The sequence below is a fragment of the Rutidosis leptorrhynchoides genome, chromosome 9, assembly GCF_046630445.1.
Source record: "Rutidosis leptorrhynchoides isolate AG116_Rl617_1_P2 chromosome 9, CSIRO_AGI_Rlap_v1, whole genome shotgun sequence".
NCBI classification, from domain to species: domain Eukaryota; kingdom Viridiplantae; phylum Streptophyta; class Magnoliopsida; order Asterales; family Asteraceae; genus Rutidosis; species Rutidosis leptorrhynchoides.
In genome coordinates this window covers 214,762,716-214,834,804 of record NC_092341.1, presented here as the reverse complement: position 1 = coordinate 214,834,804, position 72,089 = coordinate 214,762,716, and positions in this window count along the sequence as shown.

The following is a 72,089-nucleotide window of genomic DNA, read 5'->3' as shown; positions in this document are numbered from 1 at the left end:
AATTAACTTGTCAAACATTTGAAAGACTTTCTAGAAATGCCTTAGTTTATAAAAGGCTTTCCTTTGATAGGTGGGGTATATCACATTGGGGAGACTTTAAGTTACGCCGTGTTTTCTTTAAAGCGTTAAATGCGGGGAACCCAAATGCAATTTTACGCTACGGGTTAAGAACCTATTTTGACTCAACATATCCCAACATAGGATTTCATGAATTAGAAAGAGCTTCTAACATGCAACATAAAGAAGCATGTTATGCTTACGGGTTAGTGATGTTTGCTTCTTACCAAAGTGAGAAAAAGAACATCAGATTGTAGCTTTTAAATAAAACTTTCCCACAAGTAACGGATTCAGTAGTTGGGGTGAGAAACAAGGTTTTTAGATTATTACGGGGCTGTTGGACATTACGAAACCCTCGTCCTTTTGACAACATTACAACATGCTGCCTAGCCAATGGTCATAACGGTTATTTTCCACAAGACCAAGGATGGGAAGTCGTCTTAGTAAAACCAGAATGCATAACTTGTTTCTGGACTTATGAATTACGTGTCTTTATTTCCTTTGCTGAACAACTTGCGTATTAACTAGATTTATCTTCAAAATTGTCTTGTATCATAGTGTACTATATTTCATGTTAAATGTAATATAGCGAAGTTGTAAGTTTGAAGAATATTTGTATGTGATATATTATTATAATCAGTTTTTCATATGAAATTGTAGTAGTTGAATTGTATATTAGCTACTAAGTATGAACTTAAAGGGTATGTAGTACCCAAATTTAAACTTATAAAATGCTAATATGAAGAAAAAGCTTTTATAAATGAGTTCATATTATGCTACGAGATACTATTGACTACTCTTAATATTCTGTATGATTAACTTGTTTCATTTGACTATTTTGAAGGAAATGACACCGACTACTCGACACACCTTGAATATGAGCGAAGAGGAATTTCGTGCATTTCTTGCTTCAAATATAGCCGCAGTACAGGCCGTGCTACATACCAACTATAACTCTGAATCTAGCAATACAGCTAATGGCGCAAGAAATCGTGTAGGATGCTCCTACAAGGAATACACTGCCTGCAAACCTTCCGAATTTGATGGGACCGAAGGACCAATCGAATTGATATGGTGGACTGAGAAAGTTGAATCGGTGTTTGCCATAAGTAAGTGTGCTGAAGGAGGCAAAGTGAAGTACGCTACGCATACCTTCACAGGTATTGCGTTAACATGATGGAATACCTATCTAGAGCAAGTGGGATAAGATGCTGCTTACGTGCTACCGTGGTCAGCATTCAAGCACTTGATGAACGAGAGGTACCGTCCCAGAACCGAGGTCAATAAGGTCAAATCAGAACTTAGAGGGTTACGAACACAGGGATTCGATATTACTTCGTACAAAAGACGATTTACAGAATTGTGCCTATTGTGTCCGAGAGCGTTCTAAGATGAGGAAGAGAAGATCGACGCGTTTACCGGAGAGAATCCAAGAATATATAAGTTCACACGAGCCTGCCTCCATACAAAAGGCATGTAGAATGGCCCAAAAACTAGTGAACCCGATTGAGTTAAGAATTAAAGAACAGGCGGCCGAAGAGGCCAACGTGAAGCTAGTCAAAAGAAAGTGGGAGGAAAACGGTGATAAGAGTCACCAAAACAACAACAACTATCCCAAAAATCGCAACATCAATCGCAACTACAACAAATGGCACAACAACAACAACAATAACAACAACAACTACAACAATCATCCCAACAACAATAACAACCGCAACAACAACAACAATCAGAAGCAGCTATGCCAAAGGTGTGAAAAGTATCACTTGGGGTTCTGCACCAAATTTTGCAACAAGTGTAAAAGAAATGGTCATAGTTCGATGAAGTGTGAGGTCTACGGACCAGGGGTTAACAGAACGAAAGGAACAAATGGTGTCGAAACGAGTAATGGTGGAGCAAGTAGTGTCGGAGCAAGTTAAACCAATGTAGTTTGTTATAAATGTGAAAAACCGGGCCACATTATTAGAAATAGCCCGAACCAGGAGAACACGAATGGACAAGGCCGCGGAAGAGTTTTCAATATTAATGCGGCAGAGGCACAGGAAGACCCTGAGCTTGTTACGGGTACGTTTCTTATTGACAATAAATCTGTAGTGACCCGAACTTTTCCATGTTTATATATATTAATTGAGATTGATATTTACATGATTAAATGTTTCCAACATGTTAAGCAATCAAACTTGTTAAGACTTGATTAATTGAAATATGTTTCATATAGACAATTGACCACCCAAGTTGACCGGCGATTCACGAACGTTAAAACTTGTAAAAACGACATGACGATATATATATGGATATACATATGGTTAACATGAGATTATGATAAGTAAGTATCTCCATAAGTATATTAACAATGAGTTATATACATATAAACAAGACTACTAACTTAAGGATTTCGAAACGAGACATATATGTAACGATTATCGTTGTAACGACATTTAAATGTATATATATCATATTAAGATATATTAATATATCATAATATCATGATAATATAATAATTTAACATCTCATTAGATATAATAAACAATGGGTTAACAACATTAATTGAGATCGTTAACTTAAAGGTTTCAAAACAACACTTACATGTAACGACTAACGATGACTTAACGACTCAGTTAAAATGTATATACATGTAGTGTATTTAGATGTATTAAAATACTTTTGGAAGACTTCAAGACGTATATCAAAACTCTCATACTTAACGAAAATGGTTACAGTTACTTTCCCATTCTTTTCTTTCATCAAGAATTCTAGTCGTATTCTTACCCGTATTATACACAGCTTCAAAACGTACTTACTATGGGTATATACCAATAGGAACTAGCATGGGATTCCACTCTTGATTATGTCATGTATGACTAATCAATTTTAACTTCTACCATGAGCTAGTCAACTAACTAGAACTCCTTTTAACCCCACTCACCACTCACCAATTACCACTCATCATTCACTCCATTTCACTTCCAATTCTCTTTCTAATTCTCTCTCAACACACACACACACACACACACACACTATTATGAACGTATTTTTCCAGTAGTTAATCATCATCTTCATCAAAAATCACTTCAAGAATCAAGCTATAATCATCATAGGAAGAACACTTCAAGAACACTTCAAAAATCCCTTCAAGTTTACTAATTTACTTCCAAGCTTTCTAATCCATTCCAAGTAATCATCTAAGATCAAGAAACCTTTGTTATATATAGTAGGTTATCTTTCTTATTCAAGGTAATATTCATATTCAAACTTTGATTCAATTTCTATAACTATAAACTATCTTAATTCGAGTAAAAATCTTACTTGAACTTGTTTTTGTGTCATGATCCTACTTCAAGAACTTTCAAGACATCCAAGATCCTTTGAAGCTAGATTATTTCTTGTCACTTCCAGTAGGTTTACCTACTAAACTTGAGGTAGTAATAATGTTCATAACATCATTCAATTCATATATATAAAACTATCTTATTCGAAGGTTTAAACTCGTAATCACTAGAACATAGTTTAGTTAATTCAAATCTTGTTCGCAAACAAAAGTTAATCCTTCTAACTTGACTTTTAAAATTAACTAAACACATGTTCTATATCTATATGATATGCTAACTTAATGATTTAAAACCTGGAAACACGAAAAACACCGTAAAATTGGATTTACGCCGTCGTAGTAACACCGCGGGCTGTTTTGGGTTAGTTAATTAAAAACTATGATAAACTTTGATTTAAAAGTTGTTATTCTGAGAAAATGATTTTTATTATGAACATGAAACTATATCCAAAAATTATGGTTAAACTCAAAGTGGAAGTATGTTTTCTAAAATGGTCATCTAGACGTCGTTCTTTCGACTGAAATGACTACCTTTACAAAAACGACTTGTAACTTATTTTTCCGACTACAAACCTATACTTTTTCTGTTTAGATTAATAAAATAGAGTTCAATATGAAACCATAGCAATTTGATTCACTCAAAACGGATTTAAAATGAAGAAGTTATGGGTAAAACAAGATTGGATAATTTTTCTCATTTTAGCTACGTGAAAATTGGTAACAAATCTATTCCAACCATAACTTAATCAACTTGTATTGTATATTATGTAATCTTGAGATACCATAGACACGTATACAATGTTTCGACCTATCATGTCGACACATCTATATATATTTCGGAACAACCATAGACGCTCTATATGTGAATGTTGGAGTTAGCTATACAGGGTTGAGGTTGATTCCAAAATATATATAGTTTGAGTTGTGATCAATACTGAGATACGTATACACTGGGTCGTGGATTGATTCAAGATAATATTTATCGATTTATTTCTGTACATCTAACTGTGGACAACTAGTTGTAGGTTACTAACGAGGACAGCTGACTTAATAAACTTAAAACATCAAAATATATTAAAAGTATTGTAAATATAGTTTGAACATACTTTAATATATATGTATATATTGTTATAGGTTCGTGAATCAACAGTGGCCAAGTCTTACTTCTCGACGAAGTAAAAATCTGTGAAAGTGAGTTATAGTCCCACTTTTAAAATCTAATATTTTGGGATGAGAATACATGCAGGTTTTATAAATGATTTACAAAATAGACACAAGTACGTGAAACTACATTCTATGGTTGAATTATCGAAATCGAATATGCCCCTTTTTATTAAGTCTGGTAATCTAAGAATTAGGGAACAGACACCCTAATTGACGCGAATCCTAAAGATAGATCTATTGGGCCTAACAAACCCCATCCAAAGTACCGGATGCTTTAGTACTTCGAAATTTATATCATATCCGAAGGGTGTCTCGGAATGATGGGGATATTCTTATATATGCATCTTGTTAATGTCGGTTACCAGGTGTTCACCATATGAATGATTTTTATCTCTATGTATGGGATGTGTATTGAAATATGAAATCTTGTGGTCTATTGTTACGATTTGATATATATAGCTTAAACCTATAACTCACCAACATTTTTGTTGACGTTTAAAGCATGTTTATTCTCAGGTGAATATTAAGAGCTTCCGCTGTTGCATACTAAAATAAGGACAAGATTTGGAGTCCATGTTTGTATGATATTGTGTAAAAACTGCATTCAAGAAACTGATTTTGATGTAACATATTTGTATTGTAAACCATTATGTAATGGTCGTGTGTAAACAGGATATTTTAGATTATCATTATTTGATAATCTACGTAAAGCTTTTTAAACCTTTATTTATGAAATAAAGGTTATGGTTTGTTTTAAAAATGAATGCAGTCTTTGAAAAATGTCTCATATAGAGGTCAAAACCTCGCAACGAAATCAATTAATATGGAACGTTTTTAATCAATAAGAACGGGACATTTCAGTTGGTATCCGAGCGTTGGTCTTAGAGAACCAGAATTTTGCATTAGTGTGTCTTATCGAGTTTGTTAGGATGCATTAGTGAGTCTGGACTTCGACCGTGTTTACTTGAAAAATGATTGTTTAACCAATTTTGTTGGAAACTATATATTTTAACATGTGAATATTATGTGATATATTAATCTCTTAACGCGTTTGATATTATGTGATAGATGTCTACCTCTAGAACAAGTCCCATTGACTCACCTAAGAATAATGAAGAGTCAAATGTAAATTGGAATGATTCGTGGACTGATTCACAAGTTCCCGAAGAGGAACCGGAAGAAGAGTCGGAACCAGAAGAAGAATCGGAACCGGAAGAAGAATCGGAACCGGATGAAGAAAGAGAACCGGTGGGGGAAATAATAAAACGGTTAAGTAAAAGAAAATCCTCAACCAACCGACCAAGGTTAATTATGGTCAATGGTGTTTGAAATGTCCCGTTCTTATTGATTAAAAACGTTCCATATTAATTGATTTCGTTGCGAGGTTTTGACCTCTATATGAGACGTTTTTCAAAGACTGCATTCATTTTTAAAACAAACCATAACCTTTATTTCAACAATAAAGGTTTAAAAAGCTTTACGTAGATTATCTAAAATATCCTGTTTACACACGACCATTACATAATGGTTTATAATACATATATGTTACAAAAAAATAAGTTTCTTGAATGCAGTTTTTACACAATATCATACAAGCATGGACTCCAAATCTCGTCCTTATTTAAGTATGCGACAGCGGAAGTTCTTAATAATCACCTGAGAATAAACATGCTTAAAACGTCAACAAAAATGTTGGTGAGTTATAGGTTTAACCTATATATATCAAATCATAATAATAGACCACAAGATTTCATATTTCAATACACATCCCATACATAGAGATAAAAATCATTCATATGGTGAACACCTGGTAACCGACATTAACAAGATGCATATATAAGAATATCCCCATCATTCCGGGACACCCTTCGGATATGATATAAATTTCGAAGTACTAAAGCATCCGGTACTTTGGATGGGGTTTGTTAGGCCCAATAGATCTATCTTTAGGATTCGCGTCAATTAGGGTGTCTGTTCCCTAATTCTTAGATTACCAGACTTAATAAAAAGGGGCATATTCGATTTCGATAATTCAACCATAGAATGTAGTTTCACGTACTTGTGTCTATTTTGTAAATCATTTATAAAACCTGCATGTATTCTCATCCCAAAAATATTAGATTTTAAAAGTGGGACTATAACTCACTTTCACAGATTTTAACTTCGTCGGGAAGTAAGACTTGGCCACTGGTTGATTCACGAACCTATAACAATATATACATATATATCAAAGTATGTTCAAAATATATTTACAACACTTTTAATATATTTTGATGTTTTAAGTTTATTAAGTCAGCTGTCCTCGTTAGTAACCTACAACTAGTTGTCCACAGTTAGATGTACAGAAATAAATCGATAAATATTATCTTGAATCAATCCACGACCCAGTGTATACGTATCTCAGTATTGATCACAACTCAAACTATATATATTTTGGAATCAACCTCAACCCTGTATAGCTAACTCCAACATTCACATATAGAGTGTCTATGGTTGTTCCGAAATATATATAGATGTGTCGACATGATAGGTCGAAACATTGTATACGTGTCTATGGTATCTCAAGATTACATAATATACAATACAAGTTGATTAAGTTATGGTTGGAATAGATTTGTTACCAATTTTCACGTAGCTAAAATGAGAAAAATTATCCAATCTTGTTTTACCCATAACTTCTTCATTTTAAATCCATTTTGAGTGAATCAAATTGCTATGGTTTTATATTGAACTCTATTTTATGAATCTAAACAGAAAAAGTATAGGTTTATAGTCAGAAAATAAGTTACAAGTCATTTTTGTAAAGGTAGTCATTTCAGTCGAAAGAATGACGTCTAGATGACCATTTTAGAAAACATACTTCCACTTTGAGTTTAACCATAATTTTTGGATATAGTTTCATGTTCATAATAAAAATCATTTTCTCAGAATAACAACTTTTAAATCAAAGTTTATCATAGTTTTTAATTAACTAACCCAAAACAGCCCGCGGTGTTACTACGACGGCGTAAATCCGGTTTTACGGTGTTTTTCGTGTTTCCAGTTTTTAAATCATTAAGTTAGCATATCATATATATATATAGAACATGTGTTTAGTTGATTTTAAAAGTCAAGTTAGAAGGATTAACTTTTGTTTGCGAACAAGTTTAGAATTAACTAAACTATGTTCTAGTGATTACAAGTTTAAACCTTCGAATAAGATAGCTTTATATGTATGAATCGAATGATGTTATGAACATCATTACTACCTTAATTTCCTTGGATAAACTTACTGGAAAATAGAAAAATGGATCTAGCTTCAATGGATCCTTGGATGGCTCGAAGTTCTTGAAGCAGAATCATGACACGAAAACAAGTTCAAGTAAGATCATCACTTGAAATAAGATTGTTATAGTTATAGAAATTCAACCAAAGTTTGAATATGATTATTACCTTGTATTAGAATGATAACCTACTGTAAGAAACAAAGATTTCTTGAGGTTGGATGATCACCTTACAAGATTGGAAGTGAGCTAGCAAACTTGAAAGTATTCTTGATTTTATGTAACTAGAACTTGTAGAATTTATGAAGAACACTTAGAACTTGAAGATAGAACTTGAGAGAGATCAATTAGATGAAGAAAATTGAAGAATGAAAGTGTTTGTAGGTGTTTTTGGTCGTTGGTGTATGGATTAGATATAAAGGATATGTAATTTTGTTTTCATGTAAATAAGTCATGAATGATTACTCATATTTTTGTAATTTTATGAGATATTTCATGCTAGTTGCCAAATGATGGTTCCCACATGTGTTAGGTGACTCACATGGGCTGCTAAGAGCTGATCATTGGAGTGTATATACCAATAGTACATACATCTAAAAGCTGTGTATTGTACGAGTACGAATACGGGTGCATACGAGTAGAATTGTTGATGAAACTGAACGAGGATGTAATTGTAAGAATTTTTGTTAAGTAGAAGTATTTTGATAAGTGTATTGAAGTCTTTCAAAAGTGTATAAATACATATTAAAACACTACATGTATATACATTTTAACTGAGTCGTTAAGTCATCGTTAGTCGTTACATGTAAATGTTGTTTTGAAACCTTTAGGTTAACGATCTTGTTAAATGTTGTTAACCCAATGTTTATAATATCAAAAGAGATTTTAAATTATTATATTATCATGATATTATGATGTACGAATACCTCTTAATATGATATATATACATTAAATGTCGTTACAACGATAATCGTTACATATATGTCTCGTTTCAAAATCATTAAGTTAGTAGTCTTATTTTTACATATGTAGTTCATTGTTAATATACTTAATGATATGTTTAATTATCATAATATAATGTTAACTATATATATAACCATATATATGTCATCATATAGTTTTTACAAGTTTTAACGTTCGTGAATCACCGGTCAACTTGGGTGGTCAATTGTCTATATGAAACCTATTTCAATTAATCAAGTCTTAACAAGTTTGATTGCTTAACATGTTGGAAACATTTAATCATGTAAATATCACTCTCAATTAATATATATAAACATGGAAAAGTTCGGGTCACTACAGTACCTACCCGTTAAATAAATTTCGTCCCGAAATTTTAAGCTGTTGAAGGTGTTGACGAATCTTCTGGAAATAGATGCGGGTATTTCTTCTTCATCTGATCTTCACGCTCCCAGGTGAACTCGGGTCCTCTACGAGCATTCCATCGAACCTTAACAATTGGTATCTTGTTTTGCTTAAGTCTTTTAACCTCACGATCCATTATTTCGACGGGTTCTTCGATGAATTGAAGTTTTTCGTTGATTTGGATTTCATCTAACGGAATAGTGAGATCTTCTTTAGCAAAACATTTCTTCAAATTCGAGACGTGGAAAGTGTTATGTACAGCCGCGAGTTGTTGAGGTAACTCAAGTCGGTAAGCTACTGGTCCGACACGATCAATAATCTTGAATGGTCCAATATACCTTGGATTTAATTTCCCTCGTTTACCAAATCGAACAACGCCTTTCCAAGGTGCAACTTTAAGCATGACCATCTCTCCAATTTCAAATTCTATATCTTTTCTTTTAATGTCAGCGTAGCTCTTTTGTCGACTTTGGGCGGTTTTCAACCGTTGTTGAATTTGGATGATCTTCTCGGTAGTTTCTTGTATAATCTCCGGACCCGTAATCTGTCTATCCCCCACTTCACTCCAACAAATAGGAGACCTGCACTTTCTACCATAAAGTGCTTCAAACGGCGCCATCTCAATGCTTGAATGATAGCTGTTGTTGTAGGAAAATTCGGCTAACGGTAGATGTCGATCCCAACTGTTTCCGAAATCAATAACACATGCTCGTAGCATGTCTTCAAGCGTTTGTATCGTCCTTTCGCTCTGCCCATCAGTTTGTGGATGATAGGCAGTACTCATGTCTAGACGAGTTCCTAATGCTTGCTGTAATGTCTGCCAGAATCTTGAAATAAATCTGCCATCCCTATCAGAGATAATAGAGATTGGTATTCCATGTCTGGAGACGACTTCCTTCAAATACAGTCGTGCAAACTTCTCCATCTTGTCATCTTCTCTTATTGGCAGGAAGTGTGCTGATTTGGTGAGACGATCAACTATTACCCAAATAGTATCAAAACCACTTGCAGTCCTTGGCAATTTAGTGATGAAATCCATGGTAATGTTTTCCCATTTCCATTCCGGGATTTCGGGTTGTTGAAGTAGACCTGATGGTTTCTGATGCTCAGCTTTGACCTTAGAACACGTCAAACATTCTCCTACGTATTTAGCAATATCGGCTTTCATACCCGGCCACCAAAAATATTTCCTGAGATCCTTGTACATCTTCCCCGTTCCAGGATGTATTGAGTATCTGGTTTTATGAGCTTCTCTAAGTACCATTTCTCTCATATCTCCAAATTTTGGTACCCAAATCCTTTCAGCCCTATACCGGGTTCCGTCTTCCCGAATATTAAGATGCTTCTTCGATCCTTTGGGTATTTCATCCTTTAAATTTCCCTCTTTTAAAACTCCTTGTTGCGCCTCCTTTATTTGAGTAGTAAGGTTATTATGAATCATTATATTCATAGATTTTACTCGAATGGGTTCTCTGTCCTTCCTGCTCAAGGCATCGGCTACCACATTTGCCTTCCCCGGGTGGTAACGAATCTCAAAGTCGTAATCATTCAACAATTCAATCCACCTACGCTGCCTCATATTCAGTTGTTTCTGATTAAATATGTGTTGAAGACTTTTGTGGTCGGTATATATAATACTTTTGACCCCATATAAGTAGTGCCTCCAAGTCTTTAATGCAAACGCAACCGCGCCTAATTCCAAATCATGCGTCGTATAATTTTGTTCGTGAATCTTCAATTGTCTAGACGCATAAGCAATCACCTTCGTTCGTTGCATTAATACACAACCGAGACCTTGCTTTGATGCATCACAATAAATCACAAAATCATCATTCCCTTCAGGTAATGACAATATAGGTGCCGTAGTTAGCTTTTTCTTCAATAACTGAAACGCTTTCTCTTGTTCATTATTCCATTCAAATTTCTTCCCTTTATGCGTTAATGCAGTCAAGGGTTTTGCTATTCTGGAAAAGTCTTGGATGAACCTTCTGTAGTAACCAGCTAGTCCTAAAAACTGGCGTATGTGTTTCGGAGTTTTCGGGGTTTCCCACTTTTCAACAGTTTCTATCTTTGCCGGATCCACCTTAATACCTTCTTTGTTCACTATGTGACCGAGGAATTGAACTTCTTTTAACCAAAATGCACACTTTGAAAACTTAGCGTACAATTCTTCCTTCCTCAATACTTCTAACACCTTTCTCAAATGTTCACTGTGTTCTTGGTCATTCTTTGAGTAAATAAGTATGTCATCAATGAAAACAATGACAAACTTGTCAAGGTATGGTCCACACACTCGGTTCATAAGGTCCATGAACACAGCTGGTGCATTAGTTAAACCAAACGGCATGATCATAAACTCGTAATGACCGTAACGTGTTCTGAAAGCAGTCTTTGGAATATCATCTTCTTTCACCCGCATTTGATGATACCCGGAACGTAAGTCAATCTTTGAATAAATAGATGAGCCTTGTAGTTGATTAAATAAGTCGTCGATTCTTGGTAGTGGGTAGCGGTTCTTGATGGTAAGTTTGTTCAACTCTCGGTAGTCGATAAACAACCTGAATGTACCATCTTTCTTCTTGACAAACAAAACAGGAGCTCCCCACGGTGATGTGCTTGGTCGAATGAAACCACGCTCTAAAAGTTCTTGTAATTGGCTTTGCAGTTCTTTCATCTCGCTGGGTGCGAGTCTATAAGGAGCACGAGCTATTGGTGCAGCTCCTGGTACAAGATCTATTTGAAATTCAACGGATCGATGTGGGGGTAATCCCGGTAATTCTTTCGGAAATACATCGGGAAATTCTTTTGCAATGGGAACATCATTGATGCTCTTTTCTTCAGTTTGTACTTTCTCGACGTGTGCTAGAACAGCATAGCAACCTTTTATTATTAGTTTTTGTGCCTTCAAATTACTAATAAGATGTAGCTTCGTGTTGCCCTTTTCTCCGTACACCATTAAGGGTTTTCCTTTTTCTCGTATAATGCGAATTGCATTTTTGTAACAGACGATCTCTGCTTTCACTTCTTTCAACCAGTCCATACCGATTATCACATCAAAACTCCCTAACTCTACTGGTATCAAATCAATCTTAAATGTTTCGCTAACCAGTTTAATTTCTCGATTCCGACATATATTATCTACTGAAATTAATTTACCATTTGCTAATTCGAGTAAAAATTTACTATCCAAAGGCGTCAATGGACAACTTAATTTAGCACAAAAATCTCTACTCATATAGCTTCTATCCGCACCCGAATCAAATAAAACGTAAGCAGATTTATTGTCAATAAGAAACGTACCCGTAACAAGCTCCGGGTCTTCCTGTGCCTCTGCCGCATTAATATTGAAAACTCTTCCGCGGCCTTGTCCATTCGTGTTCTCCTGGTTCGGGCAATTTCTAATAATGTGGCCCGGTTTTCCACATTTATAACAAACTACATTGGCATAACTTGCTCCGACACTACTTGCTCCGCCATTACTCGTTCCGACACCATTTGTTCCTTTCGTTCTATTAACCCCTGGTCCGTAGACCTCACACTTCGCCGCGCTATGACCATTTCTTTTACACTTGTTGCAAAATTTGGTGCAGAATCCCGAGTGATACTTTTCACACCTTTGGCATAGCTGCTTCTGATTGTTGTTGTTGTTGCGGTTATTATTGTTGTTGGGATGATTGTTGTAGTTGCTGTTGCTGTTGTTGTTGTTGTTGTTGTTGGGCCGTTTGTTGTAGTTGCGATTGATGTTGCGATTGTTGGGATAATTGTTGCGATTATTGTTGTAATTGCTGTTGTTATATTGGTGATTCTTATCACCGTTTTCCTCCCACTTTCTTTTGACTTGCTTCACATTGGCCTCTTCAGCAGTCTATTCTTTAATTCTTTCTTCAATCTGGTTCACTAGTTTGTGAGCCATTCTACATGCCTGTTGTATAGAGGCGGGCTCGTGTGAACTTATATCTTCTTGGATTCTTTCCGGTAATCCTTTCACAAATGCGTCGATCTTCTCTTCATCATCTTCGAATGCTCCCGGACACAATAGGCACAATTCTGTGAATCGTCTTTCGTACGTGGTAATATCAAATCCTTGGGTTCGTAACCCTCTAAGTTCTGTCTTGAGCTTATTGACCTCGGTTCTGGGACGGTACTTCTCGTTCATCAAGTGCTTGAATGCTGACCACGATAGTGCGTACGCATCGTCTTGTCCCACTTGCTCTAGATAGGTATTCCACCATGTTAACGCAGAACCTGTGAAGGTATGCGTAGCGTACTTCACTTTGTCCTCTTCAGGACACTTACTTATGGCAAACACCGATTCGACCTTCTCGGTCCACCGTTTCAATCCGATCGGTCCTTCGGTTCCATCAAATTCCAAAGGTTTGCAGGCAGTGAATTCTTTGTAGGTGCATCCTACACGATTTCCTGTACTGCTAGATCCAAGGTTATTGTTGGTATGTAGCGCAGCCTGTACTGCGGCTATGTTTGAAGCTAGAAAAGTACGGAATTCCTCTTCATTCATATTCACGGTGTGTCGAGTAGTCGGTGCCATTTCCTTCAAAATAGTCAAATGGAACAAGTTAATCATACAGAATATTAAGAGTAGTTAATAGTATTTCGTAGCATAATATGAACTCATTTATAAAAGCTTTTTCTTCATATTAGCGTTTTATAAGTTTAAATTCGGGTAGTACCTACCCGTTAAGTTCATACTTAGTAGCTAATATACAATTCAACTACTACAATTCTATATGAAAAACTGATTATAATAATATTTCGCGTTCAAACTTTTATACAATATTTTACAAACTTACAATACCGCTTATTTTACATAAAGCATGAAATATAGCACAAAATAACTTTGATACAAGATAGTTGTGAAGATAATTCTAGCTAGTACACAAGTCGTTCAGCAAAGGCAATAAAGACACGTAATTCATACGTCCAGAAACAAGTCATGCATTCTGGTTTTACTAGGACTACTTCCCATCCTTGGTCTTGTGGAACATAACCGTTATGGCCGTTGATAAGACAGCGTGTTGTAACGTCGTCAAAGGGACGAGGGTTACGTAATGTCCAACAGTCCCGTAACAATCTAAAAACCTCATTTCTTACCCCAATTACCGACTCCGTCACTTGTGGAAACGTTTTGTTTAATAGTTGTAGCCCGATGTTCTTGTTCTCACTTTGGTGAGAAGCGAACATTACTAATCCGTAAGCATAACATGCTTCTTTATGTTGCATGTTAGCCGCTTTTTCTAAATCACGAAGTCCAATATTCAGATATATTGAGTCAAAATAATTTCTTAACCCGTTGCGTAAAATAGCATTTGGGTTCCCCGCAATATATGCGTCAAAGTAAACACATCGTAACTTATGGGTTTCCCAATGTGATATCCCCCATCTTTCAAACGAAAGTCTCTTATAAACCAAGACATTCTTGGAACGTTCTTCGAATGTCTTACAAACTGATCTCGCCTTAAATAGTTGTGCCGACGAATTCTGGCCGACTCTAGACAAGATTTCATCAATCATGTCTCCGGGTAGGTCTCTTAAAATATTGGGTTGTCTATCCATTTTGTGTTTTTAAACTGTAAAATAGACAAGAGTTAGATTCATAAAAAAATACTTATTAATACAAGCAATTTTTACATATATCATAAAGCATAAGAACACTATATTACATATATTACACCACACGAATACAACTATCTTATTTCGACTCGCTCGTTTCTTCTTCTTCGGTTTTGGTTCGTTTTGCCAAGTTTCTAGGGATATATGATGTTCCCCTAATACGAGCCGTCGTTGTCCACATTGGTTTAGAAAAACCTGGTGGTTTAGAGGTTCCCGGGTCATTGTTACAACTTAAGGACTTCGGGGGTTGACGATACATATAAAGTTCATCGGGGTTGGAATTAGATTTCTCTATTTTTATGCCCTTTCCCTTATTATTTTCTTTTGCCTTTTTAAATTCAGTTGGGGTAATTTCTATAACATCATTGGAATTCTCGTCGGAATCCGATTCATCGGAGAATTGGTAATCCACCCAATATTTTGCTTCCTTGGCGGAAACACCATTGACCATAATTAACCTTGGTCAGTTGGTTGAGGATTCTCTTCTACTTAACCGTTTTATTATTTCCCCCACCGGTTCTGATTCTTCTTCCGGTTCCGATTCTTCTTCCGGTTCTGACTCTTCTTCCGGTTCCTCTTCGGGAACTTGTGAATCAGTCCACGAATCATTCCAATTTACATTTGACTCTTCATTATTATTAGGTGAGTCAATGGGACTTGTTCTAGAGGTAGACATCTATCACATAATATCAAACACGTTAAGAGATTAATATATCACATAATATTCATACGTTAAAAATATATAGTTTCCAACAAAAATGTTAAGCAATCATTTTTAAAGAAAACACGGTCGAAGTCCAGACTCACTAATGCATCCTAACAAACTCGATAAGACACACTAATGCAAATTTTCTGGTTCTCTAAGACCAACGCTCGGATACCAACTGAAATGTCCCGTTCTTATTGATTAAAAACGTTCCATATTAATTGATTTCGTTGCGAGGTTTTGACCTCTATATGAGACGTTTTTCAAAGACTGCATTTATTTTTAAAACAAACCATAACCTTTATTTCAACAATAAAGGTTTAAAAAGCTTTACGTAGATTATCTAAAATATCCTGTTTACACACGACCATTACATAATGGTTTACAATACAAATATGTTACAACGAAAAAAGTTTCTTGAATGCAGTTTTTACACAATATCATATAAGCATGGACTCCAAATCTCGTCCTTATTTAAGTATGCGACAGCGGAAGTTCTTAATAATCACCTGAGAATAAACATGCTTAAAACGTCAACAAAAATGTTGGTGAGTTATAGGTTTAACCTATATATATATCAAATCATAATAATAGACCACAAGATTTCATATTTCAATACACATCCCATACATAGAGATAAAAATCATTCATATGGTGAACACCTGGTAACCGACATTAACAAGATGCATATATAAGAATATCCCCATCATTCCGGGACACCCTTCGGATATGATATAAATTTCGAAGTACTAAAGCATCCGGTACTTTGGATGGGGTTTGTTAGGCCCAATAGATCTATCTTTAGGATTCGCGTCAATTAGGGTGTCTGTTCCTTAATTCTTAGATTACCAGACTTAATAAAAAGGGGCATATTCGATTTCGATAATTCAACCATAGAATGTAGTTTCACGTACTTGTGTCTATTTTGTAAATCATTTATAAAACCTGCATGTATTCTCATCCCAAAAATATTAGATTTTAAAAGTGGGACTATAACTCACTTTCACAGAGTTTTACTTCGTCGGGAAGTAAGACTTGGCCACTGGTTGATTCACGAACCTATAACAATATATACATATATATCAAAGTATGTTCAAAATATATTTACAACACTTTTAATATGTTTTGATGTTTTAAGTTTATTAAGTCAGCTGTCCTCGTTAGTAACCTACAACTAGTTGTCCACAGTTAGATGTATAGAAATAAATCGATAAATATTATCTTGAATCAATCCACGACCCAGTGTATACGTATCTCAGTATTGATCACAACTCAAACTATATATATTTTGGAATCAACCTCAACCCTGTATAGCTAACTCCAACATTCACATATAGAGTGTCTATGGTTGTTCCGAAATATATATAGATGTGTCGACATGATAGGTCGAAACATTGTATACGTGTCTATGGTATCTCAAGATTACATAATATACAATACAAGTTGATTAAGTTATGGTTGGAATAGATTTGTTACCAATTTTCACGTAGCTAAAATGAGAAAAATTATCCAATCTTGTTTTACCCATAATTTTTGGATATAGTTTCATGTTCATAATAAAAATCATTTTCTCAGAATTTAAAAATAGAGAAATCTAATTCCAACCCCGATGAACTTTATATGTATCGTCAACCCCCGAAGTCCTTAAGTTGTAACAATGACCCAGGAACCTCTAAACCACCAGGTTTTTCTAAACCAATGTGGAAAACGACGGCTCGTATTAGGGGAACATCATATATCCCTAGAAACTTGGCAAAACGAACCAAAACTGAAGAAGAAGAAACAAGCAAGTCGGAATAAGATAGTTGTATTCATGTGGTGTAATATATGTAATATAGTGTGCTTATGCTTTATGATATATGTAAAAATTGCTTGTATTAATAAGTATTTTTTTTTATGAATCTAACTCTTGTCTATTTTACAGTATAAAAAACACAAAATGGATAGACAACCCAATATTTTAAGAGACCTACCCGGAGACATGTTTGATGAAATCTTGTCTAGAGTCGGTCAGAATTCTTCAGCATAACTATTTAAGGCGAGATCAGTTTGTAAGACATTCGAAGAACGTTCCAAGAATGCCTTGGTTTATAAAAGGCTTTCGTTCAAAAGATGGGGGATATCACATTGGGAAATCCATAAGTTACGATGTGTTTACTTTGACGCATATATTGCGGGGAACCCAAATGCTATTTTACGTAATGGGTTAAGAAATTATTTTGACTCAATATATCCGAATATTGGACTTCATGATTTAGAAAAGCGGCTAACATGCAACATAAAGAAGCATGTTATGCTTACGGATTAGTAATGTTCGCTTCTCACCAAAGTGAGAACAAGAACATCGGCCTACAACTATTAAACAAAACGTTCCCACAAGTGACGGAGTCGGTAATTGGGGTAAGAAATGAGGTTTTTAGATTGTTACGGGACTGTTGGACATTACGTAACCCTCGTCCCTTTTATGACGTTACAACACACTGTCTTATCAACGGCCATAATGGTTATGTTCCACAAGACCAAGGATGGGAAGTAGTCCTAGTAAAACCAGAATGCATGACTTGTTTCTGGACGTATGAATTACGTGTCTTTATTGCCTTTGCTGAACGACTTGTGTACTAGCTAGAATTATCTTCACAACTATCTTGTATCAAAGTTATTGTGTGCTATATTTCATGCTTTATGTAAAATAAGCAGTATTGTAAGTTTGTAAAATATTGTATAAAAGTTTGAACGCTAAATATTATTATAATCAGTTTTTCATATAGAATTGTAGTAGTTGAATTGTATATTAGCTACTAAGTATGAACTTAACGGGTAGGTACTACCCGAATTTAAACTTATAAAATGCTAATATGAAGAAAAAGCTTTTATAAATGAGTTCATATTATGCTACAAAATACTATTAACTACTCTTAATATTCTGTATGATTAACTTGTTCCATTTGACTATATTGAAGGAAATGGCACCGACTACTCGACACACCGTGAATATGAATGAAGAGGAATTCCGTACTTTTCTAGCTTCAAACATAGCCGCAGTACAGGCTGCGCTACATACCAACAATAATCTTGGATCTAGCAGTACAGGAAATCGTGTAGGATGCACCTACAAAGAATTCACTGCCTGCAAACCTTTGGAATTTGATGGAACCGAAGGACCGATCGGATTGAAACGGTGGACCGAGAAGGTCGAATCGGTGTTTGCCATAAGTAAGTGTACTGAAGAGGACAAAGTAAAGTACGCTATGCATACCTTCACAGGTTATGCGTTAACATGGTGGAATACCTATCTAGAGCAAGTGGGACAAGATGATGCGTACGCACTACCGTGGTCAGCATTCAAGCACTTGATGAACGAGAAGCACCATCCCAGAACCGAGGTCAATAAGCTCAAGACAGAACTTAGAGGGTTACGAACCCAAGGATTTGATATTACCACGTACGAAAGACGATTCACAGAATTGTGCCTATTGTGTCCAGGAGCATTCGAAGATGAGGAAGAGAAGATCGACGCGTTTGTGAAAGGATTACCGGAAAGAATCCAAGAAGATATAAGTTCACACGAGCCCGTCTCCATACAACAGGCATGTAGAATGGCTCACAAACTAGTGAACCAGATTGAAGAAAGAATTAAAGAACAGACTGATGAAGAGGCCAATATGAAGCAAGTCAAAAGAAAGTGGGAGGAAAACGGTGATAAGAATCACCAATACAACAACAACAGCAATTATAACAATAATCGCAACAATTATCCCAACAATCGCAACATCAATCGCAACTACAACAAACAGCCCAACAACAACAACAACAACAACAACAATAACAACAACAACAACTACAACAATCATCCCAATAACAATAATAACCGCAACAACAACAAAAATCAGAAGCAGCTATGCCAAAGGTGTGAAAAGTATCACTCGGGGTTCTGCACCAAATTTTGCAACAAGTGTAAAAGAAATGGTCATAGCGCGGCGAAGTGTGAGGTCTACGGACTAGGGGTTAATAGAATGAAAGGAACAAATGGTGTTGGAACGAGTAATGGCGGAGCAAGTAGTGTCGGAGCAAGTTATGCCAATGTAGTTTGTTATAAATGTGGAAAACCGGGCCACATTATTAGAAATTGCCCGAACCAGGAGAACACGAATGGACAAGGCCGCGGAAGAGTTTTCAATATTAATGCGGCAGAGGCACAGGAAGACCTGGAGCTTGTTACGGGTACGTTTCTTATTGACAATAAATCTGCTTACGTTTTATTTGATTCGGGTGCAGATAGAAGCTATATGAGTAGAGATTTTTGTGCTAAATTAAGTTGTCCATTGACGCCTTTGGATAGTAAATTTTTACTAGAATTAGCAAATGGTAAATTAATTTCAGCAGATAATATATGTCGGAATCGAGAAATTAAACTGGTTAGCGAAACATTTAAGATTGATTTGATACAAGTAGAGTTAGGGAGTTTTGATGTGATAATCGGTATGGACTGGTTGAAAGAAGTGAAAGCAGAGATCGTTTGTTACAAAAATGCAATTCGCATTATACGAGAAAAAGGAAAACCCTTAATGGTGTACGGAGAAAAGGGCAACACGAAGCTACATCTTATTAGTAATTTGAAGGCACAAAAACTAATAAGAAAAGGTTGCTATGCTGTTCTAGCACACGTCGAGAAAGTACAAACTGAAGAAAAGAGCATCAATGATGTTCCCGTCGCAAAAGAATTTCCCGATGTATTTTCGAAAGAATTACCGGGATTACCCCCACATCGATCCGTTGAATTTCAAATAGATCTTGTACCAGGAGCTGAACCAATAGCTCGTGCTCCTTACAGACTCGCACCCTGCGAGATGAAAGAACTGTAAAGCCAATTACAAGAACTTTTAGAGCATGGTTTCATTCGACCAAGCACATCACCGTGGGGAGCTCCTGTTTTGTTTGTCAAGAAAAAAGATGGTACATTCAGGTTGTGTATCGACTACCAAGAGTTGATCAAACTTACCATCAAGAACCGCTACCCACTACCGAGAATCGACGACTTATTTGATCAACTACAAGGCTCGTCTGTTTATTCAAAGATTGACTTACGTTCCGGGTATCATCAAATGCGGGTGAAAGAAGATGATATTCCAAAGACTGCTTTCAGAACACGTTACGGTCATTACGAGTTTATGGTCATGACATTTGGTTTAACTAATGCACTAGCTGTGTTCATGGACCTTATGAACTGAGTGTGTGGACCATACCTTGACAAGTTTGTCATTGTTTTCATTGATGACATACTTATTTACTCAAAGAATGACCAAGAACACGGTGAACATTTGAGAAAGGTGTTAGAAGTATTGAGGAAGGAAGAATTGTACGCTAAATTTTCAAAGTGTGCATTTTGGTTGGAAGAAGTTCAATTCCTCGGTCACATAGTGAACAAAAAAGGTATTAAGGTGGATCCGGCAAAGATAGAAACTGTTGAAAAGTGGGAAACCCCGAAAACTCCGAAACACATATGCCAGTTTTTAGGACTAGCTGGTTACTACAGAAGGTTCATCCAAGACTTTTCCAGAATAGCAAAACCCTTGATTGCATTAACGCATAAAGGGAAGAAATTTTAATGGAAGGATGAACAAGAGAAAGCGTTTCAGTTATTGAAGAAAAAGCTAACTACGGCACCTATATTGTCATTGCCTGAAGGGAATGATGATTTTGTGATTTATTGTGACGCATCAAGGCAAGGTCTCGGTTGTGTATTAATGCAACGAACGAAGGTGATTGCTTATGCGTCTAGATAATTGAAGATTCACGAGCAAAATTATACGACGCATGATTTGGAATTAGGCGCGGTTGTTTTTGCATTAAAGACTTGGAGGCACTACTTATATGGGGTCAAAAGTATTATATATACCGACCACAAAAGTCTTCAACACATATTTAATCATAAACAACTGAATATGAGGCAGCGTAGGTGGATTGAATTGTTGAATGATTACGACTTTGAGATTCGTTACCACCCGGGGAAGGCAAATGTGATAGCCGATGCCTTGAGCAGGAAGGACAGAGAACTCATTCGAGTAAAATCTATGAATATAATGATTCATAATAACCTTACTACTCAAATAAAGGAGGCGCAATAAGGAGTTTTAAAAAAAGGAAATTTAAAGGATGAAATACCCAAAGGATCAGAGCAGCATCTTAATATTCGGGAAGACGGAACCCGGTATAGGGCTGAAAGGATTTGGGTACCAAAATTTGGAGATATGAGAGAAATGGTACTTAGAGAAGCTCATAAAACCAGATACTCAATACATCCTGGAACGGGGAAGATGTACAAGGATCTCAAGAAACATTTTTGGTGGCCGGGTATGAAAGCCGATGTTGCTAAATACGTAGGAGAATGTTTGACGTGTTCTAAGGTCAAAGCTGAGCATCAGAAACCATCAGGTCTACTTCAACAACCTGAAATCCCAGAATGGAAATGGGAAAACATTACCATGGATTTCATCACTAAATTGCCAAGGACTGCAAGTGGTTTTGATACTATTTGGGTAATAGTTGATCGTCTCACCAAATCAGCACACTTCCTGCCAATAAGAGAAGATGACAAGATGGAGAAGTTAGCACGACTGTATTTGAAGGAAGTCGTCTTCAGACATGGAATACCAATCTCTATTATCTCTGATAGGGATGGCAGATTTATTTCAAGATTCTGGCAGACATTACAGCAAGCATTAGGAACTCGTCTAGACATGAGTACTGCCTATCATCCACAAACTGATGGGCAGAGTGAAAGGACAATACAAACGCTTGAAGACATGCTACGAGCATGTGTTATTGATTTCAGAAACAGTTGGGATCGACATCTACCGTTAGCAGAATTGTCCTACAACAACAGCTACCATTCAAGCATTGAGATGGCACCGTTTGAAGCACTTTATGGTAGAAAGTGCAGGTCTCCGATTTTTTGGAGTGAAGTGGGGGATAGACAGATTACGGGTCCGGAGATTATACAAGAAACTACCGAGAAGATCATCCAAATTCAACAACGGTTGAAAACCGCCCAAAGTCGACAAAAGAGCTACGCTGACATTAAAAGAAAAGATATAGAATTTGAAATTGGAGAGATGGTCATGCTTAAAGTTGCACCTTGGAAAGGCGTTGTTCGATTTGGTAAATGAGGGAAATTAAATCCAAGGTATATTGGACCATTCAAGATTATTGATCGTGTCGGACCAGTAGCTTACCGACTTGAGTTACCTAACAACTCGCGGCTGTACATAACACTTTCCATGTCTCGAATTTGAAGAAATGTTTTGCTAAAGAAGATCTCACTATTCCGTTAGATGAAATCCAAATCAACGAAAAACTCCAATTCATCGAAGAACCCGTCAAAATAATGGATCGTGAGGTTAAAAGACTTAAGCAAAACAAGATACCAATTGTTAAGGTTCGATGGAATGCTCGTAGAGGACCCGAGTTCACCTGGGAATGTGAAGATCAGATGAAGAAGAAATACCCGCATCTATTTCCAGAAGATTCGTCAACACCTTCAACAGCTTAAAATTTCGGGACGAAATTTATTTAACGGGTAGGTACTGTAGTGACCCGAACTTTTCCATGTTTATATATATTAATTGAAATTGATATTTACATGATTAAATGTTTCCAACATGTTAAGCAATCAAACTTGTTAAGACTTAATTAATTGAAATATGTTTCATATAGACAATTGACCACCCAAGTTGACCGGCGATTCACGAACGTTAAAACTTGTAAAAATGACATGACGATATATATATGGATATACATATGGTTAACATGAGATTATGATAAGTAAGTATCTCCATAAGTATATTAACAATGAGTTATATACATATAAACAAGACTACTAACTTAAGGATTTCGAAACGAGACATATATGTAACGATTATCGTTGTAACGACATTTAAATGTATATATATCATATTAAGATATATTAATATATCATAATATCATGATAATATAATAATTTAACATCTCATTAGATATAATAAACAATGGGTTAACAACATTAATTGAGATCGTTAACTTAAAGGTTTCAAAACAACACTTACATGTAACGACTAACGATGACTTAACGACTCAGTTAAAATGTATATACATGTAGTGTATTTAGATGTATTAAAATACTTTTGGAAGACTTCAAGACATATATCAAAACACTCATACTTAACGAAAATGGTTACAGTTACTTTCCCATTCTTTTCTTTCATCAAGAATTCTAGTCGTATTCTTACCCGTATTATACACAGCTTCAAAACGTACTTACTATGGGTATATACCAATAGGAACTAGCATGGGATTCCACTCTTGATTATGTCATGTATGACTAATCAATTTTAACTTCTACCATGAGCTAGTCAACTAACTAGAACTCCTTTTAACCCCACTCACCACTCACCAATTACCACTCATTATTCACTCCATTTCACTTCCAATTCTCTTTCTAATTCTCTCTCAACACACACACACACACTATTATGAACGTATTTTTCCAGTAGTTAATCATCATCTTCATCAAAAATCACTTCAAGAATCAAGCTATAATCATCATAGGAAGAACACTTCAAGAACACTTCAAAAATCCCTTCAAGTTTACTAATTTACTTCCAAGCTTTCTAATCCATTCCAAGTAATCATCTAAGATCAAGAAACCTTTGTTATATATAGTAGGTTATCTTTCTTATTCAAGGTAATATTCATATTCAAACTTTGATTCAATTTCTATAACTATAAACTATCTTAATTCGAGTAAAAATCTTACTTGAACTTGTTTTTGTGTCATGATCCTACTTCAAGAACTTTCAAGACATCCAAGATCCTTTGAAGCTAGATCATTTATTGTCACTTCCAGTAGGTTTACCTACTAAACTTGAGGTAGTAATGATGTTCATAACATCATTCGATTCATATATATAAAACTATCTTATTCGAAGGTTTAAACTCGTAATCACTAGAACATAGTTTAGTTAATTCTAAACTTGTTCGCAAACAAAAGTTAATCCTTCTAACTTGACTTTTAAAATTAACTAAACACATGTTCTATATCTATATGATATGCTAACTTAATGATTTAAAACCTGAAAACACGAAAAACACCGTAAAATCGGATTTACGCCGTCGTAGTAACACCGCGGGCTGTTTTGGGTTAGTTAATTAAAAACTATGATAAACTTTGATTTAAAAGTTGTTTTTCGGGAAAATGATTTTTATTATGAACATGAAACTATATCCAAAAATTATGGTTAAACTCAAAGTGGAAGTATGTTTTCTAAAATGGTCATCTAGACGTCGTTCTTTTGACTGAAATGACTACCTTTAAAAAACGACTTGTAACTTATTTTTCCGATAATAAACCTATACTTTTTCTGTTTAGATTCATAAAATAGAGTTCAATATGAAACCATAGCAATTTGATTCACTCAAAACGGATTTAAAATGAAGAAGTTATGGGTAAAACAAGATTGGATAATTTTTCTCATTTTAGCTACGTGAAAATTGGTAACAAATCTATTCCAACCATAACTTAATCAACTTGTATTGTATATTATGTAATCTTGAGATACCATAAACACGTATACAATGTTTCGACCTATCATGTTGATGTGCAGCGGGGTAGTATATAAAATAGCTTATATTTTACTAGGAAAAACTATTAAATACGATACAATTTTACACAAGATATTTATTTATTTATAGAATGGATATACTTAAACCTTGCTACAACACTTATAGGCAGTGTACCTAATCGTACAGTAGTGTAGTTTTTAGTAAGTCCGGTTCGTTCCACAGGGAAATCTTTAAACAAAGCTCAACGCTATATTAGTTTACTTTTATAAAAATACAAATATATATATAGGTAATATTATTATTATAAAGGGGGGGTTTTACCGTTTAATGACCGGTTTGTCGATTTTAAGATTTTAGTCGCAGTTAAAACCTAATGTAAAATATAAAATAAATACAAGACTTAAATTAAAGCGTAAAGTAAATAACGATAATGAAATTGCGAATAATAAAAATGCGATAAAATAAAATTGCGATAATTAAAAAGTACGATAATTAAAAGTGCGATTAAATAACAATAAATAAAAGTGCGATAATTAGAAGTGCAATTAAATATAAAATAAAGGAAATTAAATATGAAATAAAAGAATTATGCTTATTTAAACTTCCGTAATCATGATGTTTGACGTGTTGATTTTAGTTTTATGCCCATGGGTTAATTGTCCTTTGTCCTGGATTATTTAATATGTCCGTCTGGTTTTTGTCCATAACAGTCCATCAGTCATAAATATAAATTGCAAGTGTCCTTGTCAAATTATTATTATACCCGAAGTTAAATATTCCAACTAATTGGGGATTCGAATTGTAACAAGGTTTTAATACTTTGTTTAATGAATACACCAGGTTATCGACTGCGTGTAAACCAAGGTTTTACTACTTTGTTAACAATTACACCAATTACCCTTGAATGTAATTTCACCCCTGTTTTAATTATTCTAGTGGCTATTAATCCATTCCCGTGTCCGGTTAAATGAACGATTATTCGTACATATAAATACCCCGCCCATCGTGTCCGATCGAGTGTATATGGTAATTTATAGGGACGCCCAATTGTAAATCTTTATATTAACATTAACAAACTTTCATTTAGTTAAACAAATATAAAGCCCATTAATAGCCCATAGTCTAGTTTCCACAAGTGTCGTTCTTTTATCCAAACCCCAATTATGGTACAAAGCCCAATTACCCAATTTTAGTAATTAGCCCAACATCATGATTACTTCGTTTTAAATAAGCATAATAATAACTTAGCTACGAGACATTAATATAAAAAGGTTGAACATAACTTACAATGATTAAAAATAGCGTAGCGTTACACGGACAGAATTTCGACTTACACCCTTACAACATTCGCTAACATACCCTTATTATTAGGATTTAAAATTAAAATTAAAATATAAATTATAAATATAAATATATTTACGTATGAAGAGGAAGAGAAAAAAGATATGAAATTTGATCAGAATTCGGTTTGCTTTATAGCCAGACTTGATTTTTGGGGCTCCGCGACTCGCGGCAAAATGCCCTTCAAACTCCGCGAGTCGCGGAGATATATTTACAGCTCACACCCTTGGAGTTTCTTGCTGCCGACGGTTTTTAATATATATATATAATATATATATAATTAATATAATTAATTATATATTATATTATATTTATATACATAGTTAACTTGTAATTTTTAGTCCGTTGCGTCGAGCGTTAAGAGTCGACTCTAGTCCCGGTTCCGGATTTTCGAACGTCCTCGCGTACAATTTAATATCTTGTACTTTGCGTTTTGAATCTTGTACTTCTGTAATTTCGAGACGTTTCTTATCAATAATTGGAACCTTTTTGATTGTCTTTTGTTCTTTTGAGCTTTTTGGTCGTTTGCGTCTTCAATTCGTCGAATCTGTCTTTTGTCTTCACCTTTTATTATTTAAACGAATATCACTTGTAAATAGAACAATTGCAACTAAAAGCTTGTCTTTCTTGAGGAATAATGCTATGAAATATATGTTCGTTTTTAGCATTATCAAATATTCCCACACTTGAGCGTTGCTTGTCCTCAAGCAATATCGTCTTGAAATACTAGAATCACTTCTTTATTCTTCACACTTTGTACATCAGTGATTTCTATACGGCGGTATAAACAATGGTAGTAACGATATGGTTTACAGTCCCACATGACTATAAAAATTTAGATCCATTAAGGAAATTGGATCTTTATGAAAACATTTGATCTTTTGAAAATTAAATCTAGTTTTTACCCTAGATAAGTTTTCCGGAATAACCCTTTACCGGTGTTTGCAAAATATTTTTGTGGGTTTGGTGGGTTTCAGATTTGAAAATTTTAGCTCAAAACTTGCGGTTTTGTGTCACCCACTTGCTAACCTTGTATTTGGAAAGCAACACGTCCAGTTTACTTGTTCCGTATATTACCTTTCGGCAAACTACCGTCCGGTTGTAAAGGAAAGCGTTGAACAAGCAACTGTTTAAGGCAATGTCCCGTGACATGCTTTTGATTATGGTCTATAACGTGTCGGACGCAATTACTATCCTTGGTAGGAGCAATAGTAAAGCTCACCCTTATAATTTGTCGGTCTGGCACAAGGTCCTGTCTTTGACCATGCTATGCAACCACCGTTCTTACGGTTGACACCCGATTTGGTTCAGGTGACCTAATGAATTCCAGGTGAATTCCTAGGATTTTACGTTCAATGGTAATGAACGCATTGAAAATAGGGTTTTCAGAAAACAAATCGGTTTATAATTTTGATCAAAATATTTTCTCGTTTAAGCTCGAGTTTAGATATCATTGAATTCCATGAGTTTGAATTCTCAATCTTTAAGGTCAATCTCTAGGATTGAGTAATATCAGTCTTAAAAGCTGATTTTTAATCTTTAAGGAGATTATCCTTTCTGGGGATCTGATTTATTAGTCTTATCCAGCTAATTTGCACGGTGCCCCCCCATTGTATGAGATAAATCCTTCTCATGGTTAGGATAAATCTGACCACTTGGCGACCCTGTTTAATGCTGAGGTCCGTGGATTTCCTGCTGATTTTAGTGATGACTTTTCTAGATTTTTCGTCAACCTACAGCTGGTCTGGACGACAACTTCATGACCTAAATCAAGAAGCGCGTGTCTTTTTCGGAAGACTTTACTTCCTTTTAATGATGGAATTGATTCATCGTGTAGATCCATCTCTTCTTTTCTTTCATTGGGTAAAACAGTTTAGTTTAGTCCAAAGCAAAAGTATTTTCAGTTATTTGTTACAAATATATGTGACATATGTTTAAAATAACTTGGTAAATTTTCCCACACTTGGCTTTTTTTTTTTTTATCGTCCTCTATTCCATTTTAAATGAATTTTAACATTTTAGTTTGTTTCTCAATTTATGTCTTTTCCGAGGTAACAATAATTTCGGTGTTAAAACCTAGTTTTATCGTTCATAAATATGTATAAACATGATTTGAATTCATTTAATTGAAAATTTTTACTAGAATTGTGTAGTCAGTATATAAGACTAGGGCTGTTCTTTTTTATCAGAGAGCACTAGATTCTAATACAACTACTGCTTTACTAGTATTTTTAATGGTAACCAAGTGTATAAAGTAAAAAATTTTAAAATCCGAAAGAATTTAACCCCTTCCCACACTTAAGATCTTGCAATGCCCTCATTTGCAAGAAATCAGTAACAATTTAAATTATTGAGGGTGATTTGTGTGAAAATGATTAAATTTTTACCAAAGTTTCCAAATATATTGGCGTTTGTTTGCTGAATGATAAATGGTGCACATCATTTGTTCATTCCGTCTTGTTGTTATTTCACATATATTTTGCATCTTGTCGTCAAAATTAGTTGCTTTTGCTGAACTTAATGCCAGTCTTTGAAAATGCGTTGTTTTACCCTGTTGTGTACATAAGATAAACTGCAAACATATATACATATTTTTGAAGTTTGGTTTATTACCCCACATTCAAAAATTATTAAAATCTAAGAATAAAAGTTAGATAATTATAAAAATGATTACAATATTAACAAAAGTATTAAACATATCAATAATTACAAATTACAAAATAATAAAAAAATAAGTAAACTAAGGATGATATTGGTACCAATAGGGGTTCCACGCATAACCATAAGTGCTATAGAATGCTTCGGCAGGGTCATACGTAGGATATGGTGGCTGCATCTCTATCGACCAAGGAGGGAAGACGGGTTTCGGTGTAGGAATATAGTTTCTACCTATATGTTGGCAATGCGCTATGATCTGGTTCTGATGAACTTGCCAATCTTCAAATGCTCTCTGTCTAGCATTTTCGTATTCCTGAGAAGCTATAAACCTATGCATTTCTTGCATCTCATTCCCCCCTCCTACATTACCTTGTTCCTGGTTTCTCTCTACCTGTGGATGTCTACCATTGTATCGTACTGCGGCGTTATTTCGCCGCTTCAAAACTTTCGCACCATGGTATACATTTAAACCTATAGTGTCGCGGGGTTCCGGCTCTTCTACTAATAATCCCCCCCGACTTATATCCACACCGAGATATTCACCAATCAAAGTAATAAAAATACCACCTCCTATTATGCTATGTGGACGCATCCCCCGAACCATAGCTGATAAATAATAACCCACACAATATGGTATACTTACAGCGCTGTGTGGGTCTCGAATACACATATGGTAAAACAAATCTTGTTCATTTACCTTTTCTTTGTTTTTACCCCTTTGTGTAATCGAATTAGCTAAAAACCTATGTATTACTCTTAATTCGGCTCTATCTATATCCAAATAAGAGTAGTTTCCCCCTTTGAAACGGTGATGGCTTGTCATTTGACTCCACACACCGTGTGTATCAAAATTCTCATCTATCTTTCTACCGTTTAGTATCAATCCTCTACAATCGGCAGACGCTAACTCCTCAGGCGTATATATACGTAAAGCCTGAGCCATGTCTAGTAAAGACATGTGGCGCATCGAACCGCCTAACAAAAATCTAATAAAAGAACGATCGGTTAAACTAGCTACCCGATCATTCAACTCTATACTACATAACAGCTCTTCACACCATACTTTATATACAGGTCTGCGTATGGTGAATAAACATATCCAGTCATTAAAAGAAGAATTACCATACCTCTGTACCAGTAATTCCCTAATTGGCCCGGCCAATTCTACAGCTTCCAAGGGTCCCCATTCTATGACCCTCGGTACCTCAACAACCTTGGAATGAAGAGTATGCAAACCCCGTTGATATTTTGGATAATCTATCCAAAGTCTGTCAAATCGCAGGTTCGGGTGCAACTGTTCCAAGTGCATATCTGAAAAGGTCATGACTGGATGAGGTACATCCTGCTTGTAGTAGTTATCTACCTCCTGTTGTTCCAAGTTCTCAGCAGGAGCATGGCGGGCTTGGGATGAAGATTCGCCCCTTTCATTCTGCAAAACACATCAAACACAAATTTTGTGCATCCAAATATGCATTAGTGTCAGCAAAATCATCAATCAAAATAATTACAATGACATTATCAATTTATATCAAACTTAAGCTTATTTTCACATTTTTATCAAATCTACACTTTTTCAAATAAGCATATACGAAAATTTTCGCCAAGTTCATAAGCATTCAACTCAAATAACATGTCAAAATAATCATTACTAGCAAATAAACAAGTCTCAAATGGCATTATCTTTCAAAAATCAAGTTCATGAATTTTAGACTTGAAAAAGTCCACTTTAATTCTCAAAATCATGTTTAGGCTCAAAGTTTGGATCATTTAACTACCTAGACATGTTACACTACTCAATTTAGCAACAATTCATGACAAAAATCGGCCATAACCTGTTTATATCAAAAAGCCCCAAATTGCTCAAGAACACAAACCCTAGATTATTCAAAATTTGAAGTTTAAGGCTTCTAATCATGTTAAACAGCATCAATCTAGGTTATACAAGCATAATACATAAACAATTTAAGTCTAATTACACTAAAAAGCATCAAAATCAAATTGGGAAAAAAATAGCTCAAGAACACTAAAATTCGAATTAAATGGTGTTTAGGTGTAGAAATTTACCGTTTTTCTTGAGTAGTTCTTAGATATCATCCTTCTCAACATGATTTTAGCAAAAAATTTGGTGATTAACGGTTAAAAATTGAGATTTTTGGAGGTGATTTTCGGTGGTTTTCGGGTTCTTTTTTCGCAGTATTTGGGTGTTTATGTGTGTGGGAGAGTGAACTGATCGTTCAGCTCTTTTATTTTTTTTCTGATTTTTGGTCCCTCCGCGAGTCGCGGAGGTTTTGTACTTCAAACTCCGCGAGTCGCGGAGTTTACCCTTTTTTTTTTTTTTATAATCTTTAACTTATAAAACAATTAAGAAATTAATTTTAAAATTTTGTTTCCCTTGTTATTTAGGACGAGGTCGTTTCGGATCGATGTCCTAGTCCGTCCTTTGACAAAATTTTAAAATTTGTCTTTTTGTAGCGATTGTTTTAAAAGCTAAGATTTTTGGGTTTTTTAATGTTTTTGGCATACTTTAAATCAATAAGATTAAAAATAATGATAATAAAAGTTCTCGTCCCTCCCTCGGGTAAAGCAATTTCGGTTCAAAGACCTAGTCTTCAACTTACGACGAATTTTAAAAATCATATTCTTAACTTAATGAGATAAAGTAAATTTTTGTTTTTAAATTCACACAACTTAAATATAAAATTCAAAATTAAAAATTAAAAATTAAAAATTCACACCAAACTTAAAATTTGAAATGCATAAAATTTAAATTTCATATTTTAAAAATTAAAAATTCACACCAAACTTAATTTAAAAATTCATAAATTCATACCACACTTATATTAATTTATCAAATATTTACAATTTTAAATATATTGTTTTTACAAAGTTTACAATTTTAATTTAAGATTAATTTTAAAAACATGGTAAAAATAAAATTAAAAATCTTTTTGTCTTTTTATCCCACTTTAATCAATCAAATATTATCAAAAATATGCGCCCCTCTTTTCGGTAAAGTAATTTCGGTTCCAAGACCTAATTTAACTCATGACGAATTTTTGAAATATTTTGGGTTGATTGATTAAAGATATTTATACCTTAAGAATAAACGTTAAATTTCGCAGTGATGTAATAAATTTTTGAACGATATCAATAATTTCGGTCGCCAAACCTAATTTTATTCAATACCAATTTAATACTTTTTAGCGAACAAATTAGCGTTTATTATCAAAAGGTTAAAAATAAAAATAAAAATAAAAACTGTACAGACATACCTGTGAAATAGATTTCTTAGTTATATGATCTATTATATTCATAAGATAGTCGGTTTAATTGGTTTTCCATGGCTGCATAGGCGTAACCTCGAGCATTCATTGTCTTTTCTTCTAAACATATGAACGGTCCGTCTCTGCATAAAGTAACAAATTCGGTATTTGAATAGGTTTGATTATTTGAACATTTACCTCCATGTGACCATTTTCCGCATTTGTGACATCGTTCTAGGTGTCGTGCTCTTCTTTTCGCTGCGGATTTTGATTTTCCTTTACCAAATTGTAACTTATTATCTTCGCATCTGGATCCTTTTCTAACTCCGTCCATTCTTTCTCTGATTACTGATACTAATTCACTCGGTAGTATGTCATTATTACGTTTAGTGATCAAAGCGTGTAGCATTAGACCATGGTTTAGTTCACAGGCAGTCTTCATTTCGTAAAAACCTAAAAAAAATAAAAATTCAGAATGGGGGGAGAAGACTAGTTCTTTAGGGTCTGCTAGGGAAAGACCATACGTGTTCCATTTTCGAGAACTACACGAAAACAGACAATCTAACTCTAACAGAAATACATATTATCCTTTAAAGACTTGATTCTCCCCACACTTAGTTAGCTGTGGTGTCGAAATTGTGATTAACTTCGTTGTCGACTTCCATCGGACCATGTATGTAATGTTTAACTCTGTGACCATTAACTTTAAATTCAATCCCATTTGAATTTATCAATTCTATCGTTCCGTATGGGAAAACTCTTTTGACTATGAATGGTCCAGACCATCTTGATTTCAATTTTCCAGGAAATAGCTTGAATCGTGAATTGAAAAGAAGAACTCTGTCTCCTTCTTTGAATTCTTTTGAACTTCTGATTCTTTTATCATGCCATTTCTTCGTTCTTTCTTTATAGATTAACGAATTTTCGTATGCTTCATGTCTTAATTCTTCTAATTCGTTTAGTTGACTTAATCGTAGACGTCCAGCTTCATGTAAATCAAGATTACATGTCTTCAAAGCCCAAAATGCTTTGTGTTCAATTTCTACTGGAAGATGACATGCTTTTCCATAAACAAGTCTAAAAGGTGTGGTTCCAATTGGAGTTTTGTAGGCTGTTCTAAAAGCCCAGAGTGCATCCTCCAATTTAATGGACCATTCCTTCGGATTTGATCCTACGGTTTTTTCTAGAATACGTTTTAAAGCTCGGTTGGTATTTTCAACTTGTCCACTTGTTTGTGGATGATATGCGGTGGAGATTTTATGAGTTACTCCATATCTTTTAAGAACTTTCTCAAGTTGATTATTACAGAAATGAGTACCCCGATCACTTATTAAAGCTTTCGGTGTTCCAAACCTTGCAAAAAGACGTTTTAAAAAGTTGACTACAACTCGTGCATCGTTAGTTGGGAGAGCTTGTGCTTCCGCCCATTTAGATACATAATCAATGGCTACGAGTATATATAGATTATTATGAGATTTTGGAAATGGACCCATAAAGTCAATACCCCAAATGTCAAATACTTCACATACTTGGATGACATTTTGTGGCATTTCATCACGTTGACTTATTTTTCCGGCCCTTTGACATGCATCACAGGATTTGCAAAGAAGGTGTGCGTCTTTGTAAATTGTAGGCCAATAGAATCCAGCTTCATAAACTTTTCTTGCTGTTAGTTGAGGCCCATAATGCCCTCCTGTTGGTCCTGTGTGACAATGGTTTAAAATTTTACTAGCTTCATCTCCAAATACACATCGGCGTATTATTCCATCGGGACAACTTTTAAACAGATGTGGATCTTCCCAGAAATAGTGTTTTATATCACTGAAGAATTTCTTTCGTCTTTGGTACGATAATCCTTTTTCAAGGAATCCACAAACTAAGTAGTTTGCATAGTCTGCAAACCATGGGATTTCTTTATAATCTATCTTCAATAGATATTCATTAGGAAAGTTGTCTTGTATGGCCGATTCATTCAGAACTTCTAATTCGGGATTTTCAAGACGAGAAAGATGATCAGCGGCGAGATTTTCTGCTCCTCTTTTATCTCGGATTTCAATATCAAACTCTTGTAAGAGTAAAATCCAACAGATTAATCTTGGTTTAGCATCTTGTTTTGAAAATAGGTATCTAAGAGCAGAATGGTCGGTATAGACCACCGTTTTTGCTAGAACTAGATATGATCGAAATTTGTCAAAAGCAAAGACAATAGCAAGGAGTTCTTTTTCAGTAGTTGTATAGTTCGTTTGTGCTCCTTGTAATGTCTTACTAGCATAATATATAGGTTGAAATCGTTTTTCAATCCTTTGTCCTAAAACGGCTCCCATTGCAAAATCACTTGCATCGCACATTAGTTCAAATGGTAGATTCCAATTTGGTGTTATCATGATTGGTGCATTAGTGAGTTTTTCTTTAAGAATATTAAAAGATTTGATACACTCATCTGAAAAGATGAATGGTGTATCCTTTTCTAGGAGTTTATTCATAGGAGTGGCAATTTTAGAAAAATCTTTTATGAAACGTCGGTAAAAACCGGCATGCCCTAGAAAACTCCTAACTCCTCTAACATTTGTGGGATGTGGAAGTTTAGCAATTACATCTACTTTAGCTCTATCCACTTCAATTCCTTCTTTTGAAATTTTATGTCCAAGAACGATGCCTTCTTTAACCATGAAATGGCATTTCTCCCAATTAAGTACTAGATTTGATTTTTCGCGTCTAATTAGCATTCGTTCCAGATTAACTAGACATGATTTAAATGTATCACCGAAGACTGAAAATTCATCCATGAATACTTCCATGCATTCTTCTATCATGTCGTGAAAAATCGCCATCATACACCTTTGAAAGGTTGCAGGGGCGTTGCAAAGTCCAAATGGCATTCTTTTGTAAGCAAAAGTACCATAAGTGGTTTTGATTGTAAATCGGTCTTGGCGGTTGATAATTATTCTGATAATTATTTCCAGGCCTTTGGTTTATGTATGAAATATTCTCTCTTTGTTCCATTGTTAATTCAATACTGAGACAATCTTTTGTCAAATGTGGTCCTCCACACTGCTCACAACTAATTCGTATTGAGTGAATATCCTTAGTCATCTTTTCCATTCGTCTCTCGAAAGCATCTATCTTTGCGGAAATGGAATCTAAGTCATGGCTAGAATCGGCTCTAGCTGCTTTAGATGATCTAATGATATCTTTTTCTTGGTGCCACTCATGTGAGTGGGAAGCAGTATTATCAATAATTTTGTAAGCATCAGTTTCGGTTTTCTTCATAATAGAACCACCAGCTGCTATATCTATGTCTTTTCTTGTAGTGATGTCGCATCCTCGGTAGAATATTTGTACTATTTGACAGGTGTCTAAACCATGTTGCGGACATCCTCTTAATAACTTTCCATATCTTGTCCACGCCTCATATAGAGTTTCATTGGCTTCTGTGTGAACGTAACAATTTCTGCTTGAAGTCTTACGGCTTTAGATGCAGGAAAAAATTGTTTAAGAAATTTGTCAATTAAAACGTCCCATGTATCGATCGCCCCTTCAGGTAACGATTCCAACCAATCTTTGGCTTCTCCCTTTAAAGTCCAGGGAAATAACATGAGATATATCTGTTCATCCTCCACTTCTCGTATTTTAAATAGTGTGCAGATCCTATTAAAGGTACGTAGATGTTCATTTGGATCTTCTTTCGGCGCACCACTAAATTGGCATTGATTAGTCACCATGTGTAGAATTTGTCCTTTGATTTCATAATCTGGCGCATTAATGTCTGGATGAGTAATTGCGTGACCTTGGCCAGTGCGTTTAGCTCTCATTCGGTCTTCCATACTTAAAGGTTCCAGATTCTCCATAATTGAATTTGTTGAATCGGTATCACTAGATGATTCTGATTTAATAGTTCGTTCCTCAACAATCTCTGTTTGAATGATTGGTGGTTCCGGAGGAAAGTTTAATGGTTCAGGATCTACGAACCGTTCCTGAATATTCTCTGGATTCTCAATTGTGAGGTTGGGTTCAAAAAATGGATTATCGGAAATTTGAACTGAAGTACTTGGTCGACTGGATGACGATTCTAAAGAAAAATCAACGGCGGTTATATTTGTTAAACGATGTCTTGATCGAGTTACAGGTGGTGAACGTACAAAAGGTGATGAACGTCTTGCTCGGTGCATTCACAGAATATCCTATTAGTTTTTAAAAGGAAAGAAAAGTTATAATAAGTTATCCAATCAATAGACTTTTCTGATTTTGCCCACGTTTCGAATAGCCAAAAGATGCAGCAGAGGGGCAGGATTCGTTTGGTCTCAATATAATTGAGGACTGTTTGGCTCCAATAACCCGGTCCACGTACAAATCCAACTATTACTACGAACCAGAAAATTTTGATGTCTATTAATTTAACCACTTAAAATAAATTTTCGTAATTTTAAGAAATTTAGAGAAGAAGTAGAAAAAATTCTAAGTCCTAAAAACTAGAATGGCGAGAAATAAGAGAGAAAAAGAGTTCGTCGAAAAAGGTCGAAAAAGAAAAAATGATTGAAAAATAAAAGGTGACGGAAAAATAAAAGAAACTTATAAAAACTTAAAAATACTTAACTAACCTAACCTTATTACTACAACTAACTTAAAATTATAATCGCAAATTGAAATTACTAATTGTAATGATAATTGGTACATAGTAAAAGGTCTAAAAATATTAAAGCTTACAGGAAAAACTAAATCCCAAATGGAAATAACTTAAAAAGAAACTAAAACTTAAAAAGGCGTCGCAAAATTCTAAAGCACCTAAATCTTAGTCTAAAGAAAAAGCACTTAAGGAATTTTATGGCAAAGCCTAAAAATCTAGGAGTAAAAATAACTATAGCAAAAACTAAGTTTAAAATTAAATATGAGCTAAAAATACAAATATTACGCTACAACGATTAAAAAGGGACAAAATATAAAAATATACAAAAAGTTGTAAAAAGTACAATTTTTATAAAAATATTATTTTTATATTATTTATTTAATAAAACTATTAATTTTATAATTTTATAAAACTAATTTAACTAAAATATATATAAATAAAAAGTAAAAGTAAAATTAAAACTAATAATAATAATAATAATAATTAGGTTTTAATAATAATAATAATTAAAAATAACCCGTAATCAATGCTTGATTAGGGTTTTTGTCCGTGTGTCAGATGCCCTCCGCGAGTTGCGGCAAATAAAGAAGAAATCCCCGCGAGTCGCGGGGTTCCAGAATTCAGTTGACAGCTTTGTGTTTTTACGCGTTTTCTTTATTTTATTTTTTTTTTTATTTTATGTTTTCTGTTTTTTTTTTAAATAAAAGATATTAAAATAAAACTTATATTTTTTAAAAATAGAAATAAAGAAACTTATAAAACTTAAATATTTAACAAAATCCTAAAAATACTTATATTTTTGTTTTTTCTTTTTATATTTTCGAATATTTAAAACGTATTTTTACAAAAACGACTTTTAATAAAAGTAACTAAAAATCTTTTTTTTTTTTTTCTTTTTATATTAGCGTTGCGCTTCCGGCTTTTAAGAGTTTTTTTTTTTTTTTTTTTTTTTTTTCCCCGGCAGCGTCGCCAAAAATACTTGATGTGCAGCGGGGTAGTATATAAAATAGCTTATATTTTACTAGGAAAAACTATTAAATACGATACAATTTTACACAAGATATTTATTTATTTATAGAATGGATATACTTAAACCTTGCTACAACACTTATAGGCAGTGTACCTAATCGTACAGTAGTGTAGTTTTTAGTAAGTCCGGTTCGTTCCACAGGGAAATCTTTAAACAAAGCTCAACGCTATATTAGTTTACTTTTATAAAAATACAAATATATATATAGGTAATATTATTATTATAAAGGGGGGTTTTTACCGTTTAATGACCGGTTTGTCGATTTTAAGATTTTAGTCGCAGTTAAAACCTAATGTAAAATATAAAATAAATACAAGACTTAAATTAAAGCGTAAAGTAAATAACGATAATGAAATTGCGAATAATAAAAATGCGATAAAATAAAATTGCGATAATTAAAAAGTACGATAATTAAAAGTGCGATTAAATAACAATAAATAAAAGTGCGATAATTAGAAGTACAATTAAATATAAAATAAAGGAAATTAAATATGAAATAAAAGAATTATGCTTATTTAAACTTCCGTAATCATGATGTTTGACGTGTTGATTTTAGTTTTATGCCCATGGGTTAATTGTCCTTTGTCCTGGATTATTTAATATGTCCGTCTGGTTTTTGTCCATAACAGTCCATCAGTCATAAATATAAATTGCAAGTGTCCTTGTCAAATTATTATTATACCCGAAGTTAAATATTCCAACTAATTGGGGATTCGAATTGTAACAAGGTTTTAATACTTTGTTTAATGAATACACCAGGTTATCGACTGCGTGTAAACCAAGGTTTTACTACTTTGTTAACAATTACACCAATTACCCTTGAATGTAATTTCACCCCTGTTTTAATTATTCTAGTGGCTATTAATCCATTCCCGTGTCCGGTTAAATGAACGATTATTCGTACATATAAATACCCCGCCCATCGTGTCCGATCGAGTGTATATGGTAATTTATAGGGACGCCCAATTGTAAATCTTTATATTAACATTAACAAACTTTCATTTAGTTAAACAAATATAAAGCCCATTAATAGCCCATAGTCTAGTTTCCACAAGTGTCGTTCTTTTATCCAAACCCCAATTATGGTACAAAGCCCAATTACCCAATTTTAGTAATTAGCCCAACATCATGATTACTTCGTTTTAAATAAGCATAATAATAACTTAGCTACGAGACATTAATATAAAAAGGTTGAACATAACTTACAATGATTAAAAATAGCGTAGCGTTACACGGACAGAATTTCGACTTACACCCTTACAACATTCGCTAACATACCCTTATTATTAGGATTTAAAATTAAAATTAAAATATAAATTATAAATATAAATATATTTACGTATGAAGAGGAAGAGAAAAAAGATATGAAATTTGATCAGAATTCGGTTTGCTTTATAGCCAGACTTGATTTTTGGGGCTCCGCGACTCGCGGCAAAATGCCCTTCAAACTCCGCGAGTCGCGGAGATATATTTACAGCTCACACCCTTGGAGTTTCTTGCTGCCGACGGTTTTTAATATATATATATATAATATATATATAATTAATATAATTAATTATATATTATATTATATTTATATACATAGTTAACTTGTAATTTTTAGTCCGTTGCGTCGAGCGTTAAGAGTCGACTCTAGTCCCGGTTCCGGATTTTCGAACGTCCTCGCGTACAATTTAATATCTTGTACTTTGCGTTTTGAATCTTGTACTTCTGTAATTTCGAGACGTTTCTTATCAATAATTGGAACCTTTTTGATTGTCTTTTGTTCTTTTGAGCTTTTTGGTCGTTTGCGTCTTCAATTCGTCGAATCTGTCTTTTGTCTTCACCTTTTATTATTTAAACGAATATCACTTGTAAATAGAACAATTGCAACTAAAAGCTTGTCTTTCTTGAGGAATAATGCTATGAAATATATGTTCGTTTTTAGCATTATCACATGTCGACGCATCTATATATATTTCGGAACAACCATAGACGCTCTATATGTGAATGTTGGAGTTAGCTATACAGGGTTGAGGTTGATTCCAAAATATATATAGTTTGAGTTGTGATCAATACTGAGATACGTATACACTGGGTCGTGGATTGATTCAAGATAATATTTATCGATTTATTTCTGTACATCTAACTGTGGACAACTAGTTGTAGGTTACTAACGAGGACAGCTGACTTAATAAACTTAAAACATCAAAATATATTAAAAGTGTTGTAAATATGTATATATTGTTATAGGTTCGTGAATCAACAGTGGCCAAGTCTTACTTCTCGACGAAGTAAAAATCTGTGAAAGTGAGTTATAGTCCCACTTTTAAAATCTAATATTTTGGGATGAGAATACATGCAGGTTTTATAAATGATTTACAAAATAGACACAAGTACGTGAAACTACATTCTATGGTTGAATTATCGAAATCGAATATGCCCCTTTTTATTAAGTCTGGTAATCTAAGAATTAGGGAACATACACCCTAATTGACGCGAATCCTAAAGATAGATCTATTGGGCCTAACAAACCCCATCCAAAGTACCGGATGCTTTAGTACTTCGAAATTTATATCATATCCGAAGGGTGTCCCGGAATGATGGGGATATTCTTATATATGCATCTTGTTAATGTCGGTTACCAGGTGTTCACCATATGAATGATTTTTATCTCTATGTATGTGATGTGTATTGAAATATGAAATCTTGTGGTCTATTGTTACGATTTGATATATATAGCTTAAACCTATAACTCACCAACATTTTTGTTGACGTTTAAAGCATGTTTATTCTCAGGTGAATATTAAGAGCTTCCGCTGTTGCATACTAAAATAAGGACAAGATTTGGAGTCCATGTTTGTATGATATTGTGTAAAAACTGCATTCAAGAAACTGATTTCGATGTAACATATTTGTATTGTAAACCATTATGTAATGGTCGTGTGTAAACAGAATATTTTAGATTATCATTATTTGATAATCTACGTACAGCTTTTTAAACCTTTATTTATGAAATAAAGGTTATGGTTTGTTTTAAAAATGAATGCAGTCTTTGAAAAATGTCTCATATAGAGGTCAAAACCTCGCAACGAAATCAATTAATATGGAACGTTTTTAATCAATAAGAACGGGACATTTCAAAATCTGCTTACGTTTTATTTGATTCCACGCGGAAAGAAGCTATATGAGTAGAGATTTTTGTGTTAAATTAAGTTGTCCATTGACGTCGTTGGATAGTAAATTTTTACTCGAATTAGCAAACTGTAAATTAATTTTAGCAGATTATATATGCCGGAATCAAGAAATTAAACTGGTTAGCGAAATATTTAAGATTGATTTGATTCCAGTAAAGTTAGGGAGTTTTGATGTAATAGTTGGCATGGACTGGCTGAAGGAGATGAAAGCAGAGTTGGTATGTTACAAAAATGCAATTCGCATTGTACGAGAAGAAGGAGAACCCTTAATGGTGTACGGAGAAAAGGGCAACACGAAGCTACATCTTATTAGTAATTTGAAGGTACAAAAACTAATAAGAAAAGGTTGCTATGCTGTTCTAGCACACGTCGTGAAAGTACAAACTGAAGAAAAGAGCATCAATGATGTTCCCGTCGCAAAAGAATTTCCCGATGTATTTCTGAAAGAATTACCGGGACTACCTCCACATCGATCTGTTGAATTTCAAATAGATCTTGTACCTGGAGCTGCACCAATAGCTCGTGCTCCTTACAGACTTGCACCCAGCGAGATGAAAGAACTGCAAAGCCAACTGCAAGAACTATTAGAATGTAGTTTCATTCGACCAAGCACATCACCATGGGGAGCTCCTATTTTGTTTGTCAAGAAGAAGGATGGTACATTTAGGTTGTGTATTGACTACAGAGAGTTGAATAAACTTACCATCAAAAACCGTTATCCACTGCCGAGAATTGACGACTTATTTGATCAACTACAAGGCTCGTCGGTTTATTCGAAAATCTATTTACATTCTGGATATCATCAAATGCGAGTAAAGGAGGATGATATTCCAAAAACTGATTTTAGGACGCGTTATGGTCATTACGAGTTTATGGTTATGCCGTTTGGATTGACTAATGCACCAGCTGTGTTCATGGACCTTATGAACTGAGTGTGTGGGCCATATCTTGACATGTTTGTCATTGTTTTCATCGATGACATACTTATTTACTCAAAGAATGATCAAGAGCACGAAGAACATTTGAGAAAAGTTCTAGAAGTATTGAGGAAAGAAAAACTGTACGCTAAGTTTTCAAAGTGTGCATTTTGGTTGGAAGAAGTTCAATTCCTCGATCACATAGTGAACAAAGAAGGTATCCAGGTGGACCCGACAAAGATCGAAACCGTTGAAAAGTGGGAAACCCCAAAAACTCCGAAGCATATACATAAATTTCTAGGATTGGCTGGTTACCACAGAAGATTCATCCAAGATTTCTCCAAAATAGCAAAACCCTTGACTGCATTAACGCATAAAGGGAAGAAATTTGAATGGAAGGATGAACAAGAGAAGGCGTTTCAGTTATTGAAGAAAAAGCTAACTACAGCACCTATATTGTCATTGCCTGAAGGGAATGATGATTTTGTGATTTATTGTGATGCATCAAAGAAAGGTCTCAGTTGTGTATTAATGCAACGAACGAAAGTGATTGCTTATGCGTCTAGACAATTGAAGATTCACGAGCAAAATTATACAGCTCACAATTTGGAATTGGGTGCTGTTGTTTTTGCATTAAAGACTTGGAGGCATTATTTATATGGGGTCAAAAGTATTATATATACCGACCACAAAAGTCTCCAACATATATTTAATCAGAAGCAACTAAATATGAGACAGCGCAGGTAGATTGAACTGTTGAATGATTATGATTTTGAGATTCTATACCACCCAGGGAAGGCGAATGTGGTAGCCGACGCTTTGAGTAGAAAGGACAGAGAACCTATACGGGTAAAAGCTATGAATATAATTATTCGTACTAACCTTACTACTCAAATAAAGGAGGCGCAACAGGGGGTTGTAAAAGAAGGAAAGTTGAAGAATGAGATACCCAAAGGATTAGAGAAACATCTTAGCATTCGGGAAGACAGAACCCGATATAGGGCTGATAGAATTTGGGTACCAAGGTTTGGAGATGAGAGAGAAATGGTACTTAAAGAAGCACATAAAACCAGATATTCAATACATCCCGGAGCAGGGAAGATGTATAAAGATCTCAAGAAACACTTTTGGTGGCCGGTTATGAAAGCCAATATTGCTAAATATGTAGGAGAATGTTTGACATGTTCTAAGGTCAAAGCTGAACATCGAAAACCATCAGGTCTACTACAACAACCTGAAATCCCGGAATGGAAATGGGAAAACATTACCATGGATTTCATTACTAAATTGCCAAGGACTGCAAGTGGTTATGATACTATTTGGGTAATAGTTGATCGTCTCACCAAGTCAGCACACTTCCTGCCAATGAGAGAAGATGACAAAATGGAGAAGTTGGCGCGATTGTATTTGAAGGAGGTTGTCTCCAGATATGGAATACCCGTCTCTATTATCTCTGATAGGGATGGTAGATTTGTTTCAAAGTTCTGGCAGACGTTGCAACAAGCATTGGGAACTCGTCTAGACATGAGTACTGCCTATCATCAACAAACTAATGGGCAGAGCGAAAGGACGATACAAATGTTTGAAGACATGCTACGAGCATGTGTTATTGATTTTGAAAACAGTTGGGATCGACACCTACCGTTAGCAGAATTTTCCTACAACAACAGTTATCCTTCTAGTATTGAGATGGCACCGTTTGAGGCACTTTATGGTAGAAAGTGCAGGTCTCCGATTTGTTGGAATGAAATGCGGGATAGACAGATTATGGGTCCAGAGATAATACAAGAAACTACCAAGAAAATCATCCAAATTCAACAACGATTGAAAACCGCCCAGAGTCGACAAAAGAGCTACGCGGACAGTAAAAGAAAAGATATAGAGTTTGAAATTAGAGAAATGGTCATGCTTAAGGTTTCACCTTGGAAAGGCGTTGTTCGATTTGGTAAACGGGGAAACTAAATCCAAGGTACATTGGACCATTCAAGATTATAGATCGTGTCGGACCAGTAGCTTACCAACTGGAGCTACCTCAACAACTCGCGGCTGTACATAACACTTTCCACGTCTTGAATTTGAAGAAATGTTTTGCTAAAGAAGATCTCACTATTCTGTTGGACGAAATCCAAATCAATGAAAAACTTCAATTCATTGAAGAACCCGTCGAAATAATGGATCGTGAGGTTAAGAGACTTAAGCAAAACAAGATACCGATTATTAAGGTTCGATGGAATGCTTGTAGAGGACCTGAGTTCACCTAGGAGCGTGAAGGTTAGATGAAGAAGTAATACCCTCATCTATTTCCAGAAGATTCGTCAACACCTTCAACATCTTAAAATTTCGGGACGGAATTTATTTAACGGGTAGGTACTGTAGTGACCCGAACTTTTCCATGTTTATATATATTAATTGAGATTGATATTTACATGACTAAATGTTTCCAACGTGTTAAACAATCAAACTTGTTAAGACTTGATTAAATGAAATAAGTTTCATATAGACAATTGATCACCCAAGTTGACCGGCGATTCACGAACGTTACAAAATTGTGAAAAATACATGTTGTGGTATATATAGACATATATATATGGTTGACATAAGATTATGATGAGTAAGTATCTCACTAAGTATATTAACAATGTGTGATATACATAAGAATTAAGATTACTAAGTTAAGAAACACGAAATGATATATATAACGATTATCGTTATGATAACGTCTACTAAATACATATGTATCATATTAAGATATTGATACACTATATTTAACATGATAAAATGATATTTAAATATATCATTAAGTGTGTTAACAATGAACTACATATGTAAAAACAAGACTACTAACTCAAGAATTACGAAACGAGACTTATATGTAACGATTATCGTTGTAACGATATTTTAATGTATGTATCATATTAAGGGATATTCATACATAATAATATCATGGTAATATAATAATTTAACATCTCATTTGATATAATAAACATTGGGTTAACAATATTAATTGAGATCGTTAACTTAAAGGTTTCAAAACAACACGTACATGTAACGACTAACGAAGACTTAACGACTCCATTAGAATGTATATACATGTTGTATTTAGATATGTATTCTTAAACTTTTGAAAGACTTCAATACATATATCAAAGTACTTCTACTTAACAAAAATGCATACAATTACATCCTCGTTCAGTTTCATCAACAATTCTACTCGTATGCACCCGTATTCGTACTCGTACAATACACAGCTTTTAGATGTATGTACTATTGATATATACACTCTAATGATTAGCTCTTAGCAGCCTATGTGAGTCACCTAACACATGTGGGAACCATCATTTGGCAACTAGCATGAAATATCTCATAAAATTACAAAAATATTAGTAATCATTCATGACTTATTTACATGAAAACAAAATTACATATCCTTTATATCTAATTAATATACCAACGACCAAAAACACCTACAAACACTTTCATTCTTCAAATTTCTTCATCTAATTGATCTCCCTCAAGTTCCATCTTCAAGTTCTAAGTGTTCTTCATAAATTCCATAAGTATAGTTTCATAAAAATCAAGAATACTTCCAAGTTTGCAAGTCTACTTCCAAGCTTTCTACTCCATTCCAAGTAATCATCTAAGATCAAGGAACCTTTATTATTTACAGTAGGTTATCTTTCTAATTCAAGGTAATATTCATATTCAAACTTTGATTCAATTTCTACAACTATAACAATCTTATTTCGAGTGAAAATCTTACTTGAACTGTTTTCGTGTCATGATTCTGCTTCAAGAACTTTCAAGCCATCCAAGGATCCTTTGAAGCTAGATCCATTTTTCTCATTTCCAGTAGTTTTATCCAGAAAACTTAAGGTAGTAATAATGTTCATAACATCATTCGATTCATACATATAAAGCTATCTTATTCGAATGTTTAAACTTGTAATCACTAGAACATAGTTTAGTTAATTCTAAACTTGTTCGCAAACAAAAGTTAATCCTTCTAACTTGACTTTTAAAATCAAATAAACACATGTTATATATCTATATGATATGCTAACTTAATGATTTAAAACCTGGAAACACGATGAACACCATAAAATTGGATATACGCTGTCGTAGTGAAACCGGGGGCTGTTTTGGTTTGGATAATTAAAAACTATGATAAACTTTGATTTAAAAGTTGTTCTTCTGAGAAAATGATTTTTCATATGAACATGAAACTATATCCAAAAATCTTGGTTAAACTCAAAGTGAAAGTATGTTTTTCAAAATGGTCATCAAGATGTCGTTCTTTCGACGGAAATGACTACCTCTTTAGTAATTGGAATGTAACTTAAATTTTCTACAATAAACCTATACTTTTTCTTTTTATATTATTAAATTATAGTTCAATATGAACCCATAGCAATTTGATTCACTCAAAACGGATTTAAAATGAAGAAGTTATGGGTAAAACAAGATTGGATATTTTTGATCTTTTTAGCTACGGGAAATGTTTAACAAATCTATACAAATCATATCCTAGATAACTTATATTGTATTATACATGTATTCTAATATATTATGTAATCTTGGGATACCATATACAAGTATGCAAATGTTTTGACATATCATATCGACCCATGTATATATATTATTTGGAACAACCATAGACACTCTATATGCAGTAATGTTGGAGTTAGCTATACAGGATTGAGGTTGATTTCAAATATATATATACTTTGAGTTGTGATCTAGCCTGAGACGTGTATACACTGGGTCTTGAATTGATTCAAGATAATATATATCGATTTATTTCTGTACATCTAACTGTGGACGACTAGTTGTAGGTTACTAACGAGGACAGCTGACTTAATACACTCAAATCTTTAAAACATAATAAAAATGGTTGTAATTATATATTGATCATACTTGATATATATGTACATATTTGTATAGGTTCGTGAATTGATCCGTGGCCAAGTCTTATTTTCGAGGAAGGAAATATCTGTGAAAGTGAGTTATAGTCCCACTTTTAAAATCTAATATTTTTGGGATGAGAATACATGCAAGTTTTATAAATGATTTACAAAATAGACACAAGTACATGAAACTACATTTTATGGTTGAATTATCGAAATCGAATATGCCCCTTTTTATTAAGTCTGGTAATCTAAGAATTAGGGAACAGACACCTTAATTGACGCGAATCCTAAAGATAGATCAATTAGGCCTAACAAACCCCATCCAAAGTACCGGATGCTTTAGTACTTTGAAATTTATATCATATCCGAAGGGTGTCCCGGAATGATGGGGATATTCTTATATATGCATCTTGTTAATGTCGGTTACCAGGTGTACACCATATGAATGATTTTTATCTCTATGTATGGGATGTGTATTGAAATATGAAATCTTGTGGTCTATTGTTACGATTTGATATATATAGGTTAAACCTATAACTCACCAACATTTTTGTTGACGTTTAAAGCATGTTTATTCTCAGGTGAATACTAAGAGCTTCCACTTTTGTATACTAAAATAAGGACAAGATTTGGAGTCCATGTTTGTATGATATTGTGTAAAAACTACATTCAAGAATCATATGTCGATGTAATATATTTCTATTGTAAACCATTATGTAATGGTCGTGTGTAAACATTATATTTTAAATTATCATTATTTGATAATCTACGTAATGTTTTTAAAAACTTTATTGATAAAATAAAGGTTATGGTTGTTTTAAAAATGAATGCAGTCTTTGAAAAACGTCTCATATAGAGGTCAAAACCTAGCAACGAAATCAATTAATATGGAACGTTTATAATCAATATGAACGGGACATTTCATCGGCCATACAAAATAACTTTCCTGATGAATATCTTTTGAAGATCGATTATAATGAAATTCCATGGTTTGCAGACTATGCAAACTACTTAGTATGTGGATTCCCTGAAAAAGGGTTGTCGTACCAAAAATGAAAGAAATTCTTTAGTGATATAAAACACTATTTTTGGGAAGATCCACATTTGTTTAAAAGTTGTCCCGATGGAATAATACGCCGATGTGTATTCGGGGATGAAGCCAGTCAAATCTTAAACCATTGTCACACAGGACCAATAGGAGGACATTATAGGCCTCAACTCACAGCAAGAAAAGTCTATGACGCTGGATTCTATTAGCCTACAATTTTCAAAGATGCACACCTTCTTTGTAAATCCTTCGATGCTTGTCAAAGGGCCAAAAAAATAAGTCAACGTGATGAAATGCCACAAAATGTCATTCAAGTATGTGAAGTATTTGACATTTGGGGTATTGACTTTATGGGTCCATTTCCAAAATCTCATAATAATCTCTACATTCTCGTTGCCATTTATTTTGTATCTAAATGGGCGGAAGCACAAGCTCTCCCAACTAACGATGCACGAGTTGTAGTCAACTTCTTAAAACATCTTTTTGCTAGGTTCGAAACATCGAAAGCTTTAATAAGTGATCGGGGTACTCATTTTTGTAACAATCAACTTGAGAAAGTTCTCAAAAGATATGGAGTAACTCATAAAATCTCAACTGCTTATCATCCACAAACAAGTGGACAAGTTGAAAATACTAAATGAGCATTAAAACGTATTCTAGAGAAAACCGTAGGATAAAATCCGAAGGAATGGTCCATGAAATTGGAGGATGTACTCTGAGCTTTTAGAACAGCCTACAAAACTCCAATTGGTACCACACCTTTTAAACTCGTTTATGGAAAAGCATGTCATCTGAAAGGACCCGTTCATATACATTATAAACGATTCACAATAGTTGATTACATTGCGAGGTATTTGACCTATATATGATACATTTTACAAACATTGCATTCGTTTTTAAAAGAAAAACTTTCTTTACATCGAAAATTGACAAGCATGCATACCATTTCATAATATCCACTATCCAACTATAAATTGATTTAATAATAATCTTTGATGAACTCAATGACTCGAATGTAACGTTCTTCAAAATATGCTATGAAAGACTCCAAGTAATATCTTTAAAATGAGCAAATGCACAGCGGAAGATTTCTTTAACACCTGAGAATAAACATGCTTTAAAGTGTCAACCAAAAGGTTGGTGAGTTCATTAGTTTATCATAATCAATTATTTCCATCATTTTAATAGACCACAAGAATTTCATTTCCAGTTCTCATAAATATATGTCCCATGTATAGAGACAAAAATAATCATTCATATGGTGAACACCTGGTAACCGACATTAACTAGATACATATAAGAATATCCCCTATCATTCCGGGATCCTCCTTCGGACATGATATAAATTTCGAAGTACTAAAGCATCCGGTACTTTGGATGGGGTTTGTTAGGCCCAATAGATCTATCTTTAGGATTCGCGTCAATTAGGGTGTCTGTTCCCTAATTCTTAGATTACCAGACTTTAATAAAAAGGGGCATATTCGATTTCGATAATTCAACCATAGAATGTAGTTTCAATTACTTATGTCTATTTCGTCAAACATTTATAAAGCGCATGTATTCTTAGTCCCAAAAATATAAAGTGTAAAAAGGCAAATGAAACTCACCATACTGTATTTCGTAGTAAAAATACATATAACGTCATTGAACAAGTGCAATGTTGGCCTCGGATTCACGAACCTAAATTAATTCTATATATTTATGTGTTGGTCAATATTTGTCTAACAAATTAGGTCAAGTCATAGTGTACCACAATCCTAATGCTCGAGACTAATATGCAAAAATTAACAAAAGTAAATTTGACTCAAAATAATTTCCAAAAATCTATACATGATTAATATATAGTTTAAATATCGCCGTTTTATATTTTTAAATATTTTTAAAAGATTTATTAGAGTAAATAATATAATTTATTTATTAATAAATAAAATTTTATATTAAATTTATATAATAAAATATACTTTTATATATATTAAGTAATAAAATTTATAGGGTTCATTTAATATCATAAAGATAATATGATAGGTATTATTAAAGTAAGTTATTACACGTAGTAAAATATGTTTGTATCACATATTTATTTGATAAAATAATATCTATAATGATAGTAAGTAAAAGTTGTATTATTTTGTAATAATAATTATTATTATAAAAATATCAATATTTATAATTACTAAGATGACATTATGATAAAACGATAATTCTAATTATGATAACTTTAATATTTACGATAATTTTTAATATTATCTTTAAAATAATAATTCTATTTAAAATAATAATAATAATGATATTTTATAGTAACAATGACATTTCTATTAAAATAATAATTTTTGTTAAAATGATAGTTTTAATACTAACGATACTTTTAATAATAATAGTAATGATAAAAATAATAAGAACGATAATTTTATCTAAATCAATATCTTATAATATTTTAATTTCATCATGATACTCTTACTCATTATTTCCTAATCATTTCGTTTAATAGCTTTTAATCATCTTTTATATCGTGTTCATAATAATGATAATAATAGTAATCAAAATAATTAGGTGTTACAAATATTTGTTTTAATTACACTAATATTAATAATGATAGTTACTATAACATTATTAACGATAATACTAATAATTATCTTAATGATAATATAGTAATAATAATAATAACAATAACAATAACCATTTTTAAATAATGATATATATATTAATAATGATAATAATAATAATAATACTAACAATACTAATAATAATAATTGTGTTATAAGACATAAAAAAGTGGCCGACAAATTTGTACATAAAGTCAAAAAGCAAATCCTATTTGATATCTCATGAATGAATTGTACAGTGGAATTTGAGTAGTATAAATAAGGATTGATGAATGTAAATCAAATGTACCAAAAAATTATAATATACTCTCTCCCTCTCTTTTATCTTCTAATAATCAATAGCCTACAGTCAAGAACCAGACCACTAAAGGTAGTTATACTGCTTAATTATAACACGTTATCAGCACGATTATCTCAACATTTATACTAAATATGGTTGGCCCTGCCACCTAACTAATATATGGTCGGTTATACCACCTAAATGATATATGGTCGACACTGTCGCCTAATTTACATTAATGTTATCTAACATTTATTTATGTATACTAACATTTACATTTATGTTATCTAACATTTATTTATGTATACTAACATTTACAGTTATGTTCACTTAAATATACATTTATATTTATGTTATATATGGTCGGTTATACCGCCTAAATTATATTTCTGTAATCTAACTCTTATTAACTTCACTAACATTTATATTTATGTTATCTAACATTTATGATTACTTATGCAATTAATCATTATTTATTTCATGCATACTAATGTTTATTTTTATTTGAGCTTTCGGGGTCACACACATATACACCGAGACGTCAAATAATATATATATATATATATGATGTATATATATTACTCAAGTAACAAAATAGTAAATCGAAATTAATTCATTTACTATTCATATGAATAGTAAATGAAACGAAATTAATTAATTTACTATTCACATGAAAGTGACATGATAGAAATTATTAATTATAAGTTACATAACATACCCCTAAAGTATTTGAAAAATACGACTTTTTAAATACATAAGATTTTCAAAATCAACAAGTTGATAAATTGATCTCATATATATACTCCGTATCTTTTTGAAAGATTTTTCTTTTGTTTTTTTTTTCTTTACGTATGATATAAAAAAAAATCTTGTCCTTTATATTACTCATACGCGTTTTGATATAGTGACTTTATTCGTTAACGTCAACTAACAACGTTACAACGGTCATATATACATAACGATTGTTAACGTCAACTGACGACGTTACAACAACTATATTTTTCAAATATAAATTAAACATCCCCATTTTCACATTTTCACAAATCAATCTTCATTTTCTCAAATTACTACTCTCAAATTTTTTTTAAAAAAAGATAATTAACTCAAGGATGATTTTTCCTACTGTATTGGTCATAATAGCTATCATCCTTGTTGCTTGTACACCATTAGATGAACCTATATTTTATCCTTCCCTTATGATTTTATTATTTGTAATCATACCATTATTCCTTTGTTTGCTACTTATGAATCTAAACTAATTCTAATTTCATGTTGTTATTTGTCTATGAAAAAAATTGATTATGATTATGATTTATGTTGTTCATCTTTCTGAAAATAGAAAATGTCAAACTTATCAAAGCTTGAGTTTGATGCCTTAGACGTATCGGGAACAAACTACACATCATGGGTTATGGACGTAGAAATAAATCTTGGATCATTGGGTATTCTAGAAACTTTAAAAGAAAACAATACTTGTTCCGATCAAGATAAATTAAAATCAATTGCTTTTATTCGCAAACATATAGATACCACCTTAAAACATATGTTTCTCACTATCAAAGATCCACATGTTTTATAGGAAAGTATCAAGAGTAGATTCGATAATCAAAAGGAAATATTACTCCCAGCTGCGAGGGAAGAATGGAGAAATCTAAGGTTCCAAGATTTCAAAAGGGTAAGTGAATACAGCTCGGCCATGTTCAAGATCCGTTCAAAGCTTCAATTCTGTGGTCAAGAAATAAGTGATGCTGATATGATGGAGAAAACTTTCTCCACAATGCATTCTGCAAACATAACTGTGCAAGAAAATTTAAGATTGCAGAATTATAAAACTTTTTCCAAACTTCAAACTTATCTCTTAGTTGTAGAAGTGAATAAAGAATTACTGATGAAAAATCAAGAAATTACCATAACAATAATAAAAATCATAATTATGTTCGAAATTACCCTTATGGTAATGGTCGTGGTGGTGGTCGTGGTCGTGGTGGTCGTGGACAAAGAAATAATAATCCACAAAATTATAAAATCCAAACACCATACAATCCCACAAATCACAATGTTGAAGAAGGCTCTTCAAAGAATGTTGAAGATTCTTGTTACCAATGTGGTAAAATTGGCCACTGGTCTAAAAACTGCCGAACAAATCAACATTCTGTTAATCGGTATCAAGAATCCCTAAAGGGAAAAGGAAAAGAAGCAAATCTTGTAGATGACCTTGATACAAAAATCACTGAACCAACTTGTGACTACTTTAATGAATAAATTTCTAATATCTATATATATATAGATATCCTATTATATGTTCTCGTTAAATAAATGGTTGTAGATTTTCAATCTACACCATATCTAGTTTACTACATATTTCCTTATTATATGCTATCGTTTGTAACATGTTTTGAATGTAATATATTGATGAATTATGTACTCATTATTTGTTTCTCATATTTTTTTTTTTGAAGTTCACGATGTATACTGCCGGAGTAAGAAATCAGTCAAATGGTGGAGATATTTGTATTGCAGACAGTGGTGCTACTCACACCATACTCAAATCTAAAAAATATTTCACAGACTAGAAAGCAACGAAAGGAACTATACATACTATATCAGGTCCTGTGGACTTAATAAAAGGAATGGGAAAGGCAAAATTCATGTTACCAAATGGTACGAATTTTATGATAAATAATGCCTTATTTTCTCCCATGTCAAAGAGAAATTTGTTAAGTTTCTCTGACATATACCAAAATGGATATGATTATCAGTCAGTGACAACAGAAAATGAAAAATATTTAAGTATCACTGACAAGAATCGTGTAATTGAAAAACTACCAAGACTTCATTCTGGTTTACATTATACACATATAAATGTACCTGAAGTAAATGTGGTAGTTAAAGAAAAATCATGTGATCCTGTAATGATCAGTTTGTGGCATGAGAGATTAGGCCACCCAGGATCAACAATGATGAAACGAATAATACAAAATACACATGGACATCCATTGGCAGATCAAAGGATCCCTCATGATGCACTTATCCCATGTACATCATGCTCACTTGGAAAGTTGATAATAAGACCATCACCTCTTAAGGTTGAAAAAGAATCACCAATGTTTCTTGAAAGAATTCAAGGTGATATATGTGGACCAATTCATCCACCATGTGGACCATTTAGATATTTTATGGTTCTAATAGACGCATCTAGTAGATGGTCTCATGTTTGTCTATTATCAAGTCGAAATATGGCATTTGCAAAATTTCTTGCTCAAATTATTAAATTGAGAGCACATTTCCCTGATTATACTATTAAAAGGGTGAGACTAGATAATGCCGGTGAGTTTACGTCTCAAGCATTTAATAACTTTTTCATGTCTATTGGGATTATTGTTGAACATCCCGTTGCCCATGTGCATACACAAAATGGTTTAGCTGAATCATTAATTAAACGATTGCAGTTAATAGCTAGACCATTGATAATGCGAACAAAACTCCCAGTATATGTATGGGGCCATGCAATTTTGCATGCTGCATCATTGATTCGCATTAAACCAAGTGCAAGTCATACATATTCTCCCTTGCAACTTGCTTTTGGCCATCAGCCAAATATTTCCCACCTTAGAACATTTGGTTGTGCGGTTTATGTCCCTATCGCACCACTACAACGCACTAAAATGGGTCCTCAAAGAAGGATGGGAATATATGTTGGATATGAAACATCTTCAATAATAAGATATATTGAACCCATGACGGGTGATGTTTTTACAGCACGTTTTGCTGATTGTCACTTTAATGAAACATTATTCCCTAGATTAGGGGGAGAAATAAAAAATAAAGAAAATGATGTTTCATGGTGTGAACCTCAATTAATGTATCTTGATCCTCGCACAAAAGAATGCGAGACCGAAGTTCAAAAAATAATGCATATGCAAGAACTTGCGAATAAATTGCCGGATGCATTTACAGATACAAAAAGAGTGACTAAATCATATATACCAGCAGCAAATGCTCCAGCTCGAATTGAAATTCCAAAAACTGGCAATAATGTCATTCTTGAGTCTTTGCCACGCCAAAAACGTGGGAGACCAATTGGTTCCAAAGATAAAAATCCTCGAAAAAGAAAATCAGCTGATAATAAGGTAAAAGAAAGTGTTCAAGAAGAACTACAAATCAATACTCCTTCTGCAGAGGAGATTGATGATGTCAATACGGAATTTTCAATCAATTATGCACATTCAAAAATATTATGGAACCGAAATGAAATGAAAAATCTTGATGAGATATTTTCATATAATGTTGCATATGACATCATGAATGATGATGATGATCCAGAACCAAAATCTGTCATGGAATGTCAAAATAGACATGATTAGGATCATTGGAAAGCAGCAATACGAGCCGAATTTGAATCACTCAATAAAAGAAAAGTTTTCGGATCTATCATTCTCACACCTAAAGATGTGAAACCTGTGGGATATAGATGGGTTTTTGTGCGAAAAAGAAATGAGAAAAATGAAGTTACAAGGTATAAAGCTAGACTTGTAGCTCAAGGTTTTTCTCAAAGACCAGGAATTGATTATGAGGAAACTTATTCTCCTGTTATGGATGCAATTACTTTTAGATACTTAATCAGCCTGGCAGTTTCTAAAAATTTAGAAATGCATCTTATGGATGTTGTGACTGCTTATCTTTATGGATCACTTGATAGTGATATATATATGAAGATACCTGAAGGATTTAAGGTATCAAAAGCAACCAATGCAAAACCCAAAGAAATGTACTCAATCAAGTTACAAAGGTCTTTATATGGGTTGAAACAATCGGGTCGCATGTGGTATAAACGATTAAGTGATTACTTGATAAGCAAAGGGTATACTAATAATCTTATTTGCCCATGTGTTTTCATTAAGAAAACAACATCCTGATATGTGATCATAGCTGTTTATGTTGATGATCTTAATATCATAGGTACAAATAAAGAGATCCATGAAGCCATTCAACTTCTAAAGAAAGAATTTGAAATGAAAGATCTCGGAAAAACCAAGTATTGCCTTGGTTTACAAATTGAACATATGCCTAATGGTTTACTTGTACATCAAACAACATATACTGAAAAGATTTTAAAATGTTTTAATATGGACAAGGCAAAACCATTAAGTACTCCTATGGTTGTTAGATCACTTAATGTTGACACTGATCCATTTCATCCCTGTGAAGACCATGAAGATATCCTGGGACCAGAAGTACCATATCTTAGTGCAATTGGAGCTCTTATGTATCTTACAAATTGTACAAGACCTGATATTTCTTTTGCAGTTAATTTGTTGGCAAGGTTCAGCTCAGCTCCTACCAAAAGACACTGGAATGGGATCAAACACATATTTCGATACCTTCGAGGAACTACTGATTTAGGATTATTTTATTCTAATGAATCAAAACAAGATTTGGTTGGTTATGCAGATGCAGGTTATTTATCTGATCCACATAAAGCTAAATCTCAAAATGGATATGTATTCCTAAATGGAGGTACCGCAATATCATGGCGTTCTCAAAAACAAACACTTGTTGCAACATCATCAAATCATGCCGAAGTGATTGCATTACATGAAGCTACTCGGGAATGTTTTTGGTTGAGATCAATGACACAATTCATTACTGATTCTTGTGGACTGGAACGCGATAAAAGTCCAACAACTATCTATGAAGATAATGCAGCTTGCATAGCACAGATGAAAGAAGGGTATATCAAAAGTGACCGAACAAAACACATACCTCCTAGATTCTTCTCATACACTCAAAATCTCATTAAGGACAACCAGATTGAAATGAGATATGTGCAGTCCAGCAAAAACTCTGCTGATCTTTTCACGAAAGCACTTCCAACTGCTATTTTCAGAACACACGTTCATAACATTGGCATGAGACATGTTCAAAAGATGTAACAACTGAAGCAATGTCTACTTGAGGGGGAGTCAACTCCATGCTGCACTCTTTTTCCCTTAGCTAAAGTTTTTTCCCACTGGTTTTTCTTTAGCAAGGTTTTTAACGAGGCAGTAACTTATAGTTGATCTCCAACAAAATAAAATTGTCGTCCAAGGGGGAGTGTTATAAGACATAAAAAAGTGGCCGACAAATTTGTACATAAGGTCAAAAAGCAAATCCTATTTGATATCTCATGAATGAATTGTACAGTAGAATTTGAGTAGTATAAATAAGGATCGATGAATGTAAATCAAATGTACCAAAAAATTATAATATACTCTCTCCCTCTCTTTTATCTTCTAATAATCAATAGCCTACAGTCAAGAACCAGACCACTAAAGGTAGTTATACTGCTAAATTATAACAAATTGGATAGTAATAATAATAATACTAATTATAACTTTAACGATAATAACGATAGTAATAATAAAAAAAAAATAACAATTTTTAATGATAAATCCCTTTTATTGGTAAAGATAATAATAATGATAATAATAAGATAAAACTAGAACGACGATAAAAATGACGATAATAATAATCATTTTTAATAAAAATATTGAAAATTCAATTGATTATAACTTCTAATCCGTTCATCGAAACCATTCGATATCTAAAGGAAAAGTTCTTAATTTTTCGCTAGCTTTCCAAGGACATGCATATCTTATACCTTATCTCAACCGCAAGTGTAACTAATTCAAGATTTAACCTAACCTGTCTAAGGGCAATATCAAAAGTACAAGCATGCATAATCCTAAATACTCGAGCACTAGTCAGGGATACACTATTAGTATGTAAAAGTTAAATTATGAGTACTCACGTATCAATATTGAGATTCAATATTGCAGGAAAGGTACGTAGACGCAACGGAAATGATAAACACTATATTGACCTCACGAGCATACCCATGAACCATACTCAATCACCTCCATAGCTATAACCCATAATTTCCTTAATCCTATCCTACTCGAAAAATAATTTCGAAATCACTCGGACAGCAATCCGTCGTAATATTTTATGTATACTAATAATATCTTGAAATAATACGGAGTAAATATATATATATAAATCGATTGAGAGAGTTTAGCGAAATATATTTTCAAGTTTCTATGAAATAATGAAACCTATTGAATTCTATTTATAATAGATTATTGAATTATTAAAGTGAATTATTAAAGTATGAATTATTAAAGTGAATTATTAAAGTATGAATTATTAAAGTAAATTATTAAAGTATGAATTATTAAAGTGAATTATTAAAGTTAAAGTAAAGTAAAAATAAAGTAAAGGTAAAGTTTAAGTATAGTAAAAGTATAAAACTATGCACGTATAATACGCGTATAAATATATATAATATTAATTTAAATCGTTATATATATTTAATAAAATAAAATATAAATATCGTTATCTTTATCATACTAGTTAAGTAATGAGTTGTCAAAAGTGGTTCTAGATATTTATAAAAGTTATATACGTTTTAATAATAAAGTTCTTTTTAAACTGAAAACATTTTTGTACATTTGAAACTAAATAGATCAATCGAGTCTTTATGAGATTCAATCTTCCACTATCCTTTGTCTAGTTCTCAATGATTGACAATTTGTTCTTATTTATAAATCACTTTACCATTTTCCGAATATTGTTAAAATGGAAAGATTTCTCAAATCAACGTGGGCCTTTCAACAGAGACTTGTAATCATAATTCAATATATCTGATAATTCAATCATTTGATCTTATCTTCTAATTCCATTGATAAACATTTTGAAACAGATACAATCATATAAAGTATTTAATCTAATATTTTGTTTATGTTTCAAGTTATAATATATATACACATATACATATATAATCATATTTGTTTAATGGTTCGTGAATCATTGAAACTTGGTTGAAGTTGAATGAATGTATGAACATAGTTTAAAATTCTTGAAATTTAACTTAACAAATATTGCTTATTGTGTCGAAAACATATAAAGATTAAAGTTTAAATTTGGTTAAAAATTTCCGGTGTCGGAAACATATAAAGATTAAAGTTTAAATTTGGTTGGAAATTTTCGGGTTGTCACAGTACCTACCCGTTAAAGAAATTTCGTCCCAAAATTTGAGTGGAAAGGTCGTGAATGATAATAAGTATGTTTTCATGATGCATATTGGCTAAAAATTAGAGTTTTATCATTAGCGAATAATTTGGATAAACAATCCATTTATATAAAGAGTACGAATGAAGCTAACATAGAAGAGTGAAATGAGTAAGTGTAGATTCATCTTATCATTTGACGTAGATATGATTGATTCCCAGATTTTAAGGGATATGAAGAAAATCTTCTTAATAAGATTTGACTCTCCGGTAATCAAGAGAATTAGGATCCGCTTTAAATGCGATCGTCCATTTTAATTGTTCTGTCGGAGATTTTCTTATAAATTCACCTCCTTCATTTCCTTACAACTCACACCTTCTGTTGATGCATTTTATGCAAGTCCCTAGACATCTACCCACATCCATTGCAGGTACAACAGTTTACAGGCCACCATGATTGCTCGTTATTATCTTATCCGTGTTTGTATGTGGTTACAGGAACTGCAGGAATGAGATTTAGATGTTTTACTATGTTAGACTTAGTCAGACGTACGAGTGAAGCCTCACTAGTACGGCTGACAGGCTCATACGCACGGTTGATGCTGAGCTAAGTCACAATTACAACCTAAATGAGAAGACACGAGTGAGTGATCACCCGTACGGCTGATGAAGCTAACTCGTACGTGTGATGAATGAATCGTATGGGTGAGTCAACAGCAAGGGTATATAAAGTCTTATGTTCTTCATTTTAGGTTAAGCCTCTCATTTATTACACACACTCAGATCTAGTGAGCTCCTCTGATTCTCTCTCAGTCAAAATCACCCAGGTGGTGAATAATAGCTCTAGGTATTGATCTAATCACACTTGATTTAGTTGTGGTTTGACTAAATTAATCAAAAAAAAAAACTTAACCTATTCACTAGAGGGTTTGATTCACTTATTCTGCCATTGTGTGAGTTAAATCTATTGATTTCTAAGTTCCTAGTCATGTTTCATCACCTTCTATTCTTTCCCCCTCAACTCATATTTTAAAGTATTCATCAATATGCTCCATTCAGTTCTGATTCTCGATATACTTCTAACTTTCATATCGGTCATTCTTCTTTATCATCTACCGCCTGAAGAATCTATTTACTTCTACTATACTCTTGGGTTTATAGTATTTCTAGTTCTCCCGTGTCTTTATATTGCTATATGCATCGATATATATGGTTTATAATTTTTGGTTTGTCGTTGGGCTTTATATGTTCCCTTATATTTCAAAGTCTCTGCTTCTGTCTTCTATAATCATTATCATTCACAGTTAATGCTCTCTTTTATTTGCTGCAATTTATACCCCAATTTCTATTACAGAGTTTTGTCCTTTCATTTCTTCTTCTTGCGATTAAGCACCGCTTGTAATGGTCCAGAATTCACAGATATGAATTTCGGAATGAACATTGTTAATGTTCTAGGAAGGAAATTGTGATAGCACGATCTTGACTTGTCAAATTACTAGAATACCTTGAAAAAGGCCGAATCATCAAGAAATATTTTCTTGATATTTTAGAGGTTAAATAGAATACAAGAGTCGTATAACATGGCACATGATGATGTTATGATCTGTGCATCATCACGTTCCATTTAGAAACTTAGCATGATTTACTGTAATATAATCACATTGATCAAGTGTCATTATATTATACTAATTCATGCTTCAGTTCCCAACACTACTTCAAAATATTCCTATTTTAAACTTGAATGTTTCAGAATTTAGAAACTAAAATAGTTTCTTTTATGATATAATACAGATAGCGCAAAGAGGTAAATGATTTCAAATAAGAAAAATTAAGAAAATATCTTCAGAAATATGGAGGATATTTATAATGAAAGATATGATGATATTTTAAAATTTCTAATATCAGAGGATGATGAAGAATATTGTCCGTAAGGGTTTAGAGTCAGGAGCGAGGTATTCGTTAATGACTTCAGCAAGTACTGAATCATTTGGATCCTTTGATATCAGGTTCAGTCTTTGTAATTTGTCCACAGCCTCCTTCCTACTTTGCTCAATCCGTTTTCCAGTTTCAAAACTTCTCTTTTTCTGCGCTTTGCCAGCACACTTCATCATTATCATCCAACTTTTACCGTTTAAAGTTGTTTATAGTTTTTGATGCTTCATCAGTATTTTTTCCATTTTCAGAGAACCAATTCGTAATTCGAAGTGTTTTTCATAAACTTCACATTCAAATTATGTCCAGAAGATAGACGTTATATATACACATATAACTGTTGGCGTAGACATGCTGCGAGATTTCAAAATACTGATTGCTAATTCCCAATGATTCGTATGGCAATTCTCATTACAAGATGCGAATGAGTAAATGATGGGGTTTCAATGAATAATTATAATGACTTTTTGGAGAGGCTAAAGTCAAAGGGTAATGAAGTTATTGGTACATCTGCTAATAATGTGGTGGAATGTAAAAGGTTCCCTGGTAACGATGGTGTATATCTCAAGGTTATAATAAGGTTAGTCTGACTGAAAAGTCGAAGTTGACTTGCTGGAGCTGTGACAAAACTGGCTACTTTGAATAGGAGTCGCAAAGTTATTTTTGCTAATAAATGCCAAAGAATCTGACGCGGATACGTTGTTTAAACTTTTACTTTGGTTTCAAGAGTTTTTCGGGTACATAACTGTGGGTAACATGTGGTTGGATCATCATCTCGATTGCTCATCATTCGAAGTGTCTTCAGAAATTTTCGAAGGGTTTGAACACAGATTGTAATCGTTAACATACATTTGATATTCTAACACAGTTTTGAAGTCAAAATATAGCTTGTGAAATATGTAAGGATCTAAGAGTGATGATTTTGGTCATATCTCAAGTTGAATTTTGAGATTTCAAAATCAGAATATGTAATTAAATTTTGAATGAGTATGGTTGTTTTGATTTCTATAAAAAAAATGTATATTGTTGTGAATGTAGGGAGTATAATGGATGATTTGCTGAATCAGATTTGAAGAATGTAACATATTAATTGTGAATTTATATATCTCTCGGGTATTACCTACCCGTTAAAAAAAAATTTCACAATTAATATTTTGTACAAAAGAATTTTATTACAGTCTTTATGAAAAAATATATATATATATGTATATTTTCTTCAGATGTAACATAGATTTAATGAGTTAATGTTAAATTAAACTCATTTGATTTACAGTTGAAACTAGAATTGAATATTCCCTAAAGGCTTTAAAAAGTACATAACTTTTACGCAGTATTTCTTTAATGACATTGAAATTATGAATCAATACTTCGTTATTTGTTGATGTATGATGTTCAGTTCGTGGAATTCTTGTGAATTTCGTAAAGTACGAATGATGTTATCTGAAAAAAGTTTCGGGTACATCGATGATGAAAGTGTAAAATCAAATATATACTTGATTTATTATGAATTGGAATTTGTTGAATTGCGACAGAGATTGTAGTTAACGCTGGTTAAGTTGCGGCCGAAGGACGTACATTATTGCATATTTGTAATATGAATTAACCGAGTAGTTAAGATTCACACACAATACCTTAGCACGGAAAGATTTATTTCAAAATATATATACATATATATATATATATATATATATATATATATATATATATATATATATATATATATATATATATATATATATATATATATATATATATAATATACATATAATTTCTTCAGAGGGAATGAGTTAATTCTTCATAACTCGTTGATACAATATACACATTATTGATTCGTAATGATGTCCACAGTGATTCTTGAACTGACGGAGTTTGTGATGTTATCGGTGTTGTTGATTCGGATGTTGACTGTACTGACGATGCTGGTAACGCTGACGGTACTGTTTATGCTGTTGGTAAAGCAAGTTTAGCTTGTTAATCACACACCATTTTTGTCAGGGTTTCTACTCTTCCTTCTATCATTTTGGTTCGCTTAACTGATTTATTGTTAGGTCTAGATTAGATAATCTCTAAGACTTTAGAGATTACATAATCGTCGTGGAATGTTTCTCCAATGAAGTTATGAATTAATACTTCGTCAGTTATTGTTGTTGGTACTCCTTGGTATCTATGGTGCGTATGACGTTGATGCTCGTGGGACAGATTGTGAAGTTGAGGTTTACGACGCGATTATGGTTGGAGGTGGTAATGGTACTGTTGGCGTTGATGATGGTGGTACTGGTTATGCTGCTGATGCTGCTGCTGGTGTTTGTAATCTCTGCACTATATTCTCCAAAGCCACTACCTGAGCGCGAAGCTCGTTGACTTCTTCTATTACACCGGGGTGATTGTCGGTTCGGACGAGCGTATAAATAAAATCTAAAATTTGATGTAATATATAATCGTGACGAGATACTCTGGAAATGAGCGAGAAAATGGTGTTTTGGACAGGTTCGCCGGTAAGTGCTTCAGGTTCTTCGTCAAGAGGGCAATGTGGTGGATGGAAGGGATCACCTTCTTCTTGTCTCCAATGATTGAGGAGGCTACGAACCCATCCCCAATTCATCCCGAATAGGTGATGACTGATTGGTTGATCTATTCCGGTCACACTGCTTTCGGAGCTTGAATGGGATTCCATTTCGGAATCTGAGTGACTTGAACTGATGACGAATTCCATTTCGTACGATTGGATAAAGGATTTTTTTTTCGATATGAAATGATTTTGGCTAACGAATGGTATTCTAATTACATAGAATATATATATATATATATATATATATATATATATATATATATATATATATATATATATATATATATATATATATATATATATATATATATATATATGTATATATATATATATGTATATATATATATGTATATATATGTATATGTATATATATATATGTATATATATATGTATATGTATATATATATATGTATATATATATGTATATATATATATATATATATATATATATAGATCAAAAGATTTCATAGATTATGGAGGACTTTGCGGGATATGTCAGGCAAAGTTTAAAGTAACAGATACGATAAGATATGATTTAGCAGATATGCTAAGATATGAATTTTTGTCTATACACTATTCATGCAATCAATGCAGCAAGACGTATCTTAGACTAAAAATGATAAGCAGGTAATTTCCTGAGGATGATAAGTAGTTAATTTTCGACACAAAATAATAAGCAAAACTTTTGACATGCAGACACAGTCAAAGTCCAGACTCACTAATGCATCCTATCGACTTATCAGTTACACACACTAATGTAGACCTGGTTCGCTAAGACCACCGCTCTGATACTAACTGAAAGGACCCGTTCATATACATTATAAACGATTTACAATAGTTGATTACATTGCGAGGTATTTGACCTTTATATGATACATTTTACAAACATTGCATTCGTTTTTAACAGACAAACTTTCTTTACATCAAAAATTGACAGGCATGCATACCATTTCATAATATCCACTATCCAACTATAAATTGATATAATAATAATCTTTGATGAACTCAATGACTCGAATGCAACGTTCTTCGAAATATGCTATGAAAGACTCCAAGTAATATCTTTAAAATGAGCAAATGCACAGCGGAAGATTTCTTTAACACCTGAGAATAAACATGTTTTAAAGTGTCAACCAAAAGGTTGGTGAGTTCATTAGTTTATCATAAGAATTTCATTTCCAGTTCTCATAAATATAGGTCTCATGCATAGGGACAAAAATAATCATTCATATGGTGAACACCTGGTAACCGACATTAACTAGATACATATAAGAATATCCCCTATCATTCCGAGATCCTCCTTCGGACATGATATAAATTTCAAAGTACTAAAGCATCTGGTACTTTGGATGGGGTTTGTTAGGCATAATAGATCTATCTTTAGGATTCGCGTCAATTAGGGTGTATGTTCCCTAATTCTTAGATTACCAGACTTTAATAAAAAGGGGCATATTCGATTTCGATAATTCAACCATAGAATGTAGTTTCAATTACTTGTGTCTATTTCGTCAAACATTTATAAAAGCGCATGCATTCTCAGTCCCAAAAATATAAAGGGTAAAAAGGCAAATGAAACTCACCATACTGTATTTCGTAGTAAAAATACATATAACGTCATTGAACAAGTGCAAGGTTGGCCTCGGATTCACGAACCTAAATTAATTATATATATTTATGTGTTGGTCAATATTTATCTAACAAATTAGGTCAAGTCATAGTGTACCACAATCCTAATGCTCGAGACTAATATGCAAAAGTTAACAAAAGTAAATTTGACTGAAAATAATTTCCAAAAATCTATACATAATTAATATATAGTTTAAATATCGTCATTTTATATTTTTAAATATTTTTAAAAGATTTATTAGAGTACATAATATAATTTATTTATTAATAAATAAAATTTATATTAAATTTATATAATAAAATATACTTTTATATATATTAAGTAATAAAATTTATAGGGTTCATTAATATCATAAAGATAATATGATAGGAATTATTAAAGTAAGTTATTACACGTAGTAAAATATGTTTGTATCACATATTTATTTGAAAAAATAATATCTATAATGATAGTAAGTAAAAGTTGTATTATTTTGTAATAATAATTATTATTATAAAAATATCAATATTTATAATTACTAAGATGACATTATGATAAAACGATAATTCTAATTATGATAACTTTAATATTTACGATAAATTTTAATATTATCTTTAAATAATAATTCTATTTAAAATAATAATAATAATGATATTTTATAGTAATAATGACATTTCTATTAAAATGATAATTTTTGTTAAAATGATAGTTTTAATACTAACGATACTTTTAATAATAATAGTAATGATAAAAATAATAAGAACGATAATTTTATCTAAATCAATATCTTATAATATTTTAATTTCATCATGTTACTCTTACTCATTATTTTCTAATCGTTTCGTTTAATAGCTTTTAATCATCTTTTATATCGTGTTCATAATAATGATAATAATAGTAATCAAAATAATTAGGTGTTACAAATATTTGTTTTAATTACACTAATATTAATAATGATAGTTACTATGACATTATTAACGATAATACTAATAATTATCTTAATGATAATATAGTAATAATAATAATAACAATAACAATAACCATTTTTAAATAATGATATATATATTAATAATGATAATAATAATAATAATAATAATAATAATACTAATAATAATAATAATAATAATAATAATAATAATTGGATAATAATAATAATACTAATTATAACTTTAACGATAATAACGATAGTAATAATAAAAAAAAATAACAATTTTTAATGATAAATCCCTTTTATTGGTAAAGATAATAATAATGATAATAATAAGATAAAACTAGAACGACGATAAAAACGACGATAATAATAATCATTTTTAATAAAAATATCGAAAATTCAATTGATTATAACTTCTAATCCGTTCATCGAAACCATTCGATATCTAAAGGAAAAGTTCTTAATTTTTCGCTAGCTTTCCAAGGACATGCATATCTTATACCTTATCTCAACTGCAAGTGTAACTAATTCAAGATTCAACCTAACCTGTCTAAGGGCAATATCAAAAGTACAAGCATGCATAATCCTAAATACTCGAGCACTAGTCAGGGATATACTATTAGTATGTAAAAGTTAAATTATGAGTACTCACGTATCAATATTGAGATTCAATATTGCAGGAAAGGTACGTAGACGCAACGGAAATGATAAACACTATATTGACCTCACGAGCATACCCATGAACCATACTCAATTACCTCCATAGCTATAACCTATAATTTTCTTAATCCTATCCTACTCGAAAAACAATTTCGAAATCACTCGGACAACACTCTGTCGTAATATTTTATGTATACTAATAATATCTTGAAATAATACGGAGTAAATATATATATGTAAATCGATTGAGAGAGTTTAGAGAAAAATATTTTCAAGTTTCTATGAAATAATGAGACCTATTGAATTCTATTTATAATAGATTTTTGAATTATTAAAGTAAATTATTAAAGTATGAATTATTAAAGTGAATTATTAAAGTATGAATTATTAAAGTGAATTATTAAAGTATGAATTATTAAAGTAAATTATTAAAGTATGAATTATTAAAGTGAATTATTAAAGTTAAAGTAAAGTAAAAATAAAGTAAAGGTAAAGTTTAAGTATAGTAAAAGTATAAAACTATGTACGTATAATACGCGTATAAATATATATAATATTAATTTAAATCGTTATATATATTTAATAAAATAAAATATAAATATCGTTATCTTTATCATACTAGTTAAGTAATGAGTTGTCAAAATTGGTTCTAGATATTTATAAAAGTTATATACGTTTTAATAATAAAGTTCTTTTTAAACTGAAAACGTTTTTGTACGTTTGAAACTAAATAGATCAATCGAGTCTTTATGAGATTCAATCTTCCACTATCCTTTGTCTAGTTCTCAATGATTGACAATTTGTTCTTATTTATAAATCACTTTACCATTTTCCGAATATTGTTAAAATGGAAAGATTTCTCAAATCAACATGGGCCTTTCAACAGAGACTTGTAATCATAATTCAATATATCTGATAATTCCATCATTTGATCTTATCTTCTTATTCCATTGATAAACATTTCGAAACAGATACAATCATATAAAGTATTTAATCTAATATTTTGTTTACGTTTCAAGTTATAATATATATACACATATACATATATAATCATATTCGTTTAATGGTTCGTGAATCGTTGGAACTTGGTTGAAGTTGAATGAATGTATGAACATAGTTTAAAATTCTTGAAATTTAAATTAATAAATATTGCTTATCGTGTCGAAAACATATAAAGATTAAAGTTTAAATTTGGTTGGAAATTTCTGGTGTCGAAAACATATAAAGATTAAAGTTTAAATTTGGTTAGAAATTTCCGGGTTGTCACATCATCTTCCAGTAGAAATTGAGCACAAAGCATTTTGGGCTTTGAAGACATGTAATCTTGATTTACATGAAGCCCGGACGTCTACGGTTAACTCAATTAAACGAATTAGAAGAATTGAGACATGAACCATATGAAAATTCGTTAATCTATACAGAAAGAGCGAAGAAATGGCATGATAAAAGAATCAGAAGTTCAAAAGAATTTAAAGAAGGAGACAAAGTTCTTCTTTTGAATTCACGATTCAAGCTATTTCCTGGAAAATTGAAATCAAGATGGTCTGGACCATTCATAGTTAAAAGATTTTTCCCATACAGAACAGTAGAGTTAATAAATTCAAATGGGATTGAATTTAAGGTAAATGCTCACAGAGTTAAACATTACATAGATAATCTAATGGAAGTTGAAGATGAAGTTAATCACATTTCGACACCACAGCTAACTAAGTGTGGGAAGATTCGAGTCTTTTAAGTATAATATATATTTCTGTTAGAGTTAGATATTCTGTTTTCGTGTAGTTTTTGAAAATGGAATCCGAATAGTCTTTCCCTAGCAGACCCTAAAGAACTAGTCTTCTCCCTCCATTCTGAATTTTTATTTCTTTTAGGTTTTACGAGATGAAGAATTCCTTTGATCTGAACCATGGTCTACTACTACACGCTTTGATTACTAAACGTAATAATAACATCTTCCCGAGTGAACTGGTATCATTCATAAGAGGTAAAATGGACGAAGTGAGGAAAGAACTCAGGAAAGATCATCATAAAATACATTTTGGTAAAGGAAAATCAAAATTCGCAAAAAAAAGAAGAGCACGACACCTTGAAAGATGTCATAAATGCGGAAAATGGTCACACGAAGGTAAATGTTCGAACAATCAAACATATTCAAATACCGAATTTGTTACTCTATGCAGAGAAGGACAGTTCATATGTTTAGAAGAAAAGTTATTGAAGAATCGAGGTTACGCTTACGTAGCTATGGAGAACCAAATCACACGACTCTCCTATGAGTCAGCTAAAGCAGGTCTCTAAGAATTCTTTCTCATAGGTAAGTATGTACAGTTTTTTATTTATTTATTGCTTATAACCTTTGATAATAAACGCTAAATCGTTCGCTATAAAGTATTAAATTGGTATTCAATAAAATTAGGTATGCGAAACCGAAATTAATGATATCATACAAAAATTTATTACATCACTGCAAAATTTACCGTTTATTCTTAAGGTATAAATATCTTTAATCAATCAATCCAAAATATTTCAGAAATTCGCCAGGAGTAAAACTAGGTAATATAGCCAAAATTACTTTACCAAAATATTTGATTGATTAAAGTGGGATAAAAGACCAAAAAGATTTTTAATTTTATTTTTACCATATTTTTAAAATTAATATATAAATATTAAATTATTATTGTAAATCTTTTTAAATCAATATATTTAAGTTTTTAATATATTTTAAAAAATTAATATTTTTAATATAAAGTTTGTAAAATTAATGTATAAAAATATTAATAATATTAATATGAATTTTTAATTTGATGCATTTTAAATTTAAGTTTGGTGTGAATTTAAAAACAAAATTTACTTTATTTCATTAAGTTAAAAATTTGATATTTAAAATTCGTCGTGAGTTGAAGACTAGGTCGTTGAACCGAAATTGCTTTACCCGAGCGTGGGACGAGAAATTTTGTTATCATTATTTTTAATCTTATTGATTTAAAGTATGCCAAAAACATTTAAAAAACCCAAAAAAATCTTTGCTTTTAAAAAAACGCTTTAAAATGACAAATTTTAAAATTTTGTTGAGGGACGGACTAGGTAAACATATTGAAACAACCTCGTCCTAAATAAAAAGAAAAACAAAATTTTAAATTTAATTAATTGTTTTATTATTAAAGATTATATATATATATATATATATATATATATATATATATATATATATATATATATATATATATATATATATATATATATATATATATATATATATATATATATATAATCTAATATGTTTGGAAACTTTGGTAAAATCTTAATCATCTTTTTACGCTAATCACCCTCAATAATTTAAATTGTTACTGATTTCTTGCAAATGAGAGCATTGCAAGATCTTAAGTGTGGGAAGGGGTTAAATTCTTTCGGATTTTTAAAATTTTAATTTAAACACTTGGTTACCATTAAAAATACTAGTAACGCAGTAGTTGTATTAGAATCTAGTGCTCTCTGATAATAAAGAACATCCCTAGTCTTATATACTGACTACCCAATTCTAGCAAAAATTTTCAAAATTTTCAAATAAATGAACTCAAAATCATGTTTATACATATTTATAAATGATAAAACTAGGTGTTAATACCGAAATTATTGTTACCTCGGAAAGGACATAAATTGAGAAACAACCCAAAATGCTTGAATTCATTTAAAATGGAATAAAGGAGAATAAAAAGGCAAAGAAAGAAATAAATAAAAGCTAAGTGTAGGAAGAATTCACCAAGTTCTTTAAAACATATATCACATATTTTTGTACAAGATTATTGCAGGTACTTTTGTTTTGGACTAAACTAATCAGTTTTACCCGATTTACTGTAATATATTTGAAAGAAATATGGATATACACGACGAATCAATTTCATCATTAAAAGGAAGTAAAGTCTTCCGAAAAAGACACGCGGTTCTTGATTTAGGTCAGGAAGTTGTCGTCTAGACCAGCTGTAGGTTGACGAAAAATCTAGAAAAGTCATCTCTAAAATCAGCAGGAAATCCACGGACCTCAGCATCAAACAGGGTCGCCAAGTGGTCAGACTTATCCTAACCATGAGAGGATCTGTCTCGTACAATGAGGGGCATCGTGCAAATTAGCTTATAAGACTAATGAATTAGATCCCCAGAAAGGATAATCTCCTTAAAGATCAAAAATCATCTTTTAAGCCTGATATTACTCAATCCTTGAGATTGACTTTTAAAGATTGAGAATTACAAACTCATAGAATTCGATGATATCTAAACTCGAGCTTGAACGAGAAAATATTTTGATCAAATTACAAACCGATTTATTTTCGGAAAATCCATTTTCAATGCGTTCATTACCATTGAACGTAAAATCCTGAGAATTCATCGGAATTCATTAGGTCACCTGGACCAAATCGGGTATCAACTGTAAGAACGGTGGTTGCATAGCATGGTCGAAGACAGAACCTTATGCCATACCGAAAAACTATAGGGTGATCTTTACTATTGCTCCTACCAAGGATAGTAATTGCATCCGACACGATATAGACCATAATCAAAAGCATGTCAAGGGACATTGCCTTAACAGTTGCTTGTTCAAAGCTTTCCTTTACAATCGGCCGGTAGTTTACCGAAAGGTAATATACGGAGTAAGTATACTGGACGTGTTGCTTTCCCAATACAAGGTTAGCAAGTGGGTGACACAAAACTGCAAGTTTTAAGCTAAAATTTTCAAATCTGAAACCCACAAAACCCACAAACATTTTGCAAACACCGGTGAAGGGTTATTCCAGAAAACTTATCTAGGGTAAAAGCTAGATTGAATTTTCAAAAGATCAGATGTTTTCATAAAGATCCAATTTCCTTAAAGGATCTAAATTTTCATAGTCATGTGGGACAGTAAACCACAATGTTACTACCATTGTTCATACCGTTGTATAGATATCACTGATGTACAAAGTGTGAAGAATAATGAAGTGATTATAGTAAAGATATATTCAAGTTCTATATTGCTTGAGAACAAGCAACGCTCAAGTGTGGGAATATTTGGTAATGCTAAAAACGAACATATATTTCATAGCATTATCCCTCAAGAAAGACAAGATTTTAGTTGCAATTGTTCTATTTACAAGTGATATTCGTTTAAATATTAATGGGTGAAGACAAAAGACAGATTCGACGAATTGAAGACGCAAATGACCAAAAAGCTAAAAAGTACAAAGTACAATCCAAGTGGTTCAAATTATTGATGAGAAACGTCTAAAAATTACAAGAGTACAAGCCGTGAAACACAAAGTTCAAGATATTAAATTGTACGAAAAGGCGTTCGAAAATCCAGAACCGAGACATGAACCAACTTTCAGCGCGCGACACAACGGACCAAAAATTACA